The 72,089-nt window shown below is 46.1% G+C and overlaps 1 protein-coding gene and 1 long non-coding RNA gene across 8 annotated transcripts; both read right to left on the reverse strand.

The window, feature by feature from the left end:
- Positions 1–18,969: 18,969 nt before the first annotated feature.
- NR4A2 (nuclear receptor subfamily 4 group A member 2) lies at positions 18,970–29,583 on the reverse strand. Of its 4 annotated transcripts, XM_038751288.1 has the most exons (9): positions 29,561–29,583; positions 27,266–27,378; positions 25,775–26,643; positions 24,092–24,221; positions 22,842–23,005; positions 21,134–21,336; positions 20,846–20,862; positions 20,684–20,741; positions 20,389–20,535 (listed from the first exon to the last, which is right to left on the reverse strand). In XM_038751288.1, the coding sequence occupies exons 3-9, from the start codon at positions 26,639–26,641 to the stop codon at positions 20,469–20,471; spliced, it is 1,506 nt and encodes a 501-aa protein (XP_038607216.1). In that variant the 5' UTR covers positions 26,642–26,643; positions 27,266–27,378; positions 29,561–29,583; the 3' UTR covers positions 20,389–20,468. The 4 variants fall into 4 exon arrangements, 3 of the variants coding, with proteins under 3 accessions (XP_038607215.1, XP_038607214.1, XP_038607216.1); XM_038751287.1 differs by having other exon boundaries at positions 18,970–20,535; positions 20,684–20,862; positions 22,917–23,005; XM_038751286.1 differs by having other exon boundaries at positions 18,970–20,535; positions 20,684–20,862.
- A 14,188-nt stretch (positions 29,584–43,771) lies between these two features.
- On the reverse strand, positions 43,772–53,863 carry LOC119932576. Of its 4 annotated transcripts, XR_005452343.1 has the most exons (5): positions 53,792–53,863; positions 47,894–48,078; positions 46,549–46,645; positions 45,910–45,963; positions 43,772–44,210 (listed from the first exon to the last, which is right to left on the reverse strand). It is a non-coding gene; the product is annotated as an uncharacterized LOC119932576 (long non-coding RNA). The 4 variants fall into 4 exon arrangements; XR_005452341.1 differs by lacking the exon at positions 45,910–45,963 and having other exon boundaries at positions 46,549–46,635; XR_005452340.1 differs by lacking the exon at positions 45,910–45,963.
- Between the last annotated feature and the right edge of the window lie 18,226 nt (positions 53,864–72,089).

Genomic DNA, 72,089 nt, shown 5'->3' on the forward strand with positions numbered 1-72,089 from the left:
GTGGGCAGGAAACATAACTGTTAATTCTGTTGTATTGTGGTCTCCCAGGCACTTAGTACAGTGCTCTGTACATGGTAAGCGCTCAATAAAGATGCCTGATTGATTAAAAACATTTTGCATCAGGCTCTTCACTCAGGAGTCTTAAAATTGTAAGGACAGGTCCTCCTGCCAAAACTAATGAGTTCAGCAGATTCTAGACAACCAATTCATTTAATTATCTGAACTTGCCAGATTATTGCACAACTCTCTGGTTTCCCTCCTGTGGCAACTCTGTTCTGGTCAAACTTGGTTTATGATTTCAGCCAAAAGATTGAAATCAGTCCAACAGATCACAGTAAACAAAAAAAAAATTGTGTAATTTTTCAGGAAGTTGTGTAGTCAGAGAAACTGTGGTTTTAGAACTATTTTAAGGTTCAGAAAGAACAAAAGATTTTACATTCAAAAATAAGAGTTTAGGATAAAGAACCACATTGAAGTCCTGCCATGGCTGAGGAAAACAAGTGAGTATGAAAGCCATATCAACATTATGAAGAGAGAACACTTCCTGGCTTTTGTGGATTTTAGTAAAACTGAAGAGTAAGTAAATAGATTCGCCTATTAAATTACCCAATAATCCAATTATAGACACTTTTAGTAGATTACTACAAAAATGCAATCCTCTTTAAAGCAAACCTGCTTGCTACGTTTCAAACAAAACAATCACACAGAGCTAAAAACCAAAAGGCATCAGCCTTCTCGTTTGCACTGAGGATGGTATTTTTTCATACTTACAAGTTGTTATTACAGGAACTAGTGTACCCTGAAAGAAGGATGCTGTGGTGAGAAGACTTTATTATTTATTGTTAAAACTAACATTAAGGATAACAGCTTCATTTACTTTAATTAATTTTCCCCGTTCAAGTCAAAATAAGGCATTTTCATCCAAAATCATTAAAAACAAAACAAAGAAAAAGTCACTCGGGTGCATACAATTATTAAACGGCAAAAAACATTCCCAAGGTCTACCTTAGCAATTTATCCTATGCAGGTTTGTAAAATGTAATAACTATCAACATTTCTGTGGGGAAGGGAAGTTAGTAAAACCAACAAACTTCACTCCCAAAGCAAAATTACCACTGTTGGCCTGTAAAAATATATGGTAAACAATAATTACTTTTCATCTAGGCCAAATATTTTCACTGTCATTGTGTTTTGAAAATTGACGTACTATGGAGTTGGGGCCGGGGAGAGAAAGCATTGCATAATACAAAGAAAACTTAACATCCTGTAGAGTTCAGGAGATATTTTCTAATTCATCTTACATTTATTCCAACAAATGGGACATTTTAGTTGTATCAAATTAAATCAGGGTTATTTTGCTTTACTTTTTAAATCTAATTGAACTAGATGCATGTGATTGTCATGGGGTGATTGTTGTGACTAAAAGAAAAAGTAAAAATTCTGGGTTAGCCCCCTTTCTTCCATCTACACAGTGAATCATTCAGCATGAGAACATCACAAGAAGCAGTGTGGCCTAGTAAACAGAGCATGGGGCAGGCAGTCACAAGGACCTGGGTTCTAATCCTGGCTTTGCCACTTGTCGGCTGTGTGACTCTGGGCAAATCACTTCACTTCTCCGTGCCTCAGTTCCCTCATCTGTCTAATGGGACTGTGAGCTCCTTGGGGGACGCAAACTGTGTCCAACTTGATTAGCTTGTATCTTAGCCCAGCGCCTGGCACATAGTAAGTGATTAAATACTATTAAAAAAAAAACCTTGTGGAATAATAAAGAAAAAATGTCTGTTTGCCCTCCTACCCCATCCCAACATCTCACTGTTGGAAGCTTAAATAATATGCACAGGAAAATTCTTCTTCAAGGACGGTAGATTAGAATTCAGTGTTATCACTGAATCAGAGGGTCTGATCCAGAAATAATTACACCAAGCCTTCTGCAGTACACAAACCCTTGGAACCAAGGCTGCATAAGTTGGCGTCTCTGCAGTCTGACAGCAGGTGGTTTCAAAGTGCACAGGGACTGGAGAGCTCAAAGTAATGAGATCCTCCTTCTGCAAACTCACTAACTCACACACTGCGATTCCTGACAGAATCCCTGCTTCATCCCTGCTTCTGGAGCAGCTAAGGCCAGAACCAGTTCTGGCTGGTCGAGAGGAGCCAGTGGGCCTTAAGCTTCAACTGCTGTGTGTTTTACCTGGTATGTTTAAGTGTCCTTCAGTCTTTGGGGGTTAACATGTCCACTGGCAAGGAGGGTGCAGGTGGAAGAGGATGAAAGAATTGCTTCCTGTGGCTCGATCTTGCAACAGCATCAATCCTATTTATTAATCAGTTACATTTGTCTCTGGAGTGTATGCTCACTGTGGGCCGGGAATGTGTTTACCAACTCTGTTGTATGGTACTCTCCCAAGTGCTCAACACACAGTAAGCCCTTAATAAGCACCATTGATGATGATGATATTCATACCGTGCTTTCTGTGTGACTTCTAGACTGTGAGCCCGTTGTTGGGTAAGGACCGTCTCTATTTGTTGCCAACTTGTACTTCCCAAGCGCTTAGTACAGTGCTCTGCACACAGTAAATGCTCAATAAATACGATTGAATGAATGAATGGGTGAAGGGCACTGTACCTAGCATTTGGGAGAGTATGAGACAACAGATTTGGCAGACAAGTTCCCTACTCAGAGGAGCTTGTTGCTTGCTCTTCAGACAAGAGGTTTCAGCCCATTTGGTCTTTCTTTTAGACTGTGAACTCCTTGAAAGCACAGATTATGTCTACCAACTGTACTGTACTCTCCCAAGCACTTAATAAACTACTCTACACACAGTAAGCGTTCAATAAATACCACAGACTGATTACTGTCCCTCAAAGAAAGTAAGCATTTACCCAGTGATGTCTTTACTCCAGCCTAGTCGTCTATTGCCTATGAAAGGTAGAAAGAAAAGGGAGCAAAGAAGAATCTTCTGTCTATAGTTCTAGAGAAAACCCCTTTGCCCATTTTTCTGACCTTGACTACGGATGTACCATTTTCAATTTAGATTCTGTAGAATCCTTCAAATTCTAAATGGAGAACTGTCAGATTTTTCATCTTTTCCAGGAGATAGTATCCCAGAATCCTTTTTTCTTATTTAAATGATTAAAATGGGGTACCTACCAATTTTCTTTGATTTATGCAATCTGCATAAACAGATTGCACAGAGAGAGGGAGAGAACGCTAGTTAGTTCTACCAAATAAGTGTTTTCACTACACATTTTGAATAGAATGCTTTTAGAGAGGTAAGGGATGTTCTTCCAACAATACATGCCCAATTGGCATGACGTTATATACGTTAGAAGTAGTTGTGCACATTCTGTATAGAATCAGTCAAGGTGGGAATACTACAAGTTCTTTTTAATGTGGGGTTCTTCAAAACCTTCACCCCTAAATTAGTGTCAAATTGACTTTGTGCCTGTGTACCCACATAAGTTTCTTTCCTCAAATAGATATCCCCAGAAGTTGCTTTCTTGTCTCGTCGTGAGGAGGTATAAGAGGGAAAACAAGTCTGGCCTTGCAGTAGAAAGGTTCCCTCATACAGCCATGTTCCTGTGGGATTTAGTCCAAAGAGGACGAAACTAAGTTACTGCCTCATGTGCTAAAAACATAAGTGCCCAAGTGCATACTTTTAGGGGGAAAAAAAAAATCACTCAATGTAGGGTAAGGGATGTCAAAGGGGAAAAAGGAAAGTGACCCAGTTGTCATTTCTACTCAAAGGTGGCCTATCCATGTTTGAAAGTGTGCCTGAAGTCTGAGACATAGAACAGTCCCATCTCACGTGGTGGATGGAGCATGGGCCTGGGAATCATGGGTTACTGGTTCTAATCCCAGCTCCACCACTTGTCTGCTGTGTGACTGTGGACAAGTCACTTCACTTCCTTGTGCCTCAGTTACCTCATCTGTAACATGGGGATTGAGACTGTGAGCCCCAGGTGGGACAGGGATCGTGTCCAACCTGACAAACCTGTATCTCCCCCTGTGCTTAGTACAGTGCCTGGCATGTAGTAAGCGTCCAACAAATGCCACAATTATTACACTGCACACATGTGATTAACATGCGGTACTGCTTTTCAGCTTTGTTGGGGTGGGCTGCCTTAAGCAGCACTTGACATTGCTTTCAAATCTGCTTCCTGGACTTCTGGTCTATCCCAGGCCTCTGATCAAGCATCACCTCGGTCAGTCAATCATATTTATTGGGTGCTTACTGTGTGCAGAACATGGTACTAAGTGCTTGGGAGAGTACAATCTAGCAGTATGACAGATACATTCCCTGCCCACAATGAGCTTAAGGTCTAGAACTCCATTTTGAGTCTAAACCTCTCTGTGTTCAGTCCTTCAGGCATGCCATGCTACAGCCGGATCACAAGATTTCCCACTGCATACTGTTCTTCCCTCACCGGTTACTGATATAATCCAGTATAACAATCCATCTCCTGCCTTGGCATTTATTCTCTCCAAATCTTACATGGTTTTCTTGCCCTCCTCCCCGCCACTCTCAATTCACTGGCTCGATTGGCTAAGCAGTACATAATTGGTTCTTTTAATCTTTCCTCATAAGTCAGCCCTACCAACCCGTTAATCATTTGGGTTTGTTCCGAATTCTGTCCAATTTGTCAACATCTCTCCGTTATAGAGATGCCCAGAACTGCCCCTTGTAATCCAGGTGCAACCTCATCAGAACCCCGCACTGGCAAAGGATTATCACCTCCCTCGCCCAAGATGTTATGTCTCTGCAGATGTTCATAAATTGCTTTTTTTGCCAGCAAAATGAGATTGCAAACTCATATCCGATTTATGGTTCGTTATTAGAATTCCAAACCTCTTTCTCGCATTACTGTTTTTCTAATATCTCCCTAATCTAATTGTCTGTTTTTCTGATCTGTTTTGCCTGGATGTGGATCATAGGAATTATCTTGCATTTTTCTCAAATGTTTCATTTTTTCCTGCTCATATGCCTAACTAGATCTCTTTAAAAGTGTATTTATCTCACCTCAGAGGACAAACGTTTCTTAGCTTATTCACTGACTTCAATTAGAACTGTTTCTTTTTTTGAAATCATTAATAAATGTACAGAACCCCTCTCATTATCTCCCTATACTTCACCAAATTGTAGTTTAACATTTGCCTTTTATTTATGGTCCTTAATCGATTTTTCAGTATATATGATGGTGCTTATTACCAAATTAATCTGAAAAAATTTCAACTATGGTGACTCTATCCTTCAGTTACAAGTTCTGTAATTTGTTGTAAGTGGCAATAAATTCCAGTGATTTGGTTTCCATTTTCTGAAGTTACAGCATTAAAACGAAAAACAAAAGTGAGTATATTATTCATGTCTGGCAGATTTGTTTCTTTAAATGGAAGTCATTGGTGTTATGAAATGACATTTTTTAAGTACCTTTCATGTTTAAATTATGGAAGATTAAACAAGATTTAAAACAAGCAGTCTCAGTCCCTTTCACCAATCTCTCTCAAAAACTATAATATACATCTACGTAACACAAGCATTTATAGCGTCCCAGTTATTGCTTTATAGACCTGTTTACAGCACCGTGTTTACAGCGCAGTGTTTTCTATTACCCACATGCTACTGGCAAACTAATGAATGACGTATTTCACACCCCTCACCCATAGCTTCCTTCGGTTATCAAATTCCAGCAATTGATCTCGTGTTACTCCACTGCAAAATACAGATTTGTGTTTTTAAAAAATCCTCAAGGAACAATCATAGGAGTTGTTAGTATTTGCTTGCCTTCATTTAGCTAAAGGACAAACCAGATATAAAGTCTACCAATAATTCTCAATTTTGTGAAAAGAAATGCAGACCGGGCAAAACCCTCTACAACGAATTTTTGCATCTTACTAATGCATTACACTGGGAATGAGTCCTGTTTCCTATCTGATACTGGAATAGGATTGGGCATGCATCAGAACTAAAAAGAAGGGGCTTTTTTTATACATAAGAATTACACACTGCTTTAAAGAGCTAACCTTTAAGGAGCTGTGTTCACAGGGGCAGGCTCAGGATAGTTTCTGATCACAGAGAAGAGAGAGCAGGAACGCCCTGCTCTTTACGAACAGATCCTTCAATGCCAGCGTTCTCCTTGGCCAGCTAGCAAGAACACAAGCAGTCAAATTTGTCTGCCTACCGAGAGTGGACTTGTGACACCATACCTCAGGCCCCTGGAGCTGCACGGAGCGTTGGTGGTGGTGATGGGTCTCGTCTCCAGGGTGAAGGTATATGCTAAGCTATACATAAATTTTCCAATCCTGAAGAAAAGTAGCCCTGACATCAGAGACAGAGAAAGCTGGCTCATCTGCCCTCCCACCTGAAGGTAAGATGCTGTTCTGGTATCTGACAGTAAGTGGAGATAAAAACAGGAGAAATATCTGGGACAAAAAAATGTCAAGCCAGTACAGTAGTCATGTACAGTCAGATACATTCTTCAAGAGAATAACATTTAAAAGAATGCTACGGTATTAGCAGCATCAGCGTTAAGAGGGGAAAAAAAGTGATTAGTAACGCATTAGTTCACGAGTTACCTGCAGGACTTTGTGCCAAGCCTGCTAGCAGACAAGTTTGAATACACACACACACACACACACACAAAAAAAAAAGGTTTTCTGGAACATTTATGTCCTTCACATTATAAAAAAGAATTTGAGTTTACTTTTAGTTCAGGGTTGTTATGTTTCCTGCTGTGTTCCAGAACCAAATATGGATTCTTCTGGTAATGTTATACAAGCGACACTAGAAAATATGCCTTACTATACATTCGTAGGAACAGTGTGGAAGAGAATGTCTTTCAATCACCTACAAACATGCACTTTGATAGATCAAGTGCTTAGTTCAGTGCTCTGCACACAGTAAACGCTCAATAAATACAACTGAACGAATGAATCTCATTATAAGTATTGTCATCTTCAAACTGAAAAGACATACTATGGGCTTATACAGGCAGGTTTGAGTATATAAGCAGTTCTTTGAGTGCACACGAGTGCTTCCAGAAGGAGCCCTCATCTATAAAATGGGGATTCAAACCGTGAGCCCCACTTGGGGAATGGAGTGGGTCTGACCTGATTGCCTTGTGCTTACTGCAGTGCTTAGAACAGTGCCTGCACCTAGCAAGCGCTTAACAAATACCCTAAAAGAAAATAAGAAATCATTGCCTTTTAGCCAATAACCTGCCTTTTCAAGCCAAACAATTCAGAACTGCAGGAGCGAAGCTGATCCGCCCAGGTTAGCTTTGATAGGGACAGGACTGAGGCAAATAGGCTTGAATTCCCTGATCCTTTTCTGATCAATGAGTAAATAATATCAATAACAATAATAACACTTTATGCTATTCTAGGAGCAGCATAGCGTAGTGGATAGAGCACGGGCCTAGGAGTCGGAAGGTCATGGGTTCTAATACTGCCTCTGCCACTTGTCTGCTGTGTGGCCTTGGACAAGTCACTTTACTTCTCTGTGCCTCAGTTACCTCATCTGTAAAATAGGGATCGAGAATGTGAGCCCCACGTGGGACAGGGACTGTGTCCAACCTGATTTGCTTGTATCTATCCCAGAGCTTACTACAATGCTTGGTACATAGTAAGCGCTTAAATACCATAATTAGTATTATTATTTTGCTAAGTGCTTACTATGTGCCAAGCAACGTTCTAAAAGCTGAGGTGGGTACAAGTTAATCAGGATGGACACGGTCCCTGTCTCACGTGGGGCTCACAGTTCAAGCAGAAGGTAGGGCAAGAGTAAGTACAATTTCTAACTTTGGTCCCTGTTAAAAACTAGAAACTTGAATTTGAAGAAATAACAATATCCAAGGTCAGACACTAGTAGAGCACTTGCCTTATCATTCAAAAAGAAAATAAAATGTGCTTAAATCTAGAGTTCTCCACCGAGATGGAGAATTTTGCCAATACACCTGCTACCTATGTTCCTCCATGCAACTGGAGAGTCACTCTGTCCAGCCTCACAAGGAAAAGGTTCCCTCATTGTCCCTTCCCAAAAAATATATCAGCACTGAAAACTAGGCTTTTGTTTCACATGCTCCACAAACTGACTAAAGGGTAAACTAAAATACTACAAAAAAGCTCCTTTTCTTCAGGTTCTGGTGCTGATCTACCTTTGTTAGGACCATAATCATCCCCTTAGACCCCAATTTGCTCCTGCTGTATATTTCCAAAAATAGAGATGTATACAGCTTTAGAATTTGAAGGGGTGTTTAGACGCCCTTTAGAAAAGGAAGCACAAAGCACCTCTTTTCTCTGGAGCTTCCATTTACACTAAGTGGCAGTACCCCGGTTATTCAATTAAAGATGTAATTTGCAAAAGTTAAATGAAGCAATGGACCAGTGAGGAGCCTCCCAAACCCACCACTATATTTTAGTGTGGAAATGCTCAGTATTAGGAGGAGAAGAAAAAAGATAGAGCAGCACACCATACATAAAATGTCAAACATGTCAAAACATTCATGAATACCATCTCCCACCACACCACGACCAATTTTAAAGGTTATTTAGGGCTAACACATCTGCAAGTGCAGATTTTACAGCAGCAGGCTTTATTTTTCCTCAGATATATTAAAAATAAGTCACTGGAGTGTCAACTGTGTTCTTATATTGTTTCCATGAAAGTGGCCAGGATAAGGACTCCTACTTAAACATTGCTGAAATGAAAATTTCCTGAAACTCACACTTCCCTCACTTCAAATATATTAATGATGTATTTTTGATGGCTGTTTTCTAACTGTAGAAAAATCAGAATGCAATGGGATGAATTAAGTAAAGGATTGAGAAAGAAAGCTACAATCCTAAACTAACAAAATGCCTGTAAGGGTCTCGAACCATCAAATGATTCAACTTTTCAGTACTTCATTGCAGAGAAGTACTTTCAGAATGTGTCACCAGGCTTTCTTGTCCCTGCGTCACCAATTGTGAATTATTCTCTGAATAAGCGCATACGAGTAGTTTTATGGAATAGGAGGCGAGGCACATGCAGAGCATACTTATGCTATCCGGGCCCTGAGATAAATGAAGCTTAAATTAAATGTCAAAGATGAACAGAATCTATTGTATAAGCAAACACCTGACCTAAATCCACCATATTTTGTTTGTCAAGAGTGTAAATTCTAATAAATTTTGTAAGATAATAAGAGTATTTTTGCAACCTTCTAACCCCATCCACCTTAACCACAGATGGGTGTACAATAGTCCTCCGAAGAAAAATAGCATTTTATAGGCTGCTCGGTAAGACGGGTTTTTGCCCTTTGTGGGAACAGGAGGTATAGCTTTCGGGAAACATTAATTAAAGTGGGTGTTGGAGAAACAAAGGAGACTCTAAGGGGAGAGCCCAGGGGGTCCGGAGAGTCTTCTCTTTACAGCCAGCTTCAATGGTGAGCCTGGGTGAGCAGGCATTGGCTACTAACGCTAATCCCAGTAAAGTGCAAATGGGTTTGTGGAATGGGAAACCTAGAAACTGGAGGAAAAGCAAATGTTGACTTTTTCAAGAAATAGGAAAAGTTAGTTTTAATATATAGTTTTATATATGGGCCCATAGTCAATTCTCATTTTAAACAAATATTCCAGTAACAAACTTTTCATTTTAAAAAATGTTTAAGCTGAGCCTTTTTCAATATAACCGATGCAAATCTAGGGTTCTCTGAGGATCAATGAAATGAAAGTTGACTGTGAGTATGCGGGGGATTCTTTTGAGTCTGTGTACACACCTTTAATTTGACTTAGTTCATAAGAAACCAAAAATCCTTTCCTCCCCATTAGAACATAAAAAGCAGCCAACGCAGCAACTGTTTTATCCATTAATTAACTCTGGAAAGTAGCCAGATGGGTCTCTCTCTCTCTCTCTCCTGTACACTGCCCACTGAAAACAACACCCACCATTAGGTGATAGTCCATTCTTTGCAAATGAGGAGAAATACTCTACCCTTCGCAGCTGCATGTCCACTTCTCTCCCTTCTTCCCAAGGGCTGTGCCCTTCTCCTCCCTGCTCTTACAGATGAAGGGGTCATCTTCCTCCACCCCCATCTCCATTCCCACTAAAAGTGTGGGAACCCAGGAAAGCGAGGCTCTGATTCTCTGGAACCCTCTCCCCAAGGTGTCTGTATACGGGGTGAGGGGGGAAAGAGAAGACAAAACCCATCAGGTACCTGGTACAGAAATCAGGGCCCAGGAGAGAAGCCTCAAGAGAATCAGTGATTGTCCGCCCACGTTGCTCTATTCACTACTGGTTCTGCTCTACCGCAGCTTTTGGCTTTCCTCCACACCCCTGGAATCAGCAGGAGCAGCAACATTTTAAAATGCCAACTTTGTGCAGAGTATGGTATCACACCCTGCGGGAAATTACAAGGAAGAGTCTAAACCACAGTTCCTGCCCCGGAGGAGCTTGGGCTTTAATTACAGTAGCAAGCAACTCCCCTTCCTCTCTAGAAGCCTCTTCTTATCAAGCGTAATGCTTTCCCCAGCATCTTCCAACTAACCCCTCCTTCCCCAATTTATTGGCCATTTCAGTGCCTTCCACACACAAGCTATATACCCATTTCTCTTCCCCAACCCCTCTACTAGTCATTTGAACTCCGGTCATGGGTTCAAATCCCAGCACTCCCAATTGCCAGCTGTGTGACTTTGGGCAAGTCACTTAACTTCTCTGTGCCTCAGTTCCCTCATCTGTAAAATGGGGATGAAGATTATGAGCCCCACCTGGGACAATCTGATCACCTTGTATCCTCCCCAGCTCTTAGAACAGTGCTTTGCACATAGTATGCACCTAGCAAATGCCATCATTATTATTATTACTACCTCCCATTCTGCCTCATCTGCCATCATCTGTAGCAACAATTATGAATTTATTTACACCCTCCTTAATGCTAATGTTTATATATGTAGTCATTTATTTTGACCATTCGAGTTGTAAATATTTTATGTTAACCTCTCCCATTCCTGTAAACTCCTTGTGGGAAGTGGATGGGTTGCTTCTTCACCATGTACTATCCAAGCATCTCGTACAGTGAACAGCACCAAATGGGCACTCAATAAATACAGCTTCTACTGCTACTTCCACCAGTTACCCAACCTACTTACAAAAGATTTTTAGATAGACTAAATGATCAATATGCTGCAGAGAAGCAGTTTGGCAGAAGGCTAAAACACAGGCTTGGGAATCCAAAGAACCTGGTTTCTAATTGCAGATTTACCACTTGTCTGAAGTGCAAAAGTCACTTAACTCCTCTGTGCCCTTGGGGATTAAGACCGCGATTCTCATGTGGGACATAGATATGTGTGACCTGATCAGCTTGTATCTACTCCAGCGCTTATTACAGTGCCTGGCACATACTAAGTGTTTAACAAATTGCACTAAAAGAAAAAAAAAATACCCCTCTACCCTACTCTTTTCCCCCCAGCCATCACTCCTCCTCTTCTTCCATCTCTTTCACTTCTCCTCCCCCTTCCATCTCTGAAAGTCAGCCAGTCAATTGTGTTTATTGTTTATTGTGTGCAGATCACTATATTAATTGCTTAGGAGAATACAATACAACAGTAGACACAGCCCCTGCTCACAACAGACTTACCCTCTGGGCTGGGGGTTGGGGGGGGAGAGACACAGACATTAATATAAATAGCATATGTACATAAGAGCTGAGGGGCTGGTAGGGAGGATTCCGGAGTCTGGCCCATGCTCCCTCAGGGGACCCCAGACTGCTTCCAAAAAGGTAGTCTAGGAGTGGACACACTACTCATTTAGTACAGTGACTGTCACATAATAAATGCTTAACAACTACTTTTATTGTAGTAGACTGTGACCCCTTAAAACTGTAGAGCCCTCTAGACTGTGAGCTCGTTGTGGGCAGGAATTGTCTCTCCTCCTTGCTATACTGTACTTTCCAAGTGCTTAGTACAGTGCTCCGCACACAGTAAGCGCTCAATAAATACAATTGAATGAATATTATTATTATTACTCACCGCTGCCTGGGCCCAAAATGGACAAGGCTGGGCCACCCAGACCCACGGGAGCAGGTAATGGCGCACATGCCTCGGCGGTCCACGTGGCCCCTCATCCCGCATAATAAGGGCCACCTGCTGCGGGAGGGCGAGTAGCAGCAGGCCCGGACCCATTGAGCCTGCTTTCCTAAAAAGAAAAAAAAAAGAAAAAAAAAAGAAAAAAAAAGAAAAAAGAAAAAGGAGACCGAGGGGGGATGACAAAGCCGCGGGGAAGAGCCTGGAAGAAGGAAAAGAAGCAGAGAATCAGCCTGGCTTAATGGCAAAATCCCGGGTTTGGGAGTCAGGTAATAATAATAATGTTGGTATTTGTTAAGCACTTACTATGTGCCAAGCACTGTTCTAAACGCCGGGGCAGATACAAGGTAATCAGTTTGTCCCACGAGGGGCTCACAGTCTTCATCCCCACTTTACAGATGAGGGAACTGAGGCCCAGAGAAGTTAAGTGACTTGCCCAAGGTCACACAGCTAAGTGGCAGAGGTGGGATTAGAACCCACGACCTCTGGCTCCCCAGCCCGTGCTCTTTCCACTGTACCACACTGCTTTTCTGATGACGTGGGTTCTAATCCCACCTCTGCCACCTGTCTGTTGTATGACCTTGGGCAAGCCATTTTACTTCTCTATGCCTCATCTGTAAAGTGAAAATTAAGACTGTGAGCCCCAAGTGGGACAACCTGATTACCTTGTATCTACCCCAGCGCTTAGAACACTACTCGGCACTTATTAAGCGCTTAGCAAATACCATTATTATTACGAGAAGCAGCGTGGCTTGATGGAAAGAGCCCGGGCTTGGGAGTCAGAGGATGTGGGTTTCAATCCCGGCTCTGCTACTCGTCTGCTATGAGACCTTGGGCAAGTCACTTCGCTTCTCTGTGCCTCAGTTACCTCATCTGTAAAATGGGGATTGATCATTCATTCATTCAACCGTATTTATTGAGCGCTTACTGTGTGCAGAGCACTGTTCTAAGCGCTTGGAAGTACAAGTCGGCAACATATAGAGACTGTCCCTACCCAGCAGCGGGTTTACAGTCTAGGGGGGGGAGACATGTGAGCCCCACGTGGGATAACCTGATTACTTTGTATCTACCCCAGGGTTTAGAACAGTGCTTGGCACGTAGTAAGAGCTTAACAAACACCATGATTATTATTATTATTATTATTATTTTTATTATCATGAGGGGAGGGGATGGGTGACCCAGGTCGGGGCGGGGGAAGAAGAGAGGTTGGAGACCCACCGACCCGGTCAAACGTTCTCCGCAGTGTTGGGAATGCAGGAAAAACTCACTTAAAGGGGCTTGGGGGAATCAGCGTGGCTCAGTGGAAAGAGCACGGGCTTTGGAGTCAGAGGTCATGGGTTCAAATCCCGACTCCGCCCGCTGTCAGCTGCGTGACTTTGGGGAAGTCACTTAATTTCTCTGTGCCTCAGTTACCTCATCTGTAAAATGGGGATTAAAACTGTGAGACCCCGTGGAACCACCTGATCACCTTGTAACCTCCCCAGCGCTTAGAACAGTGCTTTGCACATAATAAGCACTTAACAAATACCATCATCATTATTATTATTATTATTATCGTTGACCGGGCCCCTCTTTGGAGAGATGCGGGTGTTTGTGCGCCTTGGAGATTACAGACACCTGAGCAGGGGTGGGGTGGATAATAATAATAACGGTATTTGTTAAGCGCTTACTATGTGCAAAGCACTGCTCTAATCGCTGGGGGGGGGGGATACAAGGTGATCCACGTGGGGCTCACAGTCTTAATCTCCATTTTACAAATGAGGGAACTAGGGCACAGAGAAGTTAAGTGACTTGCCCAAAGTCACCCAGCTGACAATTGGTGGAGCTGCGATTTGAACCCATGACTTCTGACTCCAAAGCCCGTGCTCTTTCCACTGAGCCACGCTGCTTCTCTACCCGGGGGGGGAGACTAAGAGGGGATCGGAGCTAAAGGTCCCAAGTAGTTTCCCGCTCATGGAATTATTTCCCACCTGGGCTGCGGGCTCCCCCAGCCAGAATCCCCCGCCCCAGGAGGGCGAGGCCCGCGGAAGGGAGTTGGTTTGGGCCTGGTGGTCCGGGGGAGGGGCAGGAAAACGGATTCGGTGCCTGGGGGCACCGAGATGGGGTTTTAGTGGACTGGGCACACACGGTCTTCTGGAGGGACTGGACAGAAAGTCGGCTCGTCAGCCAAAGCGTTTTATAAATTCCCTAATCGGTTGGAATTATAATAATGGCATTTATTAAGCTCTTACTATTGTGCAAAGCACTGTTCTAAGCGCTGGAAGAAATCAATTCATTCATTCATTCAATCGCATTTATTGAGCGCTTACTGTGTGCAGAGCACTGTACTAAGCGCTTGGGAAGTACAAGTTGGCAACATGCAGAGACGGTCCCTACCCAACAGTGGGCTCACAGTCTAGAAGGGGGAGACAGACAAGACAAAACATATTAACAAAATAAAATAAATAGAATAAGTATGTACAAATAGAGTAATAGAGTAATAGTAAGTGCTTAATAAATGCCATTATTATTATTATTATTATCACCCAGCTGACAAGTGGCAGAGCTGGGATTCGAACCCACGACCTCTAATGAATCAGGGACGGGGATCTCCATTATTTTAGCATCATTGCCGAGGTGAGATTTTTGTTCCCCACGTTGGGATCACACCCTGGGTCGAGCTGCCCGGTTTGCCAGAAGGTGTGGGACGACTCCAAGGGGGCAACCGCCCCCCTGGACGAGGAGCCTCCCCTGAACGCTTGGTCCAGTGCTCTGCACGCAGTAATCGCTCAGTAAATCATGGCGTAGTAGATAGAACACGGGCCTGGGACTCAGAAAGTCATAGGTTCTAATCCCAGCTCCGCCCCATGTCTGTTATGTGACCTTGGGCAAGTCACTTTACTTTTCTGGGCCTCAGTTACCTCATCTGTAAAATGGGGATTGAGACTGTGAGCCCCACGTGGGACAGGAACTGTGCCCAACCCGATTGGCTTGTATCCACCCCGGCGTTTCGCAATAATAATAATAATAGTGGCATTTATTAAGCGCTCACTATGTGCAGTGCTTGGCACATAGTAAGCGCTTAACAAATACCAATCATCATCAATCGTATTTATTGAGCGCTTACTATGTGCAGAGCACTGGACTAAGCGCTTGGGAAGTACAAATTGGCAACATATAGAGACAGTCCCTACCCAACAGTGGGCTCACAGTCTAAAAGGGGGAGACAGAGAACAAAACCAAACAGACTAACAATCATTATTCCAGCGCCTAGAACAGTGCTTGGCACATAGTCAGCGCTTAACAAATACCACAATCATTATTCCAGCGCCTACAGCAGTGCTTGGCACATAGTCAGCGCTGAACAAATACCACAGTCATTATTCCAGCGCCTAGAGCAGTGCTTCTAAACGCTTAACAAATACCGCAGTCATTATTCCAGCGCCTAGAACAGTGCTTCGCACCTAGTAAGCGCTTAACAAATGCCATCATGGTTATTATTATTATTATTAAATACGATTGAATGAATGAATCCTGCGGCAAGCATCTCCCGGGGCGGTCGCTCCATCTGCGGGAGGAGGGGTCCCCGAGGGCACCGCAGAGGAAATCCCGGTCGATCACACACTTAACCCTCTTCCCCGCCCCCTCGGCTCCTCGGGAAAAAAAAAAAGACGGGTCCGGCGGAGTTGGACACCGATGCCGGCACCGGTCTTGGATTCGGTGGCAAGAGATAACCGCGGCCAAAACCAGGAAGGACATTTTAAAAGCCCACGAAAGTCTTCATCCTCTCTCGGTTTAGTAGGTTTCCGAATCCTGAAAACTCCTCCACCCTCCAGGTGGGGCCTGCAAAGCCGAACCCCCCACGGCAATATCATCATCAGGTGGCCTGGCTGTTTTCCGCCCTCCGGAAAACCGACGAGGACGGGGAGGGGAATTAGAAATAAAAGGGAGTAACCCAGGAGGAGTTGGGGAGAAGGGGGTTCCAAGGGACAGCCCAAGTGGAGGCCGTCGCGGTCGCCTTTTTTCCTCTACAAGCAGGAAAATTGCTTCCCCGACCGTGGGAATCTGCTGGAGCCGAAGTCCTGGAGCTCCTGGACAGACTCTCAGCCAGAAGACGCACAGGCGAGCGCGCAAATACTAAAAGTCACCCGCGGCCCAGGGGGGCATACTTAGGTTTCTGAGCTCTCCGGGTGGTCCTTTCCACGCCCAGGATGCGCGGGCTGACATCACCCACCGCTGTGGGTTTGGGGTCCATCTGCGGATTTCCTAAACTGAAGACATCCAGGTGCGCCCTTCAGCCCCCGGAAAACAGACAGGCCACCTGATAATGATAATGATAATAATGTAATGGTGATAATAATAATAACAGGCCACCTGATAATAATAGTATTTGCTGAGCGCTTACTATGTGCCAAGCACCGTTCTAGGCACTGGGGTAGATACAAGGTAATCAGGTTGTCCCACTTGGGGCTCACGGTCTTAATCCCCATTTTGCAAATGAGGTAAATGAAGCACAGAGAAGCCAAGTGGCTCGCCCAAGGTCACACAGCGGACGAGTGGCGGACCCACGTCCTCTGACTTCCAAGCCAGAGCTCTTTCCACTAAGCCACAATGCTTCTCTGCTTCACTGGTCTGCTGTGTGACCTTGGGCAAATCATTTCACTGACCCCGAGGGGTCTCTAGGGGCTAAAGAAAGGGGGATAGGAGCCGAATCGCGACAATAATTGGGGTGGGGGAGCGGGGATAGAGAGAGAGAAAGGAAGAGCTCCGTAACACCCCGGGGACAGGACGGGAGACTAAGGAAAAGCTTTAGGAGAGCTATTAAAGGTTGGGATTTCGCCGCAAATGCCTGGTGATTTTGCAGACCAGAGCCTGCAGCAGGCCTAGAATCCGTGGCTCTAGAATTTCGTGCGCGCTAGAAACGTTTCTCGAAAGTATTGCGCCCAACTCTAAACATCTGTTTTCTAGAGGGATTTTCCTAACTAGCGTTTTCTTTCCACCGAGCAAACATGTAGTCAAAGAGTAACTTCCCAGTACCAAGAATGATCAGTTCCTAAACTTGGTTCTGGTAGAGAGGAATTTAGCGTCGCTGGGTTTTCCCCAGTCCCCGGAGCTTTTGGGGGTCGCCGAGATGTCTAATGATCTCTCCTTTAAACCGCTCGTGGAAAAGAGGCGGGGCGGGGGCGAATCCTATCTGGGCTTGACTGAAAAGAATGGGGAGAAAAAGAAATCCTTTTTCTCGGTCCCTATACCCCCAGCTCCAGGGATTGGGGGTTGTCGGGGGAGAGGAAGAGGGGGCAAGGAGAGACCAGCTGAGTTGGGATAGGAACAAGGCCCGTGGCACGTTATTCCCCGGTGAAACTTGGGTTTGCTCCTTCTCCATTTCGTCTTCCAACTCCCTCCTAGAGCCAAGATTTCGGGGTCCCCGCCCAGCCACCAATTCCCTGGGACCTGGGAGGGGAGGCCGTCCCCACCATTGCTGGAAACCATCTCGCAGGAAGGTGGGAGTGGGTAGGAGGGAGTCCACTGGGTCAGGGCGGCCCATACCTGAGAGTCAAAGTCTGAGTGTTTGGTACCGAAGCAGGATGGCTTCCCTCCTCTCTCTCTCCAGCTTTCTTTGCCTAAAACAGCGTTCAGGAGGTGAAGTCCTGCGGGTCCCGACTCTGTAGAGGCTGCAAGTTGGGCGCTCTCCCTCGCTAGCCTCGGCTCCTTGAAAACAGGTGGGGAATAGCTAGACTTTGTCTTTCCACGGAATCCGGAAAATGGGACATTCTTCTTATTCAAACTAATTTACTCCCAATCTCTCCATCTCTCTCTCTCCATCTCTCTCTCTCCATCTCTCTCTCTCTCTCTCTCTCTCTCTCTCTCTCTCTCTCTCTCTCTCTCTCTCTCTCTCCCTCATCCTTATTTTAATCCATCAATGAAATAACACGTGCCAAGAAAAGAAGAGAAAAAAGACAAAACCTCGACAGGTCCCGTAGTGATTCTGCATTCCAGCTTCGCATTTCAGAAACGGTGGTACCTGCCTGCACTTGGACTCGGCTAAAGTCGGGGTCCGGTGAACTGCCCTCGCTGCTTCTTCCGTTGCCGGGTCCCGGGGTCCCCCAGGTCAGACCTGGGGGAAAGGGGGAATCTGGCTCCCACCACGGATTTTCCCCACCGTCCTTCGGAAAACCGAAGAGCGGGCCGAGAGTCGCTGGGAAGCTCCGAATGGCAAAAAGTTACTGCTGGGGGCGAACATAGACCGCTTTATAACCCCTTAATTTACTCTCCGACCCGGAAGCTTAGTAAGCAGATGCTGCATTATGTAGGTCAGAAATTTCCAGGACAGAAAAATTATTCTAAGACCAACACCTAGCACTTTTCAACAATCAAGACATTGCCGGAAAAAAAAAAGCTAAGCAGGATACACACCGACACCAAACAGGAGATATTGTCACCGTTCAGAGATTTCTCCCTTCAGTACCTTTTCACCTTAGCATCTCCCAGAGCACCGGCTAGCAAGTTGGATTTCATAGTTGAGGACTCTCTGAAGGTCCTGGCAACTGGAAAACGGTCGGGAATATGATCTAAGGAAATCGGAGTCGAACCCTGTATAGGATAGGGACCTCCCCGACTATCAGCCGGAGAGCTGACAACCCACTCTGGTCTACATAGACAAGGTGGAAGGGAGGGTTGAGATATTTTCCGAAGACCAGTGTAGACTGTCAGGCCGGGTACCACAAGGCCAAATAATTGACTTTTTCCTCCGCAGTTTCGTTGGAGGTCTGAATTCCCCGGATAATGAGCTCCTCTTCCCCCAACACTTTGGAGGACACGTTTAGAATCCGTCTCCTGATGGACTCAGCTCCAATCCAAATTCCACTCCTGTTGCACTCTGCTTAGTGCAGGTTGATCTTTTGCCTTTTCCCCTGACCCAGAAAGAAGACGAAATTCTCTTCGTTTACATGGGTTTATTGTTGTAAACATTAAAATTGTCTTTCTCAAAGAAAGAATTTATCAGGAAAAAAATCAGCGTTTCTAACTGTCATACACCATAGAAAAAAAGGCAGTGACTTTTATCATGTGCCATACTGGAAATATACAAAGAAAAATACTACAGAATATGGCAATATTAAAAATCTTACTCAAACATAAAATAATATATTAACCGACAATTTTAGACATTAAAAAAAAAACCAAAAAAAATTCAAAGTGCTCAGTAATTTCCAGGGAGTTATGTATATTATAAGCACTCTGGAAACAGTCAAAAGCTGCTGCATGCAAGTTTTGTTTAGCTTTAGACAACAAAATAATCAAGATATAAACTTTTTTTATCAACATCAACAGTACATACAACACTTACAAACGAGGAATGTTGGACCGTGTTACAAACACTATGTGTCCCTTTTGTCAGGATTTTCCGATTTGTAATACTTGTACCCACCTATTTTACAATTGAGAAAATGTTTAAGCTCAGATAACTACCAATCTTTATAAAATCTAACAGACTACATAGTGTCTGAAATACTATTTATATAATATAGACATTACTGAAATAGCAAGTGCCTATAACATTTCGACCTAGAATCAACATGCGGTCCCTTTTTATGTGGTTATTTATTCTTTTTTTTTTTTTGCAAACACGCTTATCTTTTAGAATTTTTTAATATTTATTCATAAATAGGCACAAAATAATTAAAAAAAGCCAAACTGCGTCGGATAAATTTACAAGCCTTTGCCTTCTTTAATTCATGCCACCCACAGCAACATTTAGTTTTACTATATATTACAGCTTTCTCTTACAGCAGAAAACTCTTAAGTCTTTAAGAAGGGAAATACTTGTGGGTCACCTTAATACTCTTTTGTGGGTACTCAAAACTCTTAGCTGCAGCACCCGGCGTGGCCATTAGAAGTCCTTTTTTTCTGAACAATAAACTCTTTTTGTTTTATTTTTAGCCGATAATAAAAAGTTTATACCATAGCATTGAGTGTAGTCCGTGATCTAAATCCAGGATGGCCCAGAGCCCAAATGCCCATTCACCTTCTGCCTGCAGGTTAGGAAATAGCAACGGGTTTTTGTTTGTTTGCCTGTTTTGTTGGGGGCAAGGAGAGGGATGGGAGTGGGGTAAAAAAAAAAATAGAAGGGTGGGGAGGGGTAAACACCGAGGCACCCAAGTGGGTACTCTTTGTGCACATGTGAATTCTCCCCTCGGAGAGCTCGCTTTCCTTTCAAGTTCATTGGAAGTGTGTGGGAGAAAGTCTTTCTTAAAACGGTAGAGTGTCCAGGAAAAGTTTGTCAATTATTGCCGGGGGAGGGACCAAGTCTTCCAGTTTCAGGTAGAAAATACGCTGTAGCCCCTGTGTGCAAAGGGTGCGTAGCTCCGGGAGCTTCCCCAAGAGTTTGGACAAATAGTTGGGGCGATTCAACCCCCCGTTATTGAAAGTCACGTGGTCTTTAAGACAATTCACAATCTTGTTCTGCAGCTCCTCCACTCTCTTGGGTTCCTTGAGCCCATGCCTCTCTGCAAAAGACAAGGAGGCGTTAGCCAGTTGCCGAGCCGGGGGAGACGCGGGGGTGGGAGGGCGCAAAAAGGGTGGGCGGACCCGGGAGGGGGTCGTGCGGCTGGGTGGGGAGGGAAGAGAGAGGAAGAGTCCCCTGGGGATACTGACCTGTCACCATCGCCAGGGCAGCGATGCAGGAAAAGGCAGAAATGTCGATGTTCATATTCTGCAAGTTGGAGGAGAATTCAACAATGGAATCAATCCATTCCCCAAAGCCACGGACGCATTGCAACCTGTGCAAGACCACCCCATTGCAAAAGATGAGTTTACCGTCCACGGGGTTAGACCTGCAATTAATACCAAAGAGAGGAGGGGGGGGGGGAGGGAGAGAGAGAGAGAGAGAAAAAAAAAGAAAAGCTAAACAACTAATTACTTGAACAGCAATAAATGGGGGATTTAAGAGGCACCTAATTACAGAGGAGTTAATAAAATGTAGATCAGCGGACCTTGAAAGGGTCTGATTTCATAACAATCAAGAACTCCCCCTACTCGCCCACCCCCGCCCCCAGCCCTTCCTTCGTTTTCCCCTCCTCCCCTCCCCCAGCCCGCCTCCCATACCTGTAGGCTAGTCGGAGGACGAACAACTCCAGGAAGGCGGACTCGAAAAGCAGGTCCTGATCGGACTTGGACAGATCGGTGAAGCCGGGAATTTTTTCGGCCCAGCCTCTGATGATCTCCATGGAGCCGGTCAGGAGATCATAGAACTGCTGGATGTGCTGCGTGTCGTCCCCGCTCATCTGGAAGTCAGGGTTCGCCTGGAACTGGAATTTCATTGTAAAAAGCGCTTAATGAGGTTCTCTAAAATATATAACCCGTGAAATTGCTAACCCCCGATTCTGGGAGGGGAGCCGGGGTTTTTATAACAATTAAACCTCTCTCTGACCAGTAAGGAAATGAGATGTTCCGGGGCAATTAATTCAATTAGGGACGGTGCGATGAGGTCGCTGCTTTAAATATGTAAATTGCCATTTCTATACAGGCCGAATGCAGGGCCGGCCCGCGTGGGGAAACACTCGCTCTTATCTTCACCAGACAATTGACACTTTAGTATTCACGCCGGGCCCGGGGTAACCTCTATTTCCCGTTCTTCCTATCCTGCGCTGCCAGTTTCTCGGTTTCCCCCACGGCCTCCCCATCCGAAGCTCATCTGTTCCCCGCCGCTGGAGTAACATAGATTATTCCGGCTACGTCGTGGCCGCCCCCACCCCCCACTTTCCGGTTTTCTCTTCCTCTTAGTCCTTTATCCTTCCCCTCCCCGCCCCCGGCGCACCCCCACCCTCCCAGGACCCCCCTCCTCCCAGTTTCCAACCCAAGCAGTGATGTTTTCTCCCTCCCACGACCCCCCTAAGCCTACCCACGTCGCCACAGGCTGGCATGTGACAAGCCCCAGAATGTTGGGTGTGACTGAGTGGCGGTTCCCGCTGCTGAGATGGGGGGCTGGGGGTGTCTTAATATGGGTGGGGTACCCACAGGCAGCCCTTTCGACGAACTTGGAAGTGGAAATGTGTGCGTCTGAGGCCTACAAATGGGTATCGGGGAAGGGGGGACAAAGTGACAGGAGATGGGCTGAAGATGATTAATTATTATTGTATTATATTCACTCAATTCATTCAATCGTATTTATCGAGCGCTTACTGTGCGCAGAGCACTGTACTAAGCGCTTATATTATATTACGCTATCTGTTAAGCGCTTACCATGTGCCAGGCACTGTAGTCGGCGCTGGGGTGGATTAAGCAAAATCGGGTGGGACACAGGCCCTGTCCCACGTGGGGCTCGGTCTCAATCCCCAGTTTACAGATGAGGGAACTGAGGCCTAGAGAAGTGAAGCGACTTGCCCAAGGTCGCCCAGCAGAGGAGTGGAGGAGCAGGGATTAGAACCCATGACCGTCTGACTCCCGGGCCAAGTTACCAGTACGCCAAGATTGAGGGGGAAGGGTCGTATGTATTTGTGTGTGTATTTGTGTGTGCCTGCTTGTATGCAGGACTCTGTGTGTGTGCCTGCTTGTATGCAGAACTCTCTTTCTCTGTGTGTGTGTGTGTGTGTGCCTGCTTGTATGCAGAACTCTCTTTCTCTCTCTGTGTGTGTGTGTGTGTGTGTGTGTGTGTGTGTGTGCTTTTCCTGCGTATCTCCCCGGATCTCGCTCTAGCGGTCTCTGTTTCTCCTCTCTGCCTGTCTGGATGGGTTTGCGTTTGCATGTGCACGTGCGTGTGCGTCGCGGGCGCACATCCCTACCCGCCTGTAGGTCCATATTGTGTCCAGCTTACCCTGGAATAGTCCAGGCTGGTCATAGCCGGGTTGGAGTCGACATGAGCTCTCACCAGGGCACTGATCAGACTCACCGGGGGAGAGGGGGGTGAGGGCTCCTGGGGGCTCTTCGGTTTCGATGGCAAGCGACCCCTCCGACCTTTTAAACTGTCTGTACGCACCACTGCAAGGGGGGAAAAGACGTTCACCTTCGTTTCCCCCGCGCCCCCTCTTTCCCGCGGGGTCCCCCCCCCCCACGCCTTCCCTCCTCTCCCGGGCCCGGTGGCATCTCTCCTCCCCCGGGGGCGATCCCAGGTATCCAGGACGCCGAGGCGAGCTAGAGGGGCACAGAAGACAGGCTTCTTTCCTTTCCTTTCCTTCCTTCCCTTCCCTTCCCTTCCCTTCCCTTCCCTTCCCTTCCCTTCCCTCCTTTCCCTTCCGTTCCCTTCCTTTCCCTTTTCCTTCCCTCCCTTCCCTTCCCTTTTCCTTCCTTCTTTTTCTCTTTCTTTCCTTCTTTATTTATTCCTTCCTTCCTTCTTTCTCTCTTTCTCTCTCTCCCTTTTTCTTCCTTTCCTTTCCTTTCTTTCTTAAATGCCATCATTATAATAATTACAGCGCTTAGAACAGTGCTTGCCACATTGTAAGCGCTTAACAAATGCCATCATTCTTTTTCTTTCTTTCCTCCTTCCTTCTCTTTCTTTCTCTCCTTTTGTCTTCCTTTCTTTTCCTTTCTTTCATAAATACCATCATTATAATAATTTCAGCGCTTAGAACAGCGCTTGGCACATAGTAAGCACTTAACAAATACCACCATTCTTTCTCTTTCTTTCCCTTCCTTCTTTCCTTTCTTTCTTCCTTCCTTTCATTCATTCATTCAATCGTATTTATTGAGCGATTACTGTATGCAGAGCACTGTACTAAGCGCTTTTCTCCTTTCTTTCTTTCTTTCTTTCTTTCTTTCTCTCTCTCTCTTTCTCTCTCTCTCTCTCTCTTTCTTTCTTTCTTTCTTTCTTTCTCTCTCTTTCTCTCTCTCTCTCTCTCTTTCTTTCTTTCTTTCTTTCTTTCTTTCTTTCTTTCTTTCTTTCTCTTTTCCCTCCCTCCCTCCGCAAGGGATGACCATATTGAATCAAAACAGGGCATTCCCGGCAGGTCGGTGGGCAACCAGGGGCCAACGGGCCTCGCTGACTTATTCGGGCCCCCAGGGGTTTGGGGCGGGGGGTGGGGAAGGAAGCTCATGGGATGGAGGGGGCAGGGCCACCCCGAAACCTACCTTCTTTAACCATCCCGACCGCAAGGCACTTCTGAAACCGGCAATACTGACAGCGATTTCGGCGCCGTTTGTCCACAGGGCAATTTTTATTTGCTAAACAAACGTATTTGGCGTTTTTCTGGACCGTGCGCTAGGAAAGAGAGAGATTCCGGACGGCCTGTTAATTTTCGGGCGAAAACCTGCATCCCAGCGAACCGAAATATCTGATCGGATCCCTCCCTCCCGCCCCCCACCCGTTTCCTTTCCACTTTGATTTCTTTCCTTTTCTTCTTCTTCTTCTTCTTTTCTCTCCCCACTTCCCCTCCTTTTTTTTTTTCCAGGGCATTTAACAGTAGAAAATTGATAGCGTTAACATTTGAGCTAACCTTGCAGCTCCTGGCTGTGTTTTATATGCCAGGAGGAGAAGGAGGAGACGCTCAGTAAATACAAATCCGTGGGCATTCATATTATTTACATTCCTTGGAGACCTTCTCTATTTAAAATGATAAGATTATTCAATCAGGATGGTGAAATAAAGAGATCACTTAATTTTACCATAGGGAATTCTGTTCCACTTGGTTAGCTCAGACACGGTTCTCTGTCCTAACCAATTTCAATCTGAAGGGGAAAGGCAGCTAGGAGCTCATGCAAATTGTCCCTGCTTCAACTCCTGTTTTTACAACTTCCAGTCGGGGGGGGACTCGCGGGGGTGGGGGCGAGGCCCTGCGCCCACCCTCTCCTACCTCCCCCGGGGATGGCCTCGAGGGAGGGAGAGGGGATGACAGCAAGGAAGGGGAGGGGGCCTGCCTAGTCCTGGAAAAGTCTGCTTGTCTCTTGTTTTGTTTCGTTGTCTGTCTCCTCCTTCTAGCCTGTGAGAGCCCGCTGTTGGGGAGGGACCGTCTCTATCCGTTACCGAATTGCACTTTCCAAGCGTTGAGTACAGTGCTCTGCACACAGTAAGCGCTCCATACATCCGATTGAATGAATGAATGAATGAAGGCGGGGGGGGGTTCTTTTTTCCCCTCTCCTGCGCCTCTTTTCCGGGCAAGGGGAGAGAGGGGCTGGAGCCCGGTGTGTGTGTGAGTGTGTGTGTGAGTGTGTGAGTGTGTGTTAGTGGGGGCTGAGGCTTCCCATCCCATGAATGAATAAATAAGTGAATGAATGAATGAATGAAGGGGGTTCTTTTTTCCCTCTCCTACGCCTCTTTCCTGGGCAAGGGGAGAGAAGGGCTCTGTGTGTGTGTATATGTGTGTGTGTGTGTGTGTGTTGATGGGGCCTGAGGCTTCCCAGCCCCTGAATGAATGAATGAGTGAATGGATGGATGAAGGAAGGAAGGGGGTTCTTTTTTCCCTCTCCTGCGCCTCTTCCCTGGGCAGGGGGGAGAGAGGGGCTTGGAGCCAGGTGTATGTGTGTGGGAGGTGGGTCCCGAGGTATCCCAGCCCCTGAATGAATGGAAGAAAGAATGAAGGAAGGAAAGGGGGCTCTCTTTTCCCTCTCCTGCGCCTCTTCCCCGGGCCAGGAGGAGAGGGGGGCTGGAGCCCGGTGCTTGTGCATGATGGTGTGGGCCGAGATTTCCCAGGCCCCATGTGGGTGCATCCTGGGGCCGGTCGGTGGTGGTGCCTCCCACCCCCAGGGACGGCCCTCCCTGGGCCCTCTGGCCTCCGCCCTCCCTGGGCCCTCCTCGGGCCTCGGCCCTCAGCTCACCTTGAAGAAGCCCTTGCAGCCCTCACAGGTGCGCACGCCGTAGTGCTGGCAGGCGGCGTTGTCCCCGCACACGGCGCAGAGGCCCTCGTTGGAGGGCGAGCCGCGGGAGGGCGGCGAGGGCACCTGGGCGTCGAGCAGCTGGGCGGCGTGGCCCAGCTGCAGGCCGGGGAAGCCCATGGCGGCGGCCTGCTTGCGGATGGGGTTGGGCACGGCGAAGGCCTGGCCGTCCACCACGTGGTGGGCACCCGCCGGCTCCGGGGCCATGGGCACGTGCAGGGGCCCGTCGAAGCGCATCTGGCAGCTGGCCACGGGGGTGCCCGGCGGGGACTGCTTGAAGGAGAAGAGGGACAGGCGGGACCCGGGCGCCTTCCTCGGCTCGATCATGTGTGTGGTGGCCACGTAGTTGGGGTGGAAGTTGTGCAGGGGGCCCGGGTCGTCCCACACGGAGCCATGCTGCACCTGGAAGCCGGGGGTGGTGGGCGTCGGGGGCGACGAGGGCTTGTAGTAAACGGAGCCCGAGTGCGGCATCATTTCCTCGGACTGCGGGGGCAGGTGGTTGTGCTGTTGGTAGCCGTGCATCTGAATGTCTTCCACCTTAATGGAGGACTGCTGTCCGGCCAGGGGCATTTGGTACAAGCAAGGCGGCTTGACGTCGTAGCCTGTGCTGTAGTTGTCCATAAAGGTACTGAAGCTGGGGAGAGAAGTGGTGGCAGTGATTTCAGTGTTGGTGAGGTCCATGCTAAACTTGACAAACTCTGGAGTTAAGAAATCGGAGCTGTATTCTCCCGAAGAGTGGTAACTGTAGCTCTGGGAAGCTGGGCTGGCTCCTTGAGGCGATGACCCATACTGAGCCTGAACACAGGGCATGGCTGGAAACGAAACAGGGGATAATGTAGACGCGGCCTGGTCAACTCGACTGCGCGCTTCCTCCCCTGCTCGTGGCTCGGCGGGCCCGGGGGGTCGAGGGAGGGGCGTGGGGTGGGCAGGGATGGGGGCGAAGGTGGGAGGGAGAGGGAGGAACAAGAGAGGAGGAGGAGGAGGAGGAGAGGAGGAAGAGAGGAGGAGATGGGAGGGAGCGAGACAGCCAAGGAGTGACAGAACCGAGATCTTGGCCCCATTCCCCCCAAGACATGGCAACGCCTTCCGACCCTCCCCAAAGTCTCCCAGCCCCCCTCCCGCCCCAACATCTCACAAAACCCTCTGGGGTCCCCCTCCCCACCCCCTCTCACCCTCTGTCCCCAAACCGATCCCCTTCCTCGGGGGCACGAGGGGCGGGGGACGTTCGGGTCGCTCGTCCTGGAATGGGACGTGGTGAGGAGTTGTCGGGCTGGGTGCTCGGACGCCAAGGCCCAGGGATGGGCTCCCCCGGGATGAGGGGGGCGGGGGGAAACCTCGCCTTCCCTGCCTGGGGCTCCGGGGGAAGGGGGGGGACAGGGGAGGGAAGGGGGGGGACGGGGGAGGGCGGGCAATCAAGAAGCGAAGTTCACCCACCTTCAGCCGAGGTACAGGCGTTTTCGAAGAAATTAAAGGTGGACAGTGTGGGACGACAAACTTTTCCAGATCTTAGAAAATCAATGAGGCGTCCAGCCCGCTCAGTCCGCCCCCTGCAATACAGATACGAACAGGCTTTTATGTTCACGTTCCCTTCCAGGGCTTTACGAGCCACGGATACACAAACCAGGAGCTTCTCCAGCCACAGAGTCAGCCTGTTCCTGACGCCTGCCCCGTGCAGCCTTTTAATAACACATTACTTTCAAACGGTTAGGTCAAAGACGTGGCCAGAGCGAACAGGAAATGTTTCCCTTTCACACTCTACCGTATGGTGGCACAGAGAGAGTTTTTTTTTTTTTTAACCGAGGGGAAAACTTATTTGAAGTTGTTATTTAGCACCTAGAAAGTTAAATGGCTCGGGTCTCTCTCTCTCTCTCTCTCTCTCTCTCTCTCTCTCTCGGAAGGAGTGGACGGGGGGCGGGGAGGTGGGGGGTCTCCGCTCTGAGGTCATTCTGATACCGGTTTAGGGGAAGACAAGAGTTTCGTGCAGAATTATTTTGACACCTCTCGTGAATGTTTTCCAGATGATGGAGGGATTTTTTAAGTTTGCCTCCCATTATATATGGGGGGGGGGGGGGAGACAGAGAGAGAGACATATATAGAGAGACATATCTAGATAGATACACACACATACGTATATGTACAACATGGAAATAATCCACTTATTTTTCAAGTTATAACGCAGTTCAGAGGCCTAGCCAGGGGTTATGCAACTTAACACTTGCAGGTGCGGGCTCTGAGAGAGAAAGGAAACTTCGTTTGGGTTGCACGAGCGACTTGGCTTTCACATTTCTAAGGAACTCGTCTGGTGAGGTCTAGAAATGTCCTCGGGGGCTGAGGGGAAGAAACCTGTTTTATAGGAGGATTAGGGACAGACCGCGAAGAACAGGCATGTGCATTGCTGACTCCTATATATGCCCTTAAACGGGTGACAGATGAACACCTTACGGCAACCAACTTCAGTGGTTTCCCCTTCTGGCACCCTCCTCCTAGTAACTTTAAATTCTTCCTGTCTGGAAGGCATCCGAGCTCGTAAAAGCATCTTAATACCAATTAAAAAGAAAGCCAAATATCCACGCCTTCTGTTCGGTTTCTTGCTATCTCGCGACTCGGGTGGACCACCCGTCTATACTAAGTAACTAAGAGCCTGGTTTGGGGGAAGTGGGAGAGAGGAGGTGGGTAGATTCACCATCCCCAACGTGGCTCAGTGGAAAGAGCCCGGGCTTTGGAGTCAGAGGTCATGGGTTCGAATCCCGGCTCCCCCACACGTCTGCTGTGTGACCTTGGGCAAGTCACTTAACTTCTCTGAGCCTCAGCTACCTCATCTGTAAAATGGGGATTAAGACTGTGAACCCCACATGGGACAACCTGATCACTTTGTATCACCCCCAGCGCTTAGAACAGTGCTTTGCACATTGTAAGCGCTGAACAAATGCCAACATTATTATTATTATTAACAGGGGCATACGATCAGGGCAGGTGAAAGGAGCGGGCACGTCTGCAAAATCCGTCTATCTGAGCTCGAAAGCGGTTTAAAACCTCCGACTGTCTCTCTGGAGCTGTCCCTTTCCGTAAATCTCGCCTAAAGCATAGGAGGCTAGAGGGGAAAACAACCCGCAGAAAGCCCCCCTATTGAATCGGCACCCCTGGAACGCCAGCACGGTCGCTAACCATGGTGATCCAGTTCCCAGGCAACACATAAACCGAAGAACTTTCCTCCTGCCACTTAACCCGGCGCGCCCAGGCCCCTAGTACACACATGACCTTTGAGATTCCGCGCCCCACGGCTTAGAGCCCATCACGCTCCTTGGTCCAAAAGAAAGCGATACAGAAAGGGAAAGAGTCCGAGCGCCCCTCTCAAAGTGGGTGGGGGGAAGAGGGGGCGGCTCCTCGGTCGCTGCAAGTTTCCCTTCCGCGTTATCACATTTTTTAATATATATATTTTTTTTTAAAAAAAAGAAGGACTGGAAGCCCCGCTGCCGGGAGCGTTGATTTCAGATCCCATTTCGGCCCCAGCCCTGACTTGTTCTGTGACATTTCACAAGCTCCATCCTCCGCCCTTCTGTCTGTCTGTCTGTCTGTCTGTCTGTCTGTCTGTCCCCCCTTTCCCCTCCTCTCCCCGACAGGGCCCGGTTCCTAGAGTGTCACCGCTGAAAAGCTCGGAGTTCCCTTCGGAAACAACAACAACAACAACAAAAACACAAAACCCAGATGGAGAGAGGTCTCTCTACTTACTCAGTCGATCTCGGCGTCTCCCTTCATTCATTCAACTGTCTCGAAGTGTCCTCGGGAGGGCCGGGGAGGAGGAGGAGGAAGAGGGAGGGGATGGGGATGGGGTGGGGGGGGAGAGGGAAGGTTGAATAGGGGGAAGGAGATGATCCAAGAAGAGGCAAAGATGAGGGTTGGGGGGGGGGGGGGGAAACGCTCCCCGGATAGGCCCGGGTCCGGAGAAGTGGAGGGCGGCGAGGGCTCGGCTAGGGGAGTGCGGAACGCATGAGGCAGAGTGCGAGCGTCCGGACGGGACTGGTCCTTCCCTCCAATGTGCCTTTGTTTATGTGGGCTCCGTATTGCACGGCCAACATGCACCTAAAGTCTCCAAGCGTCAGCCCACGTCAGCGCCTCCCAACCACTCAGGGCTCGGAGGGGTTGGTCCTCCCCAGCCCGTTGGCCCGCTCTCGCTTTGGTAAATTTCCGACCTGACGTCACGAGCAGGGCTGATTTTAAGGTGGGAACCGCTCCGGGTTCACCTTGCGAGACTCTTTCCCCCCCCCCCCCCCCCCCGCCACCCCCCTTTTTTTCCGAGCCAGAGAGAGGTGGGACCCACCCACCGTCGCCCCGACTCCCCCTCCTCCCATCCTCCCTTTTCCTGACCTCCTCCTGGGAAAGGGAGGGGGGAGAGGGGAGGGTTGTCAACCAAAGCCGAGAGGGGAGATTCAGTCAGTCCTCAGTGCTATTTAGTGAGCGCTGACTGTGTGCAGAGCACTGGACTGATGATGATGATCAATCGCTCGGTGCTATTTAGTGAGCGCCGACTGTGTGCAGAGCACTGGACTGATGATGATGCTGGGAGCCACTGTTGGGTAGGGACTGTCTCTATACATTACCAATTTGTACTTCCCAAGCGCTTAGTCCAGTGCTCTGCACACAGTAAGCGCTCAATAAATGCGATTGATGATGATGATGATCAATCGCTCAGTGCTATTTAGTGAGCGCTGCCTGTGTGCAGAGCACTGGACTGATGATGATGATCAATCGCTCAGTGCTATTTAGTGAACGCCGATTGTGTGCAGAGCACTGGACTGATGATGATGCTGGGAGCCACTGTTGGGTAGGGACTGTCTCTATACATTGCCAATTTGTACTTCCCAAGCGCTTAGTCCAGTGCTCTGTACACAGTAAGCGCTCAATAAATACGATTGATGGTGATGATGATCAATCGCTCAGTGCTATTTAGTGAGCGCTGACTGTGTGCAGAGCCCTGGACTAATGATGAGGATCAATCGCTCAGTGCTATTTAGTGAGTGCTGACTGTGTGCAGAGCACTGGACTAATGATGATGATCAATCGCTCAGTGCTATTTAGTGAGCGCTGACTGTGTGCAGAGCACTGGACTAATGATGATGATCAATCGCTCAGTGCTATTTAGTGAGCGCTGCCTGTGTGCAGAGCCCTGGACTAATGATGATGATCAATCGCTCAGTGCTATTTAGTGAGCGCTGACTGTGCGCAGAGCACTGGACTAATGATGATGATCAATCGCTCAGTGCTATTTAGTGAGCGCTGACTGTGTGCAGAGCACTGGACTGATGATGATGATCAATCGCTCAGTGCTATTTAGTGAGCGCCGACTGTGTGCAGAGCACTGGACTGATGATGATGCTTGGAGCCACTGTTGGGTAGGGACTGTCTCTATACATTGCCAATTTGTACTTCCCAAGCGCTTAGTCCAGTGCTCTGCACACAGTAAGCGCTCAATAAATACGATTGATGATGATGGTGATGATGATCAATCGCTCAGTGCTATTTAGTGAGCACTGCCTGTGTGCAGAGCGCTGGACTAATGATGATGATCAATCGCTCAGTGCTATTTAGTGAGCGCTGACTGTGTGCAGAGCACTGGACTGATGATGATGATCGATCGCTCAGTGCTATTTAGTGAGCGCTGACTGTGTGCAGAGCACTGGACTAATGATGAGGATCAATCGCTCAGTGCTATTTAGTGAGCGCTGACTGTGTGCAGAGCACTGGACTAATGATGATGATCGATCGCTCAGTGCTATTTAGTGAGCGCTGACTGTGTGCAGAGCACTGGACTAATGATGATGCTGGAAGCCACTGTTGGGTAGGGACTGTCTCTATACATTGCCAATTTGTACTTCCCAAGCGCTTAGTCCAGTGCTCTGCACACAGTAAGCGCTCAATAAATACGATTGATGATGATGGTGATGATCAATCGCTCAGTGCTATTTAGTGAGCGCTGACTGTGTGCAGAGCACTGGACTAATGATGATGATGCTATTTGCTAAGCGCTTACTATGTGCAAAGCACTGTTCTAAGCGCTTGGGAGGTTACAAGCTGATCAGGTTATCCCACCGGCGGGGGGGCTCACAGTTTTAATCCCCATTTTACAGATGAGGTAACTGAGGCACAGAGATGTGAAGTGACTTGCCCAAAGTCGCACAGCTGACAGGTGGAGGAGCCGGGATCCGAACCCATGACCTCTGACTCCAAATGCCGGGCTCTTTCCACCGAGCCACGCTGGCTAAGCGCTTGGGGAGGGGAAGTCCAAGTCGGCAACAGATAGAGAGCCCCCCCGCACAGACTGTGAGCCCGCTGTTGGGTAGGGACCGTCTCTATACGTTGCCAACTTGTACTTCCCAAGCGCTTAGTACAGTGCATAGTAAGCGCTCAATGACTGCGAGCCCGCTGTTGGATAGGGACCGTCTCTATATGCTGCCAACTTGTACTTCCCAAGCGCTTATTACAGTGCTCTGCACACAGTAAGCGCTCAATAAATACGATTGAATGAATGAATAGTAAGCGCTTACCAAATGCCTTCATTATTGTTATTATTACCCCAAAACGGCAGGCTAGAGGGGAGCGGGGAAGGGCAGGAGGATTGCCGCCTGTCTCCTCGTTTTGTCCTGTTTGTCCGTCTCCCCCTTCCAGACTGTGAGCCCGCCGTTGGGGCCGTCTCTATGTGCTGCCCATTTGTCCTCTGCCAAGCGCTCTGCACACAGTCAGCGCTCCATCAATACGACTGACTGAATGAATGAATGAAAGGACCGGCTCCAGAAGGGCTTGCGTGACTTTGGGGATGCTCAGGTGTAGGCGGGCAGAATGGGACTCCTCTAGACGCCCCCCCTCCCCAGTTCGGCGCGTAGCCGTCCGCAACACGTTGCGGTTAGGCCGGGGTTTCCCTGTCTGGGTGCTCACTCCTCCTCCCCCCCAAACCCAACCCCAAGATTTTTCCACTGGAAGACGAAAGCCTGTCGCTCCCGCCCACGTGTGCACAGAGAGGACGTGGTGTGTGTTTGTGCGTGCGTGTGTGTGATGTCTGTGTGTGTCTCTGTGTGTGTGTGTGTGTAAGGAGGGGGCCGGCGGACAGTTGGGAATGGGGCAGGGGGGAGGATGGAGAGGGGGAAGCAGGCCAAAACCCAAACCTTCCCTTCCAAATCCGGAACGTGTTTGACAGCGTTATCCCCAATCCGGACAATGCCGCCTGCTTCTACGCAGCAGGTGTGCATTCCCCGGAAAGGTGGTGTGCTTTCCACTCCCCCCACCCCCATTCTGTCTCATTTTGCCCTTCAGCGGTGCCCATTATCCCATTTTTTTTTTTCTGGACCATTCCAACTTTTCTGGACGGCTTCAGCTTTCTGAAATCCAAATAGCTCAGCAATTCATCTCCCACCTTCTCTTCTCGCCTCCAACGTCCAGGGAAAAGGAGGAGTGCCCCCTCCCCACAGGACTGAGGGGGGGGGGTTGGCCGGGGGGAGGGAGGGAGACGGGGAACTATATGGGCTCGCGTGTGTGAGTTGGGGGCACTGTGCCTTCCTTTTCCTGGAGTGGCACCAGAAAGCTGTCAAATACACACAGACACAGACACAGACACACACACACATACACACACACATACTCGCCCCCGCTCTCCCCGCCCCACCCCCTCAAACACTATGAATGTGAGCTCCTCTTTGCACGCCAACCCTTCGGCCTGGGCAGGGAAAACATCCCACATCAAACCTGGGGATGGAAAAAAATATTTTCCACTGGGGGGGAAGTTCTGGCAACTCCCCCCCCCCCCCCCCCCAGGCGGAGATTCCCCTTAACCATGCATGCTCCCTTCCTTCCCACTCGAGCTCCTTGAGGTCAGCTATTCCCAGGCTGGAATGGGATGTCACACACACACACAAACACACACACACACCCCAAAGCTCCCCCCCCCCCCAACCTCCATCCCCAGGGGGGCTTCCTGGGCCCCTTTTCCTTGGCAGCATTGACCGTGGGCCCCCTCATTGGCATCTCAAGATCCTCCTTTCCCTGGCAATCAGTGAAGCAGCGTGTCTCGGTGGAAACAGCCCGGGTTTGGGAGTCAGAGGACGTGGGTTCTAATCCCGCCACCGCCGCTTGCCTGCTGTGTGACCTTGGGCGACTTCTCTGTGCCTCATCTGTAAAATGGGGATTAAGGCTGTGAGCCCCAGATGGCACAACCTCATTGCCTTATATCTACCCCAGCGCTTAGAATACTGCTTGGCCCATAGTCAGCGCTTAACAAATACCATTATTATTATCGTTAATAATCAGGATGGGGAGGGGGTGTCACCTTGTATCTCCCCCAGCGCTTAGAAGAGTGCTTGGCCCATAATAAGCGCTTAACATATACCATTATTATTATTAATCAGGAAGGGGAGAGGGTGTCACCTCGTATCTACACCAGCACTTAGAAAAGTGCTTGGCCCACAGTCAGGGCTTAACAAATACCATTATTATTATCATTAATAATCAGGACGGGGAGGAGGGGTCACCTTGTATCTCCCCCAGCGCCTAGAAGAGTGCTTGGCCCATACTAAGGGCCTAACAAATACCATTATTATTATCATTAATAATCAGGACGGGGAGGGGGTGTCACCTTGTATCTCCCCCAGCGCTTAGAAGAGTGCTTGGCCCATAGTAAGCGCTTAATATATACCATTATTATTATTAATCAGGAAGGGGAGGGGGTGTCACCTTGCATCTACTGCAGCGCTTAGAACACTGCTTGGCCCATAGTAAGCGCTTAACATATACCATTATTATTATTATTAATCAGGAAGGGGCGGGGGGTGTCACCTTGTATCTCCCCCAGCGCCTAGAAGAGTGTTTGGCCCATAGTATGCGCTTAACATATACTATTATTAATAATCAGGAAGGGGAGGGGGTGTCACCTTGTATCTACCCCAGCGCTTAGAACACTGCTTGGCCTATAATAAACACTTAACAAATACCATTATTATTATTATTAATCAGGAAGGGGAGGGGGTGTCACTTTGTATCTCCCCCAGCGCTTAGAAGAGTGTTTGGCCCATAGTACAGCTTAACATATACCATTATTATTAATCAGGAAGGGGAGGGGGTGTCACCTTGTATCTCCCCCAGTGCTTAAAAGAGTGTTTGGCCCATAATAAAGCTTAACATATACCATTATTATTAATCAGGAAGGGGAGGGGGTGTCACCTTGTATCTCCCCCAGCGCTTAGAAGAGTGCTTGGCCCATAGTAAACGCTTAACAAATACCATTATTAGTATTATTATTATTAATCAGGAAGGGGAGGGGGTGTCACCTTGTATCTCCCCCAGCGCTTAGAACACTGCTCGGCCCATAGTAAACGCTTAACAAATACCATTATTATTATTATTATTATTATTATTAATCAGGGCAGGGAGGGGGAGTTACCTTCTATTACCCCGGCGCTTAGAAGAGTGCTTGGCCATAGTAAGCGCTCAACATATTCATCCATTCACTCAATTGTATTTATTGAGCGCTTACTGTGTGCAGAGCACTGTACTAAGCACTTGGGAAGTACAAGTTGGCAACATATAGAACATATACCATTATTATTATTATTACTAGTAATCAGGAGGGGGAGGGGGTGCATGTTGGAGGGTCATTCATTCATTCATTCAATCGTATTTATTGAGCACTTACTGTGTGCAGAGCACTGTACTAAGCGCTTGGGATGTACAAGTTGGCAACATATAGAGACGGTCCCTACCCAACAGTGGGCTCACAGTCTAGAAGGGGGAGACAAAGAACAAAACAAAACATATTAACAGAATAAAATAAATAGAATAAATATATACAAGTAAAATAAATCAATAAATAGAGTAACAAATACGTACAAACATATATACATAGATACAGGTGCTCAGGTACGGCTAGACTGTGAGCCCACTGTTGGGTGGGGACTCTATATGTTGCCAACTTGTACTTCACAAGCGCTTAGTACAGTGCTCTGCACACAGTAAGTGCTCAATAAATACAATTGATCGATTGATTGGGGAAGGGAAGGCGGGGGGTCCCAGGCTTCCTGCCCCCCCCCCCCGTGCCTCGGTTTTCACGGCCTCGGGGCTCAGTGGGCCGGGGTTGGGGGAAGCCCGGGACCCCCCAAATAACCCCCACACCCCAACAACTAAATCCGGAGGGGGCGAGTCGCCGGGTGGGGGGGGGGGGGTCAATCAATCAATCAATCGTATTTATTGAGCGCTTACTGTGTGCAGAGCACCGTACTAAGCGCTTGGGAAGTCCAAGTTGGCAACATCTAGAGACGGTCCCTACCCAACAGTGGGCTCACAGTCTAGAAGGGGGAGACAGAGAACGAAACCAAACATATTAACGCAATAAAATAAATAGAATAGATAGGTACAAGTAAAATCAATCAATAAATAGAGTAATAAATATGTACAATCATATATACATATATACAGGTGCTGTGGGGAAGGGAAGGAGGCTGTGAGCCCAATTCTAGACTGTGAGCCCACTGTTGGGTAAGTGGGTAAGCCCCCGCCTTACCTCCTTCCCTTCCCCACAGCACCTGTATATATGTATATATGTTTGTACATATTTATTACTCTATTTTACTTGTACATATTTATTCTATTTATTTTATTTTGTTAATATGTTTCGTCTTGTTGTCTGTCTACCCCTTCTAGACTGTGAGCCCACTGTTGGGTAGGGACCGTCTCTAGATGTTGCCAACTTGGACTTCCCAAGTGCTTAGTCCAAATTTGCTGAAATGGATTTAATCTTTTAGACTGTGAGCCCACTGTTGGGTAGGGACTGTCTCTATAAGCTGCCAACTTGTACTTCCCAAGCGCTTAGTACAGTGCTCTGCACACAGTAAGCGCTCAATAAATACGATTGATTGATTGATTGATTGATTGATTGAATGTTGGGTAGAGACCGTCTCTCGATGTTGCCAACTTGGACTTCCCAAGCGCTTAGTCCAGTGCTCTGCACACAGTAAGTGCTCAATAAATACAATTGATTGATTGATTGATTGATTGAATGTTGGGTAGGGACCGTCTCTAGATGTTGCCAACTTGGACTTCCCGAGTGCTTAGCCCAGTGCTCTGCGCACAGTAAGCACTCAATAAATATGATTGATTGATTGATTGAATGTTGGGTAGGGACTGTCTCTAGATGTTGCCAACTTGTACTTCCCAAGCGCTTAGTACAGTGCTCTGCACACAATAAGCGCTCAATAAATACGATTGATTGATTGATTGATTGAATGTTGGGTAGGGACCGTCTCTCGATGTTCCCAACTTGGACTACCCAAGCACTTAGTCCAGTGCTCCGCACACAGTAAGTGCTCAATAAATACGATTGAAAGAATGAATGACCCTCCAACACGCACCCCTCTCCCTCCTGATTACTAGTAATAATAATGATAATGGTATATGTTCTATATGTTGCCAACTTGTACTTCCCAAGCGCTTAGTCCAGTGCTCTGCACACAGTAAGCGCTCAATAAATACGATTGATTGATTGATTGATTGATTGATTGAATGTTGGGTAGGGACCGTCTCTAGATGTTGCCAACTTGGACTTCCCAAGCGCTTAGTCCAGTGCTCTGCACACAGTAAGCGCTCAATATATGCGATTGATTGATTGATTGATTGTTGGGTAGGGACCGTCTCTCGATGTTGCCAACTTGGACTTCCCAAGCGCTTAGTCCACTACTCTGCACACAGTAAGCGCTCAATAAATACGATTGAATGAATGAATGGGTAGGGACCGTCTCTATATGCTGCCAACTTGTACTTCCCAAGCGCTTAGTCCAGTGCTCCGCACACAGTAAGTACTCAATAAATACGATTGATTGATTGATTGATTGAATGTTGGGTAGGGACCGTCTCTAGATATTGCCAACTTGGACTTCCCAAGTGCTTAGTCCAGTGCTCTGCACACAGTAAGCGCTCAATAAATACGATTGATTGATTGACTGAATGTTGGGCTGGGACCGTCTCTCTATGTTGCCAACTTGGACTTCCCAAGCGCTTAGTCCAGTGCTCCGTGCACAGTAAGCGCTCAATAAAGACGATTGATTGATTGACTGAATGTTGGGTAGGGACCGTCTCTAGATGTTGCCAACTTGGACTTCCCAAGTGCTTAGTCCAGTGCTCCGCACACAGTAAGCGCTCAATAAATACGATTGATTGATTGATTGACTGTTGGGTAGGGACCGTCTCTCGATGTTGCCAACTTGGACTTCCCAAGCGCTTAGTCCAGTGCTCCGCACACAGTAAGTGCTCAATAAATATGATTGATTGATTGATTGACTGTTGGGTAGGGACCGTCTCTAGATGTTGCCAACTTGGACTTCCCAAGCGCTTAGCCCAATGCTCTGCGCACAGTAAGCACTCAATAAATATGATTGATTGATTGACTGAATGTTGGGTAGGGACCGTCTCTCGAAGTTGCCAACTTGGACTTCCCAAGCGCTTAGTCCACTGCTCCGCACACAGTAAGCGCTCAAGAAAGACGACTGACTGATTGATTGATTGAAGGAGGCGAGACGAGGGGGATGGCGAGGGGGGGGACGAGAGGAAGCGTGGGGGGGGGGGGCTCAGTCTGGGAAGGCCTCCTGGGGTCCGGGGGGGGGCGTCGGGGACGGGGAAGGGCGGCTCTTGAAGGGGAGCGTCATCCGGGCCGTGGGCCGGAGCCAGGCGGGGCGGACGAAAGGGAAAAAGTGAGAGTTTGGGGCCGGGCCGGGCCGGGCCGGGCCGGGCCGAGCCGAGCCGGGCGGTGACGCAGGGCCGCGCTCATTGACGCACCCGGGCCCGCCGCCCGACACAAATAGCGGCGGCTGCACGGCCTGCACCAGCCGCCCCGGGGGCCTGCACTGCCTGCAGCAGCTGCAGCAAAGGGGGCCCGGCCCCCCCCTCCCCACACCCCTGCATCCCCCCCCCCCCCCGGGGAGGGGCTGCGGTGGGAATCCTCCCCTTGATCCCCGCCTTGGGCCCGGCTCACACACACACACACAGACACACACACACACACAGACAGACGCACCAGCTATTTTAAGGCCGTCGGAAACTCGAGCGTCAGCTCCCTTCGCAGGCGCGGGAGCCGCTCATTGTGTTACTCCGGGCCTTGGAAAGCGGGGGCCGGAGGGGTTTTAAGGTACGCACACACACAAACACACACACTGCCCCCCCACCACCGTGACACACACACATACACACACTGCCCACCCCCCAAGTGGATGCCTTTATTTCCATTGCAGAAACGATCCAGTTCATTCATTCAGTCGTATTTACTGAGCGCTTACTGGGTGCAGGGCACTGGACTGAGCGCTTAACAAAACAGGTAGGCGGGCCAAAAGCGTCACACACACACACACACACACACACACACACACACACACACTGCCCCCCCACCGTGAGACACACACACACACACACATACACACACTGCCCCCCCCAAAGTGGATGCCTTTATTTCCATTGCAAAAACGATCCAGTTCATTCATTCAGTCGTATTTACTGAGCGCTTACTGTGTGCAGGGCACTGGACTGAGCGCTTAACAAAACAGGTAGGCGGGCCAAAATCGTCACACACATACGCACACTGCCCCCCCCCACCGTGACACACACACACACACACACACACACACTGCCCCCCTCAAAGTGGATGCCTTTATTTCCATTGCAGAAACGATCCAGTTCATTCATTCAGTCGCATTTACTGAGCGCCTACTGTGTGCAGGGCACTGGACTGAGCGCTTAACAAAACAGGTAGGCGGGCCCAAATCGTCACACACACACACACTGCCCCCCCCCCCAAGTGGATGCCTTTATTTCCATTGCAAAAACGATCCAGTTCATTCATTCAACCGTATTTACTGAGCGCTTACTGGGTGCAGGGCACTGGACTGAGCGCTTAACAAAACAGGTAGGCGGGCCAAAGTCGTCAGACACACACACACACACACTGCCCCCCCCAAAGTGGATGCCTTTATTTCCATGGCAAAAACGATCCAGTTCATTCATTCAGTCGTATTTACTGAGCGCCTACTGTGTGCAGGGCACTGGACTGAGCGCTTAACAAAACAGGTAGCCGGGCCAAAATCGTCACACACACACACACACACACACAATGCCCCCTCCCCCCCCAAAGTGGATGCCTTTATTTCCCTTGCAAAAACGATCCAGTTCATTCATTCAGTCGTATTTATTAAGCGCTTACTTTGTGCAGAGCACTGGACTAACCGCTTAAAACAGAACACGTAGACAGGGGTCAAAATCGTCATACACACACACATACTGCCCCCCCACCGTCACACACACACACACACACACACACACACTGCCCCCACCCCCCACCGTGGATGCCTTTATTTCCATTGCAAAAACGATCCAGTTCATTCATTCAGTCATATTTACTGAGCGCTTACTGTGTGCAGGGCACTGGACTAAGCGCTTAACAAAGCAGGTAGGCGGGTCAAAATCGTCACACACACACACACACACACTGCCCCCCCCCCCACCACCGTGGATGCCTTTATTTCCATTGCAAAAACGATCCAGTTCATTCATTCAGTCATATTTATTGAGCGCTTACTGTGTGCAGGGCACTGGACTAAGCGCTTAACAAAACATGTAGATAGGGGTCAAAATCGTCATACACACACACACACATACTGCCCCCCCACCGTGACACACACACACACACACACTGCCCCCCCCCACCGTGAATGCCATTGTTTCCATTGCAAAAAAGATCCAGTTCATTCAATCATATTTATTGAACGCTTAATGTGTGCAGGACAATCAATCAATCCATCAATCGTATTTATTGAGCGCTTACTATGTGTAGAGCACTGTACTAAGCGCTTGGGAAGTACAAATTGGCAACATATAGAGACAGTCCCTACCCAACAGTGGGCTCACAGTCTAAAAGGGAGAACAAAACCAAACATACTAACAAAATAAAATAAATAGAATAGGGCACTGGACTAAGCGCTTAACAAAACAGGTAGACGGGTTAAAATCGTCTCACACACACACACACACACACACACACACACACACACACACACTGCCCCCCCCCCCCCCCGTGGATGCCTTTATTTCCATTGCAAAAACGATCCAGTTCATTCATTCAATCATATTTATTGAGCGCTTACTGTGTGCAGAGCACTGTAATAAGCGCTTAGGAAGTACAAGTCGGCAACATACAGACACGGTCCCTACCCCACAACGGGCTCACAGGCTAGAAGGGGGGAGACAGACAACAAAACAAACCATGGAGACGGGGGTCAAAATCGTCCGAACAAAAAGAATGAAAGTTATATGCACATTATTAACAAAATCAACAGAATAGTAAATATGTGCAAGTAAAATAGAGTAATAAATCTGTACAAATATATACAAGTGCTGTGGGGAGGGGTAGGAGTTTGGTACACCCCCCAAAAAAAAACCCTCCATCTTTCATTCATTCAGTTGTATTTGTTGAGCGCTTACTGTGTGCAGAGCACTGCACTAAGCGCTTACATCACACTCCCTGCCGCAGGCCCTGACCCCGCTTGACTCCTGGGTGGCTGCACTCTTCCCAAGGAGATGCCAGTAATCCCGAAGGTTGTATCCCACACCGGCATGATTATCGCATCATTTTTCCTTTTTTCATTTTACAAGTGGCTGGATTAGGGAGAGAGAAGAGGGGACTGTTTGGCTTTGAGGCCCGGATCCAGCTCCTAATTAATCAATCAATCAATCAATCGTATTTATTGAGCGCTTACTATGTGCAGAGCACTGTACTAAGCGCTTGGGAAGTACAAATTGGCAACACATAGAGACAGTCCCTACCCAACAGTGGGCTCACAGTCTAAAAGGGGGGAGACGGAGAACAGAACCAAACATACCAACAAAATAAAATAAATAGGATAGAAATGTACAAGTAAAATAAATAAATACATAAGTAAATAGATAGAGTAATAAATATGTACAACCATATATACATATATACAGGTGCTGTGGGGAAGGGAAGGAGGTAAGATGGGGGGATGGAGAGGGGGACGAGGGGGAGAGGAAGGAAGGGGCTCAGTCTGGGTCAAGAAAGGTCAATTAAGGTCAAGGTCAAGAAAGCCGGGGTCAACCCGGGGATAACGCCTTCGTGCCCAGGATGGCTCGCACCTGGACTTGAACCAGCCTGTGACTGTGAGCTGTTGGGTGGGGACTGTCTCTATATGTTGCCAACTTGTACTTCCCAAGGCGCTCAGTACAGCGCTCTGCACACAGTAAGCGCTCAATAAATACGACTGAATGAAATACGATTGAACCAGGGTTGGGCTGGGTGGGAGAAGGGGGTCAGACAGATGTTTAGTTAGGGTGAGGGCCAAGGTCTTGTCCTGACGCCCTGCCACTGAATCCGGCCCGGCACAACCATTCACGTCTGTAAATTGACTGATTCCGGTGGCAGGGGGCCTGACTAGCCAATGTTTAAATAATAATAATAATAATCATAATAATAATGACAAATCCTTGAGCAGCTAGTGGAATCACAGAGGATGTTTCCAGGACAAAAACCAAAACCCACAGCAGCCCCAGCCTTGACAAGACTAATTGGTGGTCCAGTGCTTAGAACAGTGCTTTGCACATAGTAAGCGCTTAACAAATACCGTTATTATTACAGAGCTGCACTGTCCCCTCTCTATTTGGGGGAGATGGGCGAAAGAGTAGAGCTTAACCCCTACAAGACTAATTGGTGGGCCAGTGCTTAGAACAGTGCTTTGCACATAGTAAGCGCTTAACAAATACCGTTATTATTACAGAGCTGCACCGTCCCCTCTCTATTTGGGGGAGATGGGCGAAAGAGTAGAGCGTAACCCCTACAAGACTAATTGGTGGGCCAGTGCTTAGAACAGTGCTTTGCACATAGTAAGTGCTTAACAAATACCATTATTATTACAGAGCTACACCGTCCCCTCTCTATTTGGGGGAGATGGGCGAAACAGTAGAGCTTAACCCCTACAAGATTAATTGGTGGGCCAGTGCTTAGAACAGTGCTTTGCACATAGTAAGCGCTTAACAAATACCATTATTATTACAGAGCTGCACCGTCCCCTCTCTATTTGGGGGAGATGGGCGAAAGAGTAGAGCTTAACCCCTACAAGACTAATTGGTGGGCCAGTGCTTAGAACAGTGCTTTGCACATAGTAAGCGCTTAACAAATACCATTATTATTACAGAGCTGCACCGTCCCCTCTCTATTTGGGGGAGATGGGCCAAAGAGTAGAGCTTAACCCCTCTTTGAGAGATTCCATCTGCAAGAGGGAATTCTTGATTTCTTTTTTTTCCCTTGCCCCTGTTTAACTCTCTGTCCTGCGGGTCAATGCTAGCTGGTAATAAACTGTCACGTTGTCATCGTGCGGTTGAAATTTGCATCTGGTTTTCGAAACTTCGCATATTTTTAAAATCTTATGAGTACATGTTTAAATAAATTAAAATTTGGGAGAGGATTCCTTTGGGTATATTTTCTGGTACAACAGGAGAATGCCTTTATGGGTACATGTTTAATTACACATATATAACGGAGTCAAAATGCAGAATTGAACAACCTTTTAGAAAATGTTAAAACGATGCTCTAGGCTAAATGGAACTGAATTTCTGCATTTAAATGACTGCAACCCTTTAGGATTGCTGAACAAAAAAACAGGGCAGATAAACTGCCCCTTTACTCCATTTGAAACTGACAATGTTGGATTTTCAAGGCCCAGCATCTGATGTACCTTACAGGATCAAACAGGAAAATGGAAAGTTTACCAAACACTTTTTACTTCAGTGCTTTAACGCTGTAAATGAAGATTAAAACAAAGAGTGGAAATTACCTGAGTGTACATTTTTTTTTGAGTAAATTACAACCTTTTCTGAAAAGAGAGAAAAACATTTGATTTTAATCAAGTCGATGTGCTCAGAGAAACCACTGAGAAAATAGGCAGAAAGGTGGTCTATTTATTATTCTTTGTCTTCATGACCAAGTACCATTATTAAGCAGGACATATGGTGTGCAAACAGGACTCTTGATCTTTTATTAAATAAAATAAAAAAAAGATGAAATGTGGACCTACGTTTACTCGCTTGCAAGAAAAGTTTTTTTTATTTTATGCACATTTATTTAAACAGAATAGTATATTTAATAAAATACAGTCCTTTTAAAATGAAATCTGTAATTCAGAAGCCAAACCTTAACTTAGTCCTGAAGGATTTTCTCTTTTATTGCATACTTAAGGGGTCTTTGGGGATTCATTTCCATCTCCTCCCCCAGCATCTTCCGCTATGCCTCCAAATCCACGTCTTCTCCAGACAAGGCATCAAAACAGATTTCTTAAAAAATAAAATTCTGTAACTAGAGCAAATTAACAGCAAGAATTACGTTTCAAATCTTGACACGTGCACTTTAAGCTGAATACTGACAAATATTAGGTGCCCACGGAATTGGTAGTCAATTTAGCCTGAGACCATTTTATAGGGTTGTCTTTACAGAATAAACATTGAAACCTGGCAAAGGTTTGATTTTCAGAAATCAGTGTTTCCTCATATTTCGATAAGATGCTCTTCTGCCATTTCATCTGCAAATTCCAGACTCAATACAGTGGTATCATTCATTCAAATTTCCATCAGTACGTTTTACAGAACAAGCCAGAAGCTTAGTTGATTTTCATTTTTCTTTTTTCTTTTATACTTTCCAGCACACTTTTTCTCCTGAAAATGGTGCTTAAAATATACTGATGCAAAATACTGAAGCTAGCCTTTGTTTTCTTAAATTCAAGACATAGGTATGTGGAGAGATAGCAAACCAGAGGCTTATAATCAAGAAGCCGTATTTTTCCCCAGAGGCATGCATCTATTAAAACCAAATGAAGACATTCTAGGGCATTTAAAATAGGATTACAGAACTGTAAAACAAGAGTACAAAATCTCATCCCACTTAGAATAAAGCACTCTGCCTAATCTTTAGATTCATATATACTAAATACACACGGCTGAATATTCCCCCCAAATAAAATAATTCATTTGGAAAGCTTTTAGTTTTAGATGCAGGAAATCTTTAAACAAAGACTTTTGGCATTCATTTTACAGATTCTTTTGCAAATATTCATCAAATATCCGTGGCCATAAAACATGCAAATCTTTTAAAAACTACGTAATACTGATGGCAAACAAAATGTCATTAATTTCTATTTTCCGCATATCCCCGTCACTTCAGAAGAAACTGATAACTTTAAAAATGCATTTAAATACATCACTTTGCATTAAATGCATGAAATAAATATATATTTCATTAGTGCCCATTCATACCTAAATGTTTTGTTGAGTCTAATCCATGAATAAAAGATCCATCTTTAGCTATTTCATTAGATCTTACAAAAGAAAAATTCCCACTGTGGCATAAAACTATAGTTATGAGTGTTGATAATATGGCCCAGATATATATACATATATATATATATATATATATAGTATATGTGTGTATACATACACACACATATATATATACATATATATGTATATATATGTGTGTATACATACACACACATATACACACACATATATTTATATATATATACACATACACACGCATCATAATTTCATGATTTACCAGGCTACAATTTCCGCGCTACAAAAGTAACTTATAGCAAAGACCCTTATAGCAATAAGGCATAAATCTAATTACCATATCCTTTGAATAGATGCAATAGAAATTTCACTGCTCACTTAAAAGTTCTAAAGTTAACAGCATAAACTTGAAGTTGAGTAATTAAGTAATCCTTATATAGACACTTATTAAAGTATTTATACATATTATCTTAAATCTACATCTATCATTTTGCCAATTAAAATTAGGACTTTAATTGCAATTAAGTAATTTAATTGCCAATTGAACAGCAAAATTGCTAAGTGACTAATTTTAATGCCTATTTTAATTACCAATCATGACTGGGGAGGGAGCTAATCAAGTTACATCAAGCAGTTCCAGAGTAATGACGGGGAAAAAAAACGTAGACCAAACATTCAAGGCTTCAGGCTTTAAAAAAGAAACCTACGTTAAATCAATGCCAACCATCTTACTAATGCAGCGAAATCCTATCTTTCAGGACCTAAATACGGGAGCACAGAAAGAAAAGAGCATGTTTAATGAAACGAGTTACTATCGATCTCCAGTTAAAGTCATAAACCGGAAGCTGAATTTTTAGATGGTGTTTATATGTTGGTCATGCCAACACGATGACCTGAAAAACCACTTGCGGCTGAGAGAGGAAATCATAGTTGGTTGGCAGGCTAGGCGATTGTAGACTGGCAGTATCTGTTACATTTCTAAAATGAAAACTAAATGCTAGAAAGATGGAAGGGGTTTGCAACGGAACATGCCAAGATCAATCAATCGTGTGAAGAGAGCCAGGTTGGAAAGGACAGACGGGGCATTGTCACTCCGGCTCTCTGAACTGTCCTCACCAAAACCTTCAGCAGAAATGAATCGATCAATCAAGAGTATTTACTGAGTGCTTACTCTGTGTACAGCACCGTGCTCGGGAGAGGACAGTACAGCGAGTAGACATGATCCCTGCCCTCCTGGAAGTGTCTCGTCTGTTGGCGGTTAATTTGCCGCATTCTCTTGAAGCTAGCTACATTCTGGTGGGCTGTAGACGGGAGGTTGGGATTGTAAATCAGTTAAGATTTGTTACCTCACAGGAAATCCGCCCGAGATGGCGCGAAACCCTTTCAGATCTTCTAGGTGAGGGGAACATCTCAGTGCTCTCACAGCCATCAACCTGCAGAAAACTAAATCAATCAATCGGTCGATCAATTATTATTTACTGTGGACAGAGTCCTGTACTAAGCACTTGGGAGAGTACAACAGAAGAATATAACTGACACATTCCCTGGCCGCAACAAGCTTACAGTCTTATCTGAGTAAAACTCCTCTTGGCCTCTAGAGACCCGTTTCTGAAAGACCCCATAATCAATCAATCAATCAATCGTATTTATTGAGCGCTTATTGCGTGCAGAGCACCGTACTAAGCGCTTGGGAAGTACAAGTTGGCAACATATAGAGATGGTCCCTAACCAACAGTGGGCTCACAGTCCATAACAAAGCAGGTACCCTGAAACCAGGATGGGGTTGGATTTTGGGTGGGGAAGGTGGTTTTGGTGGAAAGCCCACACTAGGGAAAACTGCCTTTAATCCCTTTCTTCAACAGGCCAGACCAAGAGGCCGGTCACTCATTTTAAACAACAATCAATCGATCCATAATATTTACTGAGCACTTACTGAATGCAAAGCACGTGGGAGGGCATAAGGGGAGTTAGAAGACCCAGTCCCTGTAAGTTTACAGTCTAGCAAACGGTAATCCCAGGCTTTATATACACTGGCCTCACATGCATTCCTTATTAAAGAAGAGCCCAAGGAGAAGGCAGACTTAGTCCCCAGAAAAGACCTGCGGTTACAGCCCCAACATTTCTACAATGTTGTAACCAGAATTAAAGTGACCAGGTTTCCCGCGAGGCTTTTCGTTCTTGTTAGTGGCAGTGGTGTTCATTGACAGCACTGAAGCGAAGCCCAACAGGAAGGAAAGTTAACTTGGGCTTGGAAAATAATTGCACATTAACAAGTACACCCACTTAAAACCCACAAATTTCTGGATAATAATAAAAGCTTTTCAAAAGTGGGTTCTGAGTAAATGAAACAGTGTATGATACGTATGTTGTAGACATTTACACATATAGTTCTAATCCTTGGCACTGACTTAAAAGCCACAGAGACGGTGTCATCAAAAAAGCCTGTCCGGACAAGTGAAAGAAAAACATTCTGTTAGTATCGCCGCTGATCAAGATTTAGAGATTCCCGAGTCTTTAACGTTGTATTTTCGGGCCCGTGTTAATTCATAATTCACTTTAAATTCATTCCGTGCTTATTTTGCTTTCACATACTTGCATACAAATCTTTGAGCATCCAACCCTAGAATTAAAATTAGTCTAATTAAACTAATTAGAATTAGGTTATAGTTGGGGAAGAGTTTAAGAAGTTACCAAATTACTGCACTTTGTAGAGGGTACAAGCAAAAGAAATACTGTAACACTACTGAGCACAAGTGGATCATTACAGCAGGTGCCTGTTTTTCTGAATTTGGAAGTGTGGAGTACTTGGGTTCATATCACACTGCTGAAGAGTGAGAGAAAACTTCATTTAAGGCATCTCTGTTGGGGCTCTTTTCCTACAAGAAAAAAAGAACAATTAGTTGTACATAAGGGATGATACACGATCTTTTATTTCTAGTGATTAAATTATTACTTTTTTCCATCGAGGTCTACCTGCGTTATTGGAGAAAAAGTCCGAGTTAACCGTTATTTAGTTAGCGGAGTTTCGGTTATACCGAAAACAATCTGGTGAGAGTTCAACCAGAATGCAAGTGGTCAGGGCATTAAAAATATAACGTGATGAGTATGTGAAAGATTGATCTCCGAGTATTGCAACGGAAATACTGGGGGGTGGGAGGGTGGACGGGTGTGCAGAAACAAGGCCGTCACCTAACACGCGCCTCAGTTATAACTTGGAAATCATAGTTCCATATATTTTATAATGACCCTGTAAAGCCATCCTAGAACCTCAAGGCATTTACTGTATGTACCTCTCTGTGAGTGGTTTAATCTCATACAGGTTGCTCTAGGAAAACTTTTTCCAACAGGGATTTTATAATAGACGTGAAGTCAAAAGGCAAAGACGCGATTACTGTCAGGGAAAGGATGGAATCCGGAGGAGCTTCCGAAGGTAGTCCCAGACAATACACTCTCGCTCGTGCTTGGGACCCTAAGGATTTCTCCTCTTCTGGCCCATCAGGTGACAGGGCTTCATCAGACCATCGGGAACGCGTTAACCCATAACATTTGCCATTATTCCGTGAGGAAATTCTTGGTGGCTACCTCTGTAGCTTCAAAGGGGACAGTCTGAAGTTCTCAGAGAAGCTGCACCGTCCAATTACGAGGGACGTATCCAGGGCGGCTTTGACAGCTGCCGGGATCCTCGGCTACAAATAGATGTTTATAGATTTTGAAGCCTTGCCCAATTCCTACGATAAAAACTGGGCGATCCATTTACCCTCCCGTTGTGATATAGCATCAGGTCAAGGGATAGGAATCGCACCGAACGATTCGTCTTCCTGTTCACAGGGAGAGTCATTAAATTTCTCCCGGAATATAGTTGATTGATACCGTTGGAGGGGAAAGGCTAAAGGGACCATATGGCAACATGTTGCATTCCATATGTTATCTGCCCATCCGTGCTTAAGCTGCCATTAGCAACATCTGCAGCCGACCGAAATCCAGCTGTGCGGAAGCCTATCGACGGAATCGTTCTGGTTTCACAGAAGGAAATAATTGAATGAAAGACGACCTAGTTTAACGTCATTAATCCAAATGTGGAGCCTGCCCACGAGGCTGGAGGGAAGACTTCACAATCAGGAGAGTCGATGGCTTTATTAAAGTGTTGTTGTTTCTGGAGGCGGGGAGGGGATCCTTCCCCAAGGCTTTGCCAATTGACTCGGATTTTCCAGGGGGGCTCTAAAATGGGAGTGGGCTGCAGGATGGGGGGGAGGGCTCAGAGCCACAGGGCTCCCAAAAGGCCCTCAAACCCCTGTGCATGTTAGGAGAAGAAGCATCGGTTTCTCTTTCGCTTTTTTCAGCTCCTGGGGTGGAGGGGGATGGTCAAGAGGAGAGGCCAGTTCCATGCCCGCCCTGCCACTTGTCCGCTGTGTGACCTTGGACAAGTCACTTCACTTCTCCGGGCCTCAGTTCCTTCCTCTGTAAAATGGGGACTGAGGCTGTGCGCCCCACGGGGGACCGGGATTGGGTCCAACCCGATTTGCCTGGATCCACCCCAGCGCTTAGGACAGTGCATGGCACACAGTGAGGGCTTCACAATCATCATTATTATTATTACCGGTCCTCCAGTCCCCAGCGCCCCCCACCCTGGGTACATACCCTGTATCCCCCCCCAGCACTCAGAACAGTGCTTGGCACGTAGTAAGCGCTTAAGAAATACCATTATAAATACGATTTATTCATTCAATCATATTTATTGAGCGCTTACTGTGTGCAGAGCACTGGACTAGGCAGTTGGGACGATGATCCCCACGCTTAGAACAGCGCTTCACACATAGTAAGTGCTTAACAAAGACCATCATGATTATTATTCATTCATTCAATCGTATTTATTGAGCGCTTACTGTGTGCAGAGCACTGGACTAGGCAGTTGGGACGATGATTCCCGCGCTTAGAACAGCGCTTCGCACATAGTAAGCGCTTAACAAAGACCATCATGATTATTATTAATTCATTCAATCGTACTTATTGAGCGCTTACTGTGTGCAGAGCACTGGACTAAGAGCCTGGGAAGATGACCCCAGTGCTTCGCACATAGTAAGCCCTTAACAAAGACCATCATGATTATTATTCATTCATTCAATCGTATTTATTGAGCGCTTACTGTGTGCAGAGCATTGGACTAAGCGCCTGGGAAGATGACCCCAGTGCTTCGCACATAGTAAGCCCTTAACAAAGACCATCATGATTATTATTCATTCATTCAATCGTATTTATTGAGCGCTTAGTGTGTGCAGAGCACTGGACTAAGCGCCTGGGAAGATGACCCCAGTGCTTCGCACACAGTAAGCGCTTAACAAAGACCATCATTATTATTATTCATTCATTCAGTCGTATTTATTGAGCGCTTACTATGTGCAAAGCCCTGGACTAAGCGCTTGGGAAGTACAAGTTGGCAACCTAGAGGGACGGTCCCTCCCAGGCTAGAAGCGGGGAGACAGACAACAAAACCAAACATGGAGACTGGGGTCAAAGCCGTCAGAACAGGTAGAATTAGAGCTCTATTATTATATTGTATTATTAATATATTATATTACAGAATTATAGCTCTATATCCAGCGCTTAGAACAATGAGCCCGTTGTTGGGGAGGGACCATCTCTATATGTGACCGACTTGCACTTCCCAAGCGCTTAGTCCATGGTTCTGCACACAGTAAGCGCTCAATAAATCTGATTGAGTGAATGAATGCTTTGCACATAGTAAGCGCTCAATAAATCTGATTGAGTGAATGAATGCTTTGCACATAGTAAGCGCGTAACAAATGCCATCATCATTATTATTTTATTTATTATTATGCTGTTAATATATTATCACCGACTCGTACTTCCCAAGCGCTTAGTCGGGGGCTCTGCACACAGTGAGCGCTCAATGAATACGACTGAATGAACGAATGCTTTGCACATAGTAAGCCCTTAACAGATGCCATCGTTATTATTATTTTATTTATTATTATATTGTTAATATATTATCACTGACTTGTACTTCCCAAGCGCTTAGTCCAGGGCTCTGCACACAGTAAGCGCTCAATGAATACGACTGACTGAATGAACGCTTTGCACATAGTAAGCGCTTGACAAATGCCATCATCATTATTATTATTGTATTGTTAACATATTATCACCGACTTGTACTTCCCAAGCGCCTAGTCCGGGGCTCTGCAACACAGTAAGCGCTCAATGAATACGACTGAATGAATGAATGCTTTGCACATAGTAAGCGCTTAACAGATGCCATCATTATCATTATTGTTATATTGTTAATATATTATCACCGACTTGTACTTCCCGAGCGCTTAGTCCGGGGCTCTGCACACAGTAAGTGCTCAATAAATACGACTGAATGAATGAATGCTTTGCACATAGTAAGCACTTGACAAATGCCATCATTATTATTATTATTATTATTATTATTATTATATTGTTAATATATTATCACCGACTTGTACTTCCGGGCGCTTAGTCCACGACTCTGCACACAGTAGGCGCTCAATAAATACGACTGACTGAATGAACGCTTTGCACATAGTAAGCGCTTGACAAATGCCATTATTATCATTATTATTATTTATTATTGTTATATTGTTAATATTTTATCACCGACTTGTACTTCCAGAGTGCTTAGTCCGGGGCTCTGCACATAGTTAGCGCTCAATAAATACGATTGACTGAATGAACGCTTTGCACATAGTAAGCGCTTGACAAACGCATTATTATTTATTATTGTTATATTGTTAATATTTTATCACCGACTTGTACTTCCAGAGCGCTTAGTCCACAACTCTGCACACAGTAGGCGCTCAATAAGTACGACTGATTGAATGAACGCTTTGCACATAGTAAGCGCTTGACAAACGCCATCATTATTATTATTATCATATTCTTAATATATTATCACCGACTTGTACTTCCAGAGCGCTTAGTCCGGGGCTCTGCACATAGTTAGCGCTCAATAAATACGATTGACTGAATGAACGCTTTGCACATAGTAAGCGCTTGACAAACGCATTATTATTTATTATTGTTATATTGTTAATATTTTATCACCGACTTGTACTTCCAGAGCGCTTAGTCCACAACTCTGCACACAGTAGGCGCTCAATAAGTACGACTGATTGAATGAACGCTTTGCACATAGTAAGCGCTTGACAAACGCCATCATTATTATTATTATCATATTCTTAATATATTATCACCGACTTGTACTTCCAGAGCGCTTAGTCCGGGGCTCTGCACACAGTAGGCGCTCAATAAATACGATTGACTGAATGAACGCTTTGCACATAGTAAGCGCTTGACAAATGCCATTATTATTATTATTATTTATTATTGTTATATTGTTAATATTTTATCACCGACTTGTACTTCCAGAGCGCTTAGTCCACGACTCTGCACACAGTAGGCGCTCAATAAATACGATTGACTGAATGAACGCTTTGCACATAGTAAGCGCTTGACAAATGCCATTATTATTGTTATTATTATTATATTGTTAACATATTATCACCGACTTGTACTTCCAGAGCGCTTAGCCCACAACTCTGCACACAGCAGGCGCTCAATAAATAGGACTGACTGAATGAACGCTTTGCACATAGTAAGCGCTTGACAAATGCCATTATTATTGTTATTATTATTACATTGTTAACATATTATCACCGACTTGTACTTCCCGAGCGCTTAGTCCGGGGCTCTGCACAGCAGGCGCTCAATAAATACGATTGACTGAATGAACGCTTTGCACATAGTAAGCGCTTGACAAACGCCATTATTATTATTTATTATTGTTATATTGTTAATATTTTATCACCGACTTGTACTTCCCGAGCGCTTAGTCCGGGGCTCTGCACACAGCAGGCGCTCAATAAATAGGACTGACTGAATGAACGCTTTGCACATAGTAAGCGCTTGACAAACGCCATTATTATTATTATTTATTATTATTATTATATTGTTAATATTTCATCACCGACTTGTACTTCCCGAGCGCTTAGTCCGGGGCTCTGCACACAGCAGGCGCTCAATAAATAGGACTGACTGAATGAACGCTTTGCACATAGTAAGCGCTTGACAAATGCCATTATTATTATTGTTATTATTATTATTATATTATTATTATCACCGACTTGTACTTCCCGAGCGCTTAGCCCACGACTCTGCGCACAGTAGGCGCTCAATAAATAGGACTGACTGAATGAACGCTTTGCACATAGTAAGCGCTTGACAAACGCCATTAGTATTATTGTTATTATTTATTGTTATATTGTTAATATATTATCACCGACTCGTACTTCCCGAGCGCTCAGTCCGGGGCCCTGCGCACAGTAGGCGCTCAATAAATACGACGGAATGAATGAACGAACGGTTCGCACATAGTAAGCGCTTAACGGTAACGCTTCCCAAGCGCTTAGCGCAGCGCTCCGCACGCACGGTGAGCGCTCGATCGATACGACCGATTGATTAACGGCCGCCGTGATCATTATGATTTTTATTAATGATCAGATTACGGCGTGCGGAGCACGGACGGAGCCGTCTCAGGATGCTGATGCTTACGTTACCGTGTTCCGATTCCCGGGGCCCGGTGTCCCAGACGGGTCGGTGCCGCTCCCGGGGCGGCCGAGGCGGGTGTCGGTGTTCCCTCCCTCCCTCCCTCCCTCCCTCCCTTTCCCTCCCTTTCCCGCCCGGGATCCCGGTTTTTCCCCGCGTGTCCCTCCGGGGGGCTGGGAAGGGTCGGTGGGGGGCGGGGGGGGGGGTGTCCCCGGCGCCCCGGAGCGTCCCGGTGGGAGGCCGGCTCCGTGACGTCACCGCGTGCGTGAGTGCGTGCGCGCTCTCCGCCCGCACCCCCCCCCCCCCCCGGGCCGGCCGCCCCGCGCCTGCGCGCCGTCGCTCTCTCCGTCCCCGCTTTCTTTTTCCATCGCCGCCGCCGCGGCCGGAGGCGGGGGAGGGGGAGGGAAGGGAACAATAAGACTCCTCCCCTCCCGCCTTCATTCCCCCCTTTCTTTCCCCTGCTCCCTTCCCTCCCCTTCTCCCACCTTCACGCCCCCTTTCCCCCCTCCTCTCCCGCTTTCATTCCCCCTTTCCCTCCTCTTCCTTCCCCCTTTCCCTCCCTCTCTCCCACCTTCACTCCCCCTTTCCCCCTCCTCTCCCTGCCCTCCTTCATTCCCCCTTTCCCTCCCTCTCTCCCACCTTCATTCCCCCTTTCCCTCCTCCTCTCCTTCCTTCATTCCCCCTTTCCCCCCTCCTCTCCCACCTTCATTCCCTTTCCCTCCCTCCTTCCCCCTTTCCCTCCTTCCCCCTCCCCCCTCCCTCCTTCCCCCTCCTTCCCCCTCCCTCCCCCTCCTTGCCCTTCCTTCCCCCTTCCCCCCCTCCTCCCCCTCCCTTCCCCCTCCTCCCCTTCCCTTCCCCCCTCCTCCCCCCTCCCCCCTCCCCCTCCTTCCCCTTCCTTCCCCCTTTCCCTCCTTCCCTTCCCCTCCTTTCCCCCTCCCTCCCCCCCTCCCCCCCTTCCCCTCCCTCCCCGTCCTTCCCCTTCCTTCCCCCTTTCCCTCCTTCCCCCCCCCTCCCCCCCTCCTCCCCCCCTCCTCCCCCTCTCCTCCCCCTCTCCTCCCCCTCCCTTCCCCCCCTTCCCCCTTTCCCCCTTCCCACTTCCCCTCCCTTCCCTCTTCCTTCCCTCTCTCCTCCCCCTCCCTTCCCATTTCCCCTCCCTCCCTCCCTCTTCCTTCCCTCTCTCCTCCCTCCTCCCTCTTCCTTTCCCCCTCCTCCCCATCCCTTCCCATTTCCCCTCCCTCCCTCTTCCCTTCTCCCTCTTCCCCTCCTCCCCATCCCTTCCCTCTTCCCCTCCCTCCCATCCCTTCCCTCTTCCCCTCCCTCCCTCCCTCTTCCTTCCCTCTTCCCCTCCCTCCCTCTTCCTTCCCTCTGTTCTCTCTTCCCCCTCCCTTCCCTTTTTCCTCCTCCCTTCTTCCTCTTCCCCTCCCTCCTCCCTCTTCCCTTCCCTCCCCCCCCCCCGGTGTCCGGGCCCCGACAGCCCACAGGCTGGGACCAACCCCAGCAACCGGGGCCTGGCGGAGAGAGGGGGAGGTGGGAAACCATTTAGTCATCCATTCTTCCAATCCAACCATTCATTCGATCGTATTTATGGAGCGCTGACTGTGTGCAGGGCACCGTACTAAGCGCTTGGGAGAGTACAATTCAGCAATAAAGAGGGACAATCCCTGCCCACCCCGGACTCATTCATGAAGCAGCGTGGCATAGTGGCTAGAGCACGGGCCTGGGAGCCATAAGGTCATGGGTTCTCATGTGGGCTCGGCCACTTGTCTGCTGTGTCACCTTGGGCAAGTCATTTCACTTCTCCAGGCCTCAGTGACCTCATCTGGAAAATGGGGATTGTTATCGAAAATTAGGGTGCAACACAGGTTAATCGGTGTAAATCGGCCGCAGGGTTCTGTACCCAAGGTGGTGAGGCAGATAGGAAAAATGACTCGGAGACATGAGTTCAGATAGAGCAGTAAAGAAGGAAAGTGGCTACCTGCCCGTTCACCTCCCAAGAGAGGTACGAGTGACAAGCAGCCCCGATCCCAGCCGCTTCTTCCTCTTTTATTGGGTTTCAAATCCGAGCCACACAAAGGATTCCCGAGTAGTGCCACACGTGAGGCCTTGACATTCCTAGATCCCAAGTTACGATCCCAGCCGCTTCTTCCTTTATTGGGTTTCAAATCCGAGCCACACAAAGGATTCCCGAGTAGTGCCACACATGAGGCCTTGACATTCCTAGATCCCAAGTTAAAGTACAACCGTTTGTCATGGTTTGGTTAGTGTTAAAATCCCTGTTTACAAGATGTTATCAGGAGATAACGGTCAACACAGAATGGGGACATTCCAGACAGAGAGGAGTCACTTTGGTTAATGTTACTTAAACACTGGAGTGCTTTCAGTCTGCACAAAATTGAGGGTTACTGTTGGTAGGCACAAGATGGAGTCAGTCATGCCAAGTTCGCTGGAGGACAACAGGGATGGAGATTGTGAGCCCAACATGGGAGAGGGATTGTATCCACTCTGATTCACTCGTATCCACCCCAGCGCTTAGAGCAGTGCCCGGCACTTAGAAAGTGCTTAAAAAATACCGTCGTTATGATTATTTATTCTTCTACTCATTCATTCATTTGTATTGAGCGCTTACCATGTGCAGAGCTCTGTACTAAGCGCTTGGGACAGTGTGCTAGAACAGTAAACAGACACATTCCCTGCCCATAGTGAGCTTAGGGTCTAGAGGGTGGGAAGCAGACAATATAAATAAATAAGTGACAGATATGGACATGAGTGCTAAGGGGCTGGGAGGGGGATGAATAAATGGAATGTCAGAGTGATGCAGAAGGGAATGGGAGAAGAGGAAAGGAGGGCTCAGCTAGGGAAGGCCTCCTGGAGGAGATGTGCCTTTAATAAGGCTTTGAAGGCAGGGAAAGTAATCATTGTCAGATTTGAGAAGGGAGGGCACGTTACAGGCCAGAGGGAGGATGTGGGCTAGGGGTCGGTGGTGAGGTGAGCCCACTGTTGGGTAGGGACTGTCTCTATATGTTGCCAACTTGTACTTCCCAAGCGCTTAGTACAGTGCTCTGCACACAGTAAGCGCTCAATAACTACGATTGATTGATTGAGGTAGACCGAGAGCCCCCCACTTTGGGTATCCATTTTGTGTGCGTGACTCTGTGTAAAACTTTCCTCACACGGACTTTGGAAAAAAATCGCAACACCCTTTCTCCACTCTGTCTCCACTCTCGTTATATTACTCCATGTTAGAGGTCTATTAAATATTTTTTTTTCATGGTATCTGTTCAGCATTTACTATGTGCCAGGTACTATACTAAACGCTGGGGAAGATACGAGTTTGTTATCTTGGACACAGTCCCTGTCCTGCATGGGCCTCGTGTCTTAATCCCATTTTTCAGATGAGGTAACTGAGGAACAGAGAGTAAGTGACTTGCTTAAGATCACACGGCAGACAAGTGGCTGAGTAGGGATTTAGAAGATTTTCCTCCTTTTGTTACTTTTTGGGACGCAAAAATCAATCAATAAATGGTATTTATTGAGCATTTTTAATGGTATTTAAGCGCTTACTATGTGCAAAGCACTGTTCTAAGCGCTGAATGCACAGAGCCCTGTGCTAAGCGCTTGAGAGAGTTAAATACAATGGAGTTGCTAGACAGTTTCCCCGCCAGACATTCACCCCTCCTTTTCTCCTTTATTTTAAATCTGGAATAGGAGGGGAGCGGAGGGGTGGGAGGACAGATGATTAGCTCATGCTGGGCAGGGATTATCTGTCTTTATTGCTGAATTGTACTTTTGAAGCGCTCAGTACAGTGCTCTGTACACGGTAAGTGCTCAATAATTATGATCAAATGAATGAATGAATAAATGCTTCATGATTCCCAGTGTCCAGGACACTTCAAGGACAGCTGTGTGTGTGTCTGGGGAACTCTCACTGGTATTTATTGAACACTTACTGTACTCTCCCAAGCACTTGGTTCAGCGTTCTTCATGCAGTAAGCACTCAGAACTCGGGAGAGTGAGGTAGATTCAAGAGCCAGGATACCTGCCCTCAAGGAGCTTACGAGGAGGCCGCAGAGTGTACTCTTTCTGAGATTCAAAGCCCCTGATCTGGGACCTTACAAGCAGTGCCTTGCTTGCCCTTGGATTAATCGCCTTGGACTAATTCTTTTTTAAAGCCTTAGAAGTGCCAGGGCCTTTCTCAAGGGTCTGCATGTCAGTGGACCCAGTGAGAGTGTGAAGGAGTGGGGGGACCGGGGAAGCAGGAGGGCTTTAGTCCCTTAGTCATACAAGTCCCTTGAATTCCAAACAAGAATTGGGTTTTTAGGCCTCCGAGCAGAGTATCAGGCAGGCAAACCAGTTCTACACGGGACTGGAGACCCACTTCCACGCCTGCCTGGCATGTTCCAATCAGCATGTTCAGTGCGTTCTGGTTCATGCAGGCCTGTCTGCTAGACTGATCTGTAGATACTATCTGCCCTGACCATATCTTCCCTCTGATTTACCTCCAGGTCTTCCCACTGGGACAATATCTGCACTATGAGGATATCACCATGAACAAACACGTCCCTCACTTTCTTCTCTGTGGAAAGGCTCCTCCACCTGAATTCTCTGGACTGAGACTCTGATTTGGAATCTCCATCCTCTTCTTCCCCATGATCCCTAGGGATGGTTTTCAAAGATTGGCTAGGAGGGGCGAGTTGTCCTGGGGAAGGAGAGTTCAAAGGCTGGGCTATGCATAGGTGTTCTTATTTTTCAGACACTCCCTAAAACTTGAGAAGAAGGCAACTGCTACTGAGAGCTCATCTCCTCCAGGAGGCCTTCCCAGACTGAGCCCCTTCCTTCCTCTCCCCCTCATCCCCCTCTCCATCCCCACATCTTACCTCCTTCCCTTCCCCACAGCACCTGTATATATGTATATATGTTTGTACATATTTATTACTCTATTTATTTTACTTGTACCTATCCTATTTTATTTTGTTAGTATGTTTGCTTTTGTTCTCTGTCTCCCCCTTCTAGACTGTGAGCCCACTGCTGGGTAGGGACCGTCTCTATATGTTGCCAGCTTGTACTTCCCAAGCGCTTAGTACAGTGCTCTGCACACAGTAAGCGCTCAATAAATATGATTGATTGATTGATTGATTCTTAGTTTTTCCTGCTGATGGAACAAATGGTACAGCCTACAAAATGCCTCTCAAATATGTATTAATATGGGGCACTATGGACTCTCTGAAGGTTCATTTTGCTGTACTTTTACCATAAACTTGCAAGGAAAACAACACACTTTCGAAATAGTTGACCAATATTTTTCATTTTCACTCTCTTTTTCAATGAGGCAAAAACACATGCTCCTGAAACGTTTGGCCCCTCTTTTTGTTTCTTCATTTCATTTTAATTTCTTTCCCCTCTTGTTTTCTCATTGTAATTTTTCTGCCCTTCTGTAACAACTTCATTCCCATGTTTTTTAGTCTCTCTCATTGAGCCATGCTTCTTTAAATGGTCCCTTTCCTTACAAGCTTCATTTCCTTTTGCCTCTGTTGTTGAAAGTGAAAATGACTAAAACTACCTTCCCCGTCACCACATCTTAATCTTGGATAACTGTCAAAGCAGTTCAAATTTTTAATCTCCAAGAGGGGAAGAGGCCTAGTTCTAGGGCAATATCAAGACTCCTTGAACTTACAGCAATGCCAAAATTATGAAATTCTTGGCAGCAAATGTGTAAAAGCTTTTATTTTAGGCTTTCTGTTGCTTATCCGGTGCTTCTGCTAATTTCTAAATACAGAACATTTGAGTACAGGGGTGCTCACTTTCCAGTGTTTCCCAAAGTTTCCACCTAAAGTTAAAGCCCTTTTAAAAGACTGCAGTGATGTAATGATGCTGAAGGAATTTATTAGAGTGACTGATGTGTATTCTCGACTTATTACTCACTTAGTCCAATTTTTCTATATTTAGACAGTGATGCCAGCCCAGTCGAGGCCACAGAGGAATGAGCACAAATATTTGCCGTATCCTGAACGCTCCTTTTTGGGTGATTGCAAATTCATATTGGAAAATACCACCGAAAGTTAGAAGTGAAGCTTAGTGGCCTTCCAACAGAAACAGGAACTTACCAGGCAAACTCCTCCGGATTCCGAGTATTCCAAAAATGAGTTTTCGGTCAGGAAAGGAGCAGTGCCAGTTCATTCCTCGTAACTTTCTGCTGGAAGAGGCCAAGAAATCGAACACTCTGAGGAAAGTAGAAATTCTTAACTAGGGAGAATTGCTCAGTTCAGCAAAACTTGGTTTTAATTTGTGCTGTGTTTCTAATCTCCAGATTCAGGCACACACTCATGCACACATACGCACAGACACACACCTTATTCTAAACCATGATTCTAATGAAAGGACTCATTCATTCAGTCATATTGAGCATTTACTGTGCACGGAGCACTGTACTAAGTGCTTGGGAGAGTATAAATACAACAGTAAACAGTCACATTCCCTGTCCACAACGAGCTAGCACCTGTATATATGCATATATGTTTGTACATATTTTTTACTCTATTTATTTGTACATATCTATTCTATTTATTTTATTTTGTTAGTATGTTTGGTTTTGTTCTCTGTCTCCCCCTTTTAGACTGTGAGCCCACTGTTGGGTAGGGACTGTCTGTATATGTTGCCAATTTGTACTTCCCAAGCGCTTAGTACAGTGCTCTGCACATAGTAAGCGCTCAGTAAGTACGATTGATGATGATGATGATGATGGAGACTCCAGTCTAACTTTGGGCTGGACTGGGCATACTTCAGAACTGCCCGAAGTCTTCTAAAGCTAATCTCAGTTGTGCCATTTACTTGCTGAGTTACCTCGGACAAGTCACTTTTCTCTGTGCCTCATTTCCTCATCTGTAAAATGGGGATTTATAAACCTCTTCTCTCTCCACCTTAAACTCTGAACCCAGTGTGGGAAAGGGACTGTGTCTAATCTAATTCCATTTCATCTACCCCGGTGCAAAGATAGTACTTGTCCCAGAGTAAGTGCTTAACAAATACCACACTTATTATTGTTATTATGATTGCTTACGTTTACACATCAGTAAAACTCATGTTACATTAATGTTGACCAAGTCCTTTAGGAATGACAGATGAACCTTGGGCCTGAGATTTTAGGACCAAAACCTGCCCCGAGGAATTGTGTATCCTGTGAGGGAGTCTTATAGTTTGATTCACACTCTGTTATCTCTGTCAGTCATGTTTCCACAGGGGCATAGAGTGAAACAAGCAAGTAGACAGGCAGAGATGTAGCCATTGTGTGAAGTATATGTGCGGTCTTTGTCTATGTTAGCTACCGGACAGACAGATCAGCCATTTGTCTACTGTGTGATCTTGGGAAAGTCACTTAACTTCTCTGGGCCTCAGTTACCTCATCTGCAAAATGGGGATTAAGACTCTGAGCCCCATGGGGGACATGGACTGTGTCCAACATGATTAATTTTTATCCACCCCAGCGTCTAACAAACACCATGAAAAACCAAAACAGTGTGATCTAGTGGGGAAAAAAAGGATTGGGAATCAGGAAGCCTGAGATCTAATCCCAGATCCAACTCTTGCCTCCTGTGTGACCCTGGGTGAGTCATTTAAGGTCTCTGGGCTTCAGTTTCCTCATCTGTAAAATGGGGACTGAATAGCTTTTTTCTCTCTCCCTTAGTCTGTGAGCTCCATGTAGGGCAGGTACTGTGTCCAGTCTGATTTGTCTTGTAACTACCCCAATGCTTGACACGTAGTAAGCACTTAACCAATACCACCATAATTATTATTATTTCTTTCCACTGAACCAACAGCAGGACTTGCACCAGTACGGAGTAGGGCAGTTTGTATCAGAGGACTACTCATAGGAGCTGGTAGGTAGAATGGCTTGAAAGTTCAGCCTTGGTGCTGTGTGTCAGAAAAGACGGAAACCTTTTAAAGCAAAGGATCAAGGACTCTGGGTTGTTGTTTTCAAGTCCTTTTACGGCTTTGGAGCTTATTTCTTATTTTCTGGTTGACAACATAACAGCCTTGCCTGAGCTTTCTTTGGTAGATGGCAAATGATTTGAACAGCGGACAGCTGATCCTCATTTCTGCAGATGGTTGGTTAGGAAGCAAACTGCAATGGGAGAATTTCTTTGGCTTCTGCATATTTTCTTTTTCATAAAGCTTACCCTGTGGAAGCCAATAAAGAAGTAACAGAGAAAAGCAGTGTGGCCTAGTGGAAAGAGCATGGGCCTGATTGTCAGAGGACCTGGGTTCTAATCCTAGCTCTGTCATCGTGTGTGCTCTGTGACCTTGGGCAAGTGAATTAAGAGATTTTAAGTGGAAATTTTCATTTGATCAACAGTCTTCTGAAACGGCATTTATAATTTGTATAACCTCAAAGAGGCAGTTTCAAAATTAAAAGATTAAAACACTCTCCCGGCTTAAACTGTTATCACGAGCTATTCCCCCCTTTTCCTTTTATAAACTTTTAGGTTCTCACCCTATAAATTTCATTCTATCACATCCCAGAATTGCTAAAATACTTCTCACCTATAAGACCATTTGGAGGGGTTTGTTTGTTTTTTATGATATTTGTTGAGCGCTTGCAATGTTCCAGACACTGTCCTAAGCACTGGAGTAGATACAAGGTTGGACACAGTTTATGTCCCACATGGGGCTCACATTCTTAATCTCCATTTTACAGATGAGGTAACTGAGGCACAGAGAAGTGAAGCGAGTTGCCCAAAGTCACAGAGCTGACAAGTGGAGGAGCCTGGATTAGAACCCAGGTCCTTCTGACGTCCAGGCCCGTGCTCTATCCACTAGTCCATACTGCTTCTCCTAAGTTCTGTACTTATTGCCAATTGTTGCACAAAATCAGGTCCTTGATCTATTCGTGTTTCAAATAGTTCAAAGCGCCTATGTCAATAAACTTCCAGAGAGAAAATCTGCCTACAAATGTTCAAGGTCATGATTTGGGTAGGAGGGTCGAGGCTATCCATTTGCCCTGGTGAAAAATCCTATGGGTCCAACCAATCTATCGACTCAATCAATCAATTAATTGTAGTTCTCAAGTACTTACTGGATGAAGAGTACTGTAGCAGAAATGGCTGTCAAACCTAGAATCCAGCTCACAAGAGCGAAAGCTCCTTGAAGGCAGAAAATGTGTTTCATGCTTCAGTTGCACTTAGCCAACTGGTTAGCAGAGCCCAATAATATAAGTAGGAGAGCAGTAAATAGCACTACTACTGCTATCAATCAATCAATCAATCGTATTTATTGAGTGCTTACTGTGTGCAGAGCACTGAACTAAGCCCTACTGCTCCTGCTGCTTCTCCTTCTCCTTCTCCATGTTCCTGGGGGGCCTTGACTGATTTGTCAGATGCACCAGAGGTTTAGTTTCCAATTCAAAATCCCCAAACTTCATCTGTATACCAAAGCTGTTCCTCACCGAAGCTTCCTAATCATCAGTGACATTAGAACTATCACACGTCAACCGATATCGACAATCCAAGACCCTCAGATTCAGCCCTGGCGTATGTGCCTTCCAAAAAAGAAAAAAAGTTCAGCCACATGCCCACACTTTCTGGAATTCGTGTGCTGATCCCAGCAGGAGTAACAGATTTCACTTCTCGTGAATTGCATAGTTACAACTGGAGCTCTATTATTAGATGCAGGAAGAAGATACTCACTTTTAGGCTACAAGGACAAGATCTGAGTGTTTAAAATAATCCAAGTGAATTAAAGGGCTGGAGTGGCAGAATCCCATGTTTTTCTCCATCTTTAATTCTTTTAGAGAAAGATGACAACCCTGGGCAGGGAACACATCTACCAACCCTGTTATATTATTTTCTCCCAAGCACTTAGGACAGTGTGCCACCCACAGTAAGTGCTCAATAAACATGATTGACTGACTGAAAGAACCTTTAGGGCTCATTTGCAGTCTGAGTCCAAGCCACTAAAGGATCCAGGATTTTGAAACGCCCTGACAACACTAAACATCTTGGCTCTCACAAAGCAGACAGAGCGCAAAACAAATGCATTTTTGGATTCTGATGTGGTCTCACGCCCATTCCAAAATAAGGAAGAGGAGAGAGAATTTAGAGGTATTGTGGGACTTCTCCTTGGGCTATGCCAGAGAACCCATCACTTACTCTTTGCCTCCCTCTCTTCTGTAGCTGATGCCTTCCTAAGCAATGGGGTTCCCCTCTCCTCTCTTCTTTGGGGTTCTCTCTCTTTGGACACTCAGTGAGTCACAAAGATTTACTAAGGGATCCCAGGCCAAATGGACCCAGAGCAAACATGTTTTTGAAGCCGAGTTTTCTAGGGAAACATTCCCTCCATGGGCTATTGTGCCTGTGGGGGCAAATTACTTGCTTGGTATCAGTCCAGCACTTGGGGTTGAGAGTGCTGGGTGGGCAGGTGAATGCTTCGAAATCTGTGATTGGTCCATGCCAAAGCCCACCCAAGGGACACACTGTCACACTCAAATTATTAAGGTGACCCCTACTGTGTCTGGTTTTCGTAATGAGGGGATTGTGCTCCTTATGAGCAAAAACTCATGCCACAATAGGTGTGCCCAAGCACTGAGATTGTGAGCCCCATATGGGACAGGGTCTGTGTTGAATCTAACTATCTTATACTTTCTCCAGAGCTTAGAGCAGTGCTTGACAAATACCAAGTGCCTAACAAATATTTTTATTAGGTACAATCAGCAATCAATCAATCAGGAGCATTTATTGAGCATTTACTGTGTGCAGAGCACCGTACTAAGTGTTCGGGAAAGTACAATACATATAACAGAGTTGGTACACACATTTCCAGCCCACAGTAAACTTGCAGCCTAGAGGGGCACCATCTGTAAGCACCAACTCCACAAGCGGGGTAGGCCAATAATAATAGTTGTGGTATCTGTTAAGCGCTTACTATGTTCCAGGCACTATACTAAGCACTGGGGTGAATATAAGGAGATCAGGTTGAACACAGTCCCTGTCCCACATGGGGCTCACGGTCTTAATCAACATTTTACAGATGAGGTAATTGAGGCACAGAGAAGTGAAGTGATTTGCCCAAGATCACACAGCAGGCAAGTATCAGAGCCGGTACTAGAACCCAAGTCCTTCTGAATCCCATGCCCAGGCTCTATCCACTAGACCACGCTGCTTCTCTGCTCATCACTCCCCCCCTCCCACTAGGACAGTGCTCTGCACACATTGATTAATTGATTGTTTACTGGTTTGGTTGGAGGGATTTTTTCTTTTAAATTGAGGACCTTTTCCTCTTGTCTCTCCTGTTACCATGGCAGAGGAGAAGAAAAAGGAGGAGGTTAGAAGGATAGAAAATGAAACTGGAAGTGCTAAAAATCTCAAAGTGGGATAATGTGACCACTATCAATAGAATCAGAAAGGTTAATATTGCTAAGGGCATCTATCTGAAAATTAAGAGGAACCCTAACAGTTCCCACCTTCCTATTCAGGGTGATCTTCTTACAGGGGCAGAACCATCTCAGAGATCAGGCAGACATTTTATCCAGTGGTTACGGGATAAAACTATTCCATCCTGGAGAGAAGGGCACTAACAATGGCACCCCTCTTGCCTCGCTATTAACACCCTACGCTTAATGATGTCAGAGGAGACTGGCACAAATTAAGTGATGGTAACACTTGAGAGGAGTCAGGCTCCCACTCTGTGACAGGAGCTAAGTAAACCAAATTTCCTCAGCAGGGATTCTTTAGTGGGAACCTGCATTTTATAGCGAGCGGTAAAGTATGGCACTTTTCTGGGGATGGGAAAGGGTTTCTTCTAAGTCAGGATTCACTAGATTTTATCTGAGTTCTTTCAACAGTCCAATTGAAGAGGGATTGTAGTTCCCAAGGAATATTATTACACAGATACCGCTCTTCACTAGGCCTCTTTTTAGTCTCAGCTATTTAAATTATAAGAAAAAACAAGTCCCCAGATTTTGACTAATGTCAGTACTGCAAAGCTAGTCGAGTGACAGAAGAACCAGCTGTACTCTATTTTGTCTTATGCATCATCAACAAAATTGGCAGCTAGGTTCTGATTTCAGAGCCTTTACGGTTAGCGATGATGTACAAGCTGTGCTTGATTTTCAGATATCAGGCTGATCTTGCTGGGCTGACAGAAAAATCTATTTTTGATTTGTAAATTGAGCAAATCTGATGCGAAGTCATTGATGTAGAACAAACGTGGGACTTGAAGATGTACTTTTTGGACTCAACTTTCCTGATCCTGAGCCCACAGCAAATTATTATTTTTAGTTGTAAGATGCCTGGAGCTAATCAGTTGCCTATAACTGCAGGGGAGCTGTGGGAGTGATCGGGGTATCAGATTTAAAGTGAGTTATACTGGCCGCAGGCTCAGGGAGGATCCGGCCGCAGAGGCCGAAAGCCAAGTGGCAGAGCAGCTGATTTTTTTGGAGGGTTCTGGACCTACGAGCTAAGCAAAATTTAGGGGGAGGAGGAGTGGGGGAAATCATCCAAGGCTGCCATTTTGAAAGGGTCAGGGTTTCTGGCCCCTTCACCTCAAGCATCAGAGCCACTGAGGTGATTCTATAGTGAGCGTATTTGGGGTCTTGGGCAAGTTGACAACCGTGGCCCCAAGCCACAGCTTGGGAGGGGGTTAGGAAGAGATAAGTTGACAGACTAAGAGTTTAACTTCCTGCCACCACAGTTAAACATCCCCCTTTCCTGACAGAGCCCAGGGCCTCTTCACTTGATCTGAAGAGGAGGTGGTTCAAGCAGTGGAAAGAAGGCGGTGATGCGTACTTCTGGTCTCCCAACTCATCTTTCCCACATCACCTCACTCAGGATCACCAAATCGACTAGCACTAGCCCTGGTTAGAAGGGTCATTATTACAGAGGAGACAAATTCAGAATCATAAGCTGCAGGCGAGACAACCGAAGACAAAAAAAGAAGGGGAATTTTGAAAAGGACAGCTGAGAAAATCAGGAGTAAACAGAAGAAAATAAAGCTTGTTGAAAAGAACCAGTTAAAACTGTACCTGTGATGGTTACCACTTCCTCTTACTTGAAAGTGTGCGACTTTTTTCAGGTTCCTGGACTTCTGTTCACAGCTGGTGAGAAAGGCAGGGTGAGCAATGGGGGATTTAGGGCCAAAGGTTTATCTATTGAACTTGGCCTTATTTCACTCTAGTTTTTAGAAGTTCATTTAGCAGCAAAGTAGTTCTAGGTCCTTAAACCAATAATAAAATGCTGAAAGTATTTTATTGCTTTGCACAAAAAAATTATCGAATCATTTTGAAACATTAATGGATTTCTGATATGCAAATTTTCAAGGAAGATTAACAGCTGCATTGCATTCTGGTTTCCTTTTGTTAATGAGCGATGTCGGCCTGGACTCTCATGATTTTCCTATTTTTTTGAGGGGGAGGGAGAAAATCCCAGAGGAGCTGTGTTGGCTGGCTAAGGCCAGGGAACCACAGCTTGGTTTGATCACAGTGCTGTGCCCAGAGGGGCTGAGAATCTAAAGGGAAAAAATGATCGTTGTTGGAAAAAAACTGCCTAGGCAGGACCTGCTCGTGAGGATGTCAGGTGGAAGTGAAGTCAAGGAATTGAAGGGGAAACTGAAAACCTACTCTTTGTGGTATTAGCCCGCTTGAGAACTACATTTCCCAGAATCTCTTGGAAATGAGAGCCAATCAGCAAGCTGGACAGAGCCATTATTCAGTAGCAGAACCCTGGCTGGCTGCCTTTCCCTGTTTGTTGGCATACATTCTGGTATGTACTAACCCGTGTATTGACTTGTGAGAACACATGCTCAGAATTTGGGTATCTATGGAAGTTTGCTTGTATATTTTTAGTACTGTAGTTTGTATATACACTCGGTTCTGACAATATATGTGTTTTCACTACACGTTTTGGCTAGAATATTGTTAGGAATTAGAGAACGTGCGTATGATGACGTGAACCCGTTCGGATACAGTGGTCCTCAGTGTTGGAAGAAACGGTTTTGCCTGTCTGTGCGGTGTAGGAGCAGTGAATACCACAGCAAGAGTTCACTTTCCCCTGGGGTTTTGCAGAAATGTAGACCCACATTATAGGAGAACTAGGTGTATTTGAAAGTTCGCATACCTAAGAGGGAGGATAGCATTTGGATCTGGTTTACCATTTCCTTTCATGTGCATTCAATTAGCCTTTTGCATCTAAGTTCTGAATGTTGACAAGCATCATTAACTTTTCTTAGATTTCCTAATAGACCAGTTCGTACCAAATGCTTCATGGATAGTGGTGAAGGCTTGGAATCATGATCTAAACCATTTTAAAGAAAGTGGAGTCCAATATGCCCTAATTGTTTAATAGTTCTGATGAAATCTGCCTCTAGCGATCAGGGGAATTACTGTTCGTACTTTTGTCGCCCATCAGTTAGAAGGGACTCATTTGTTTGAGATTACGTAGACAGGCCTCGTTCTTGCCCTGGGCCTCAAGGAAGGCACCTGGATGATTTAGAAAGGGGGTCTGATGGAAAGCTTGTGCCAAGAGGTTTGCTGGAGCGTCACATCTCTTACAGTCCATCTTTAAGGATGTTTTTCTTTGGACATTGAGAATGTAATTATTTTAACTGCTCTATGGTTGTACTCAAAAATCTTAAGGCAGTAAAAACTAAAGGAGCATTACCCAGCCCATAGACCTATAGACTATGGTCGAGCCGGAGAAACAGTGTGGCCTACTGGAAAGAGCATAGTCCTGAGAGTTATAGGCCACACAGCAGACATGTGGCGGAGCTGGGATTAGAATCCATGATCTTCGTACTCCCAGGCCCCCCACCCTCGAGTGTAAGTCCCCTTCCCCTTTCCCCTCACTGCTTGGGGCTTCCGTTACCCTTTGTGGAATAGGTCCAGGATCACTGGGTGTTAGACCTCCTCTAAAAATAGGATGTAGGGAGTTGTGCATCTTCGATGACAGTTAAACTGATTGTTTCGTAAAACAAATCTCACAATATGTGAAATGTCTGCCTTGTGCTCTCTTCTGTTGCTTCCTGCTGACTGCAAGCATTATGTATTCCTCTTAAAGAGGTACCCACAGAGAAGGGCAAGTATAGGAGGTGGGAAAAGGAAAGGGTGACCGGGCAAATCCTTAAAACTGGGACTGACCAGAAACAGATCCCACTCACCAACCCCACTAAGTTGGAGCCCGTCAGGAGATCTAGACAATGGGACATTTAGATGGTTACTAAATTTCAGCTCAGGAAAGGCCTTTTGAATCAGCAATTTGGGATAACGTGAATTTTGCTCCTATCTGCTTAGGGGTTTGCAACTTAGGTCAACTTATCTTTTTGGTCTCTGTTGTATCTAGGAAAGCCCTGGGAGCTGAAGGAAGGAGAAACCGTGTTTGATATAGTTCCTCTCACTTTCTTAGCTTTCCCCTGACCCTGAGTGTCTCTTCAATCCTTCACCCAACTGCCAGCCTTCCTAGATGTTGAAGCCTGGCCTGAGCTCCTCAAAGGGGACCCTGAGGTAAGAGGACAAAGCTAAAAAGGGGTGGAAACTCCTGAATTGCAGCTGTCAGTCTAATGGGGCAGCCTCGTGTTAAGGTTTCTTGAGCAGCTTGGAGGTGAGGTTCATATTCCAAAACCCTTCTGGATCCCTGCTAATGTTAGCTTGTCACCAAAGGTTAGGTTTGTTCCATGCAGGGTCAGATCTAAAGGGGAACTTTTCATTTGAAAATTTATCTTAAAAAATGTCCCTGACTCCATGCAGTCTCAGCCAGTGGGTGCTCAATAAATAATGTTGACTGACTGACTGATTCTTCTCCCCACCCTGTGATAGCTCCCTTGATCATTTCCGATTTATCTTGCCAGCAGGACTTAAGTTCTGAAGCATTGTCGTCCTAAAGGGCATGCCTTTTCCTGACAAAGATTGGCTTATTTAAACAATTTATTTCCGGTATTTATACCTAGCTTTGCATTTATGAGAGGCCTACCCTCCAGCTTGGAGGGGATCTGCTAAAAATTATCACATGATGACATCCCTTATGATTAAAACCTGGGCTTATGTGATTGAAATGTATGAAATTACAATATATATGCCGTATCTTTTTTTCATAGTCTTTTCAAAGATTTCATCTTTAAATTTTATCTTCAAGGAGATGTATCCATAGAAAATGAATTCTTTGCCAAATTGAGTAAACGCAGAATGATGGAGAAGCAGCGTGGCTTAATGGAAAGAGCACGGGCTTGGGAGTCAGAGGTCGTGGGTTCTAATTCCACCTCTGTCACTTGTCAGCCGTGTGACTTTGGGCAAGTCACTTATCTTCTCTGTTCCCTCATCTGTAAAATGGGGATGAAGACTGTGAGCCCCGAGTGGGATAACCTAATTACCTTGTATTTACCCTAGTGCTCAGAACAGTGCTTGGCACATAGTAAGTGCTTAACAGATACCTTCATTATTATCATTATTATTCTCAAAATAGATCATTTAACACTTAATGATATATTTTAATGCAATGAAACACTCCACCTTTTTGATTTTTGGGGGGCTAATTTAGGCATTCCAGAAGTAGTGAAATTAAGAAGTCAGCATTATTAAGAGCCACTGTGGGTATCTACCAAATAATGATAATAAACCAGATTCCCCAGGGCCCAGATTATTCTTGTAAAGAAACTATAGGACACATCACACCTACTATTTGGGTTGATGCCTGGAATCAATCAGTCATACTTATTGAGCACTTACTATGTTCAGAGCACTGCACTAAACACTTGGGAGAGTACGTATAACAGAGTTAGCAGACACATTCCTTGTCTACAACGAGCTTACGGTCTTGAGGGGGAGGCTGGCATTAATATAAGCAAAGTATGGTTATGTACATAACTGCGGTGGGGCTGAGGGAGCGGGTGAAAAAAGGTTACAAATCAATAGTATTTATTGCACACAGTAAGCGCTCAATAAATGCGATTGAATGAATGAATGAATGCCTTATTGAAGGCACATCTCCTCCAAGAGGCCTCCCCCGAGTAAGTCCTCATTTCCCAAGCGCTTAGTAAAGTGCCCTGCACAGAGTAAGCGCTCAATAAAAATGATTGAATGAATGAATTGAATGAATTTCCTCTTCCCCCATTCTCTTCTGCATTACCCTGATTTGCTCCTTTTATTCACCCCTCCCTCAGCACCACAGCACTTATGTAAATATCCGTAATGTATCCGTAATGTATTCCCTTGTAGACTGCGAGCTAACTGTGGGCAGGGAATGCGTCTACCAACTGTGTTATATTGTACTCTCCCAAGTGCTTGGTACTGTGTGCTCTGCACACAGTAAGCGCTCAATAAATACAATTGATTGATCTGAGGCTCGTCCATTGCTCCTGATGAGAAACTCTGTCATTAGTCCCAGCCAATTTATTGTAGGCCAATACTTATTTGCTTGGCTGATCTAAATGCAATCCAAGTGAATTTTTAAAGATTTAACTCCAGCATATAAATAAATAAATGTACATACATGTGTATGTATATAGCTCTCTATATATACACCTACCCCCACATATATAAAACATATGTTAATCCAATTCTAAAGAGGTGCCAAATTTTTTTTGATGGAACTTGCCAAATACAGTCATGTGACAGGATGGCAGCTTTTCCTTGGGAGAAATCCAGACAACTGTTTTTTTTTAGGATAGAAATAATGTAGGCAAAAAAAATATATAATATATATGTATATGTATATACATATATATGTTTAATATAATATGGGTGTGAGAGAGAGAGATGTAAGTTTGGAATGATGATTCTTTAACTCCCACAGCTTAAAAAAATTGAACCTTGCAGGCTGCCTTTATTTTTACTCCTCTAATGCTTTATTTTAGGTCACAGATATAGTTGAATGATTTTCTACCTGGAAAATTGAATTTATGCTATAGTTCTCTGTATATAGCTTAGAAATTTCTCATATCATCATCACTGACTAGAATCATAGAACCGTAAAAGCAGGGAACCCCTGGATGTGGTTCCTTAAGTAATTACCAAACCATTCCCATATTCACTACTGTAGGTCCCTGGAGAGAGAAGGAGGTTCTATCTTCACCATGGAAAAAGCAAACATATTGAAGACGAGGCAGCAATATTTCTATATTTCCTAGGACCTTATCCTTGTTGATGGAAGTGTGTACAAAAAGTCTGCCCAAATAATTATCTATGAGATTTGTTAAGAGCTTACTATGTGCTAAGCCCTGTGCTAAGTGCTGTGGTAGATACAAGGAGATCAGCCAAATTCCCTCTCCCATATTGGCTTTTCAGTCTAAGTAGGAGGGAGAATAGGTAGTTAATCTACATTTTACAGTTGTA

Source organism: Tachyglossus aculeatus, chromosome 9 (genome assembly GCF_015852505.1).
Source record: "Tachyglossus aculeatus isolate mTacAcu1 chromosome 9, mTacAcu1.pri, whole genome shotgun sequence".
NCBI classification, from domain to species: Eukaryota; Metazoa; Chordata; class Mammalia; order Monotremata; family Tachyglossidae; genus Tachyglossus; species Tachyglossus aculeatus.

Coding starts and splice junctions, on each gene's coding strand:
- NR4A2 (XM_038751286.1), bottom strand. CDS start 26,641: ATGCCCTGTGTTCAGGCTCAGTATGGGTCATCGCCTCAAGGAGCCAGC. Junction 24,222..25,774: donor GCTGCAAGGGCTTCTTCAAG/GTGAGCTGAGGG, acceptor TCTCTTTCCTAG/CGCACGGTCCAGAAAAACGC. Junction 23,006..24,091: donor GGTCGGGATGGTTAAAGAAG/GTAGGTTTCGGG, acceptor CCCCCCTTGCAG/TGGTGCGTACAGACAGTTTA.